We start from the raw sequence: 72,089 nt of genomic DNA, 5'->3' as shown, positions 1-72,089 counted from the left end.
AAAGAAGCTGTCTCCGAAATTGCTTTGTGATGTGTCAATTCACCACACAGAGATTCACCTTCCCTTCTTGTAGCAGTTGGCTAGCACTGTTTTCCTGGATTCCGCAAAGTGATATTTGGGAGCTCATTGAGGGCTACGGGGAAAAGGAAATAGCCTCCGATAAAAACTGGAAGGAAGCGTTCTGAGAAACTGCGTTGCGATGTGCGAATGCAACTCCCAGAGTGACACTTTTCTCTTCAGTGACCAGTTTGCTCACACAGTTTCCTTGAAATCTGCCTTGGGATGCTTCTTAGCGCAATGAAGCTTACGGGGACAAAGGAAATCCCCTCAGATCAAATGAAAAGAAGCTTTCTTAGAAACTGGTTTGCGATGTGTGAAATCATCTCCCAGCGTCACACCGGCGTTTCGTGGGGCAGTCGTTTAACACTGTCTCTCAGGAACCCGAGAAGGGCTACTTTGGATGGAATTGAGGCCTACGCTGAGGAAGGACATATCCCCAATTAAAAACGTGAGAGAAGCTTTGTGAGACACTTCTCTGTGCTACGTGAATTCAACACACAGAGTTACAGCTGAATCTTCAGGAAGCAGTTTGCTACCACTGTTTTCCTGGAATCTGCAAGGCGATATTTGGGGGCGCATTCAGGGCCCATGGTGCAAACGGAAACGTCCTCAGATGATAACTAGAGAGAAGCCGTCTCAGACATTGCTTTGTGATGTTGAATTCCCCACACGGAGCGTCACCTTTACCATCTTGTAGCAGTATGCTAACACTGTTTTCATGGATTCCGCAAAGGGATATTTGGGAGCTCATTGAGGCCTATGGTGAAAAGGGAAATGTCCTCAGACAAAAACAGGAAAGAAGTGTTTTGAGAAACGGCGTCGGGATGTGTGAATGCAACTCACGGAGTTACAGTTTTCTCTTCAGTGATCAACTTGCTAACACAGTTTTCCTGAAATCTGCCATGGCATATTTCTTAGCGCAATGAAGCTTACAGAGGACATATCCTCAGATAAAATGAGAAAGAAGCTGTCTTAGAAACTGGATTGTGATGTGAGAATTCATCTCACAGAGTTACACGCCCCTTTCATGGAAGAGTCATTTAACACGGTCTTTGAGGAACCTGAGGAGGGCTACTTTGGTTCGAATTCAGGCCTACGCTGAAATACCCTCGATGCAAAACGTGAGCGAAGCTGCGTGAGAAACTTCTCTGTGATACGTGAATTCATCACACAGAGTTACAACCGAGTCTTCAGGAAGCCGTTCGCTAACACTGTTTCCGTGGAATCTGCAAAGTGATATTTGGGGGCGCATTGAGGCCCATGGTGAACACGGAGACATCCTCCGATAATAACTAGAAAGAAGCTGTCTCAGAAATTGCTCTGTGATGTTGAATCCACCACACAGAGATTCACCTTTACCTTCTCGTAGCGGTTTGCTAACACCGTTGCCGTGGATTCTGCAAAGTGATCTTTGGGAGCTCATTGTGGGCTACGGGGAACAGAAAATATCCTCAGATAAGAACCGGAAAGAAGCTTTCTGAGAAACTGCCTTGCGGTGTGTGAATGCGCCTCACGGAGTTACACTTTTCTCTTCAGTGATCAGTTTGCCAGCACCTCGTTTTCTTGAAGTTTGCGACGAGATACTTCTCAGCGCTATGCAGCTTACGGTGACAAAGGAAATATCCTCAGATAAGAAATGAAAGAAGCTTCCTCGGGAATTGCTTTCAGATACGAGACTTCAGCTCCCGGAGTTGCATCACTGGGTCTTGGAGCCGTTTCCTAGCACGGTTTTTGTGGATTCTGAGAACTCATAATTTCGGATGGGCTTGAAGAGTATAGGGGGACAGGAACTATCCTCCGAGAAAAACCGGAAGGAAGCTCTCTGAGAAACTGCTTCGTGATGTGTGAATTCATTTCACAGGGTTACACCACTCCTTCCTGGAGGAGTTTGCTAGCACTGTGTTTGTAGAATCTCACGAGTGATATCTTGGATAGCGTTGAATCCCATGGTGAATCGTGAAATCTCGAGACTCAGACAAATCCGCAGGGAGGATTCTCCTCAGAAACTCAAAGGAGTTTCTCCTCAGAAACTCCTTTGCTGTGGGTGAATTCGGCTCACAGAGTTCTATCATTGTTTCCATGGAGAAGCTTGCTAACAGTGTTTTCGCAGAACCTGCTCTAAGACACACAGTGGAGCTCCGAGACCACAAATAACCTCAGCTCGAAAACAAAAATATAGAAGCTTTCTGAGAAACTGCTTTGTGATGTGTGACTTCAACTCACTGAATTACACCTGTGCTTCATGGAGCCGTTGGCTACCCCTGTTTCTGTGGAATCTGGAAACTGATATTTCAGACCCCTTTGAGGACTACGGGGCCAAAGGAAATATCCTCCGTTACAAAGGAGAGGGAAGCTTTCTGAGAAACTTCTTTGTGATCTGTGAATTCATCTCACAGAATTGCAGCTTTCTCCTCCTGAAGCCCTTCGCGAAGACTGTTCTCGTGGAATTTGCAAAGCGATATTTGGGAGCTCATTGAGGGCTCCGGTGAAAAGGAAATAGCCTCAGATGCACACTGGCAAGAAGCTTTGTGAGAAACTGCATTGCGCTGTGTGAGTGCACCTCACAGAGTTACACTTTGCTCTTCAGTGATGAGTTTGACAAGACCGTTTCCTTGAAATCCGCAATTGGAGACTTCTTGGAGCTACGCAGCTCACCGTGACAAAGGAAGTATCCTCAGATAAAAATGACAGAAGCTTCCTCAGAAATTGCTTTCAGATACGTGACTTCATCTGACCGAGTTACATCACTGTTTCTTGGAGCCGTTCCCCAGCGCTGTTTTTGTGGATTCCGAGAACCGATATTTCGGATGGGTTTGGAGAGTGTGGGGAGAAAGGGAATATCCTCCGAGAAAAACCGGAGTGCAGCTTTCTGAGAAACAGCTTTGTGACGTGTGAGTTCATTTCAAAGGCTTACACCACTCTTGGGAGCCCACGGAGGGATATGGTGAAAAGAGAAACGTCCTCAGATACAAACTGGAAAGAAGCCTTCGGAGAAACTGCATTGTGACATGTGAATGCGACTCCTAGACTTCCACGCACCTTTTCACTGACCCGTTTGCTAACACTGTTTGATTGCAATCTGCACTGGGCTATTTCTCAGCGCAATGAAGCTCATGGTGACCAAGGAACTATCGTGAAATGAAAACTGGAAAGAGGCTTTGTGAGAAACTTCTCAGTGAAACGTGAATTCATCTCACAGAGTTCCCACTTAGTCTTCACGAAGCAGTTTGCTAACACCGTTTCCGTGGAATCTGCATAGTGCTATCTGGGAGCGCACTGAGGGCCCACGGTGAAAACGGAAACATCCTCAGGTCGTGACGAGAAAGAAGCTGTCTCCGAAATTGCTTTGTGATGTGTCAATTCACCACACAGAGATTCACCTTCCCTTCTTGTAGCAGTTGGCTAGCACTGTTTTCCTGGATTCCGCAAAGTGATATTTGGGAGCTCATTGAGGGCTACGGGGAAAAGGAAATAGCCTCCGATAAAAACTGGAAGGAAGCGTTCTGAGAAACTGCGTTGCGATGTGCGAATGCAACTCCCAGAGTGACACTTTTCTCTTCAGTGACCAGTTTGCTCACACAGTTTCCTTGAAATCTGCCTTGGGATGCTTCTTAGCGCAATGAAGCTTACGGGGACAAAGGAAATCTCCTCAGATCAAATGAAAAGAAGCTTTCTTAGAAACTGGTTTGCGATGTGTGAAATCATCTCCCAGCGTCACACCGGCGTTTCGTGGGGCAGTCGTTTAACACTGTCTCTCAGGAACCCGAGAAGGGCTACTTTGGATGGAATTGAGGCCTACGCTGAGGAAGGACATATCCCCAATTAAAAACGTGAGAGAAGCTTTGTGAGACACTTCTCTGTGCTACGTGAATTCAACACACAGAGTTACAGCTGAATCTTCAGGAAGCAGTTTGCTACCACTGTTTTCCTGGAATCTGCAAGGCGATATTTGGGGGGGCATTCGGGGCCCATGGTGCAAACGGAAACGTCCTCAGATGATAACTAGAGAGAAGCCGTCTCAGACATTGCTTTGTGATGTTGAATTCCCCACACGGAGCGTCACCTATACCATCTTGTAGCAGTATGCTAACACTGTTTTCATGGATTCCGCAAAGGGATATTTGGGAGCTCATTGAGGCCTATGGTGAAAAGGGAAATGTCCTCAGACAAAAACAGGAAAGAAGTGTTTTGAGAAACGGCGTCGGGATGTGTGAATGCAACTCACGGAGTTACAGTTTTCTCTTCAGTGATCAACTTGCTAACACAGTTTTCCTGAAATCTGCCATGGCATATTTCTTAGCGCAATGAAGCTTACAGAGGACATATCCTCAGATAAAATGAGAAAGAAGCTGTCTTAGAAACTGGATTGTGATGTGAGAATTCATCTCACAGATTTACACGCCCCTTTCATGGAAGAGTCATTTAACACGGTCTTTGAGGAACCTGAGAAGGGCTACTCTGGTTCGAATTCAGGCCTACGCTGAAATACCCTCGATGCAAAACGTGAGCGAAGCTGCGTGAGAAACTTCTCTGTGATACGTGAATTCATCACACAGAGTTACAACCGAGTCTTCAGGAAGCCGTTCGCTAACACTGTTTCCGTGGAATCTGCAAAGTGATATTTGGGGGCGCATTGAGGCCCATGGTGAACACGGAGACATCCTCCGATAATAACTAGAAAGAAGCTGTCTCAGAAATTGCTCTGTGATGTTGAATCCACCACACAGAGATTCACCTTTACCTTCTCGTAGCGGTTTGCTAACACCGTTGCCGTGGATTCTGCAAAGGGATCTTTGGGAGCTCATTGTGGGCTACGGGGAACAGAAAATATCCTCAGATAAGAACCGGAAAGAAGCTTTCTGAGAAACTGCCTTGCGGTGTGTGAATGCACCTCACGGAGTTACACTTTTCTCTTCAGTGATCAGTTTGCCAGCACCTCGTTTTCTTGAAGTTTGCGATGAGATACTTCTCAGCGCTATGCAGCTTACGGTGACAAAGGAAATATCCTCAGATAAGAAATGAAAGAAGCTTCCTCGGGAATTGCTTTCAGATACGAGACTTCAGCTCCCGGAGTTGCATCACTGTGTCTTGGAGCCGTTTCCTAGCACGGTTTTTGTGGATTCTGAGAACTCATAATTTCGGATGGGCTTGAAGAGTATAGGGGGACAGGAACTATCCTCCGAGAAAAACCGGAAGGAAGCTCTCTGAGAAACTGCTTCGTGATGTGTGAATTCATTTCACAGGGTTACACCACTCCTTCCTGGAGGAGTTTGCTAGCACTGTGTTTGTAGAATCTCACGAGTGATATCTTGGATAGCGTTGAATCCCATGGTGAATCGTGAAATCTCGAGACTCAGAAAAATCCGCAGGGAGGATTCTCCTCAGAAACTCAAAGGAGTTTCTCCTCAGAAACTCCTTTGCTGTGGGTGAATTCGGCTCACAGAGTTCTATCATTGTTTCCATGGAGAAGCTTGCTAACAGTGTTTTCGCAGAACCTGCTCTAAGACACACAGTGGAGCTCCGAGACCACAAATAACCTCAGCTCGAAAACAAAAATATAGAAGCTTTCTGAGAAACTGCTTTGTGATGTGTGACTTCAACTCACTGAATTACACCTGTGCTTCATGGAGCCGTTGGCTACCCCTGTTTCTGTGGAATCTGGAAACTGATATTTCAGACCCCTTTGAGGACTACGGGGCCAAAGGAAATATCCTCCGTTACAAAGGAGAGGGAAGCTTTCTGAGAAACTTCTTTGTGATCTGTGAATTCATCTCACAGAATTGCAGCTTTCTCCTCCTGAAGCCCTTCGCGAAGACTGTTCTCGTGGAATTTGCAAAGCGATATTTGGGAGCTCATTGAGGGCTCCGGTGAAAAGGAAATAGCCTCAGATGCACACTGGCAAGAAGCTTTGTGAGAAACTGCATTGCGCTGTGTGAGTGCACCTCACAGAGTTACACTTTGCTCTTCAGTGATGAGTTTGACAAGACCGTTTCCTTGAAATCCGCAATGGGAGACTTCTTGGAGCTACGCAGCTTACCGTGACAAAGGAAGTATCCTCAGATAAAAATGACAGAAGCTTCCTCAGAAATTGCTTTCAGATACGTGACTTCATCTGACCGAGTTACATCACTGCTTCTTGGAGCCGTTCCCCAGCGCTGTTTTTGTGGATTCTGAGAACCGATATTTCGGATGGGTTTGGAGAGTGTGGGGAGAAAGGGAATATCCTCCGAGAAAAACCGGAGTGCAGCTTTCTGAGAAACAGCTTTGTGACGTGTGAGTTCATTTCAAAGGCTTACACCACTCTTGGGAGCCCACGGAGGGATATGGTGAAAAGAGAAACGTCCTCAGATACAAACTGGAAAGAAGTCTTCGGAGAAACTGCATTGTGACATGTGAAGGCGACTCCTAGACTTCCACGCACCTTTTCACTGACCCGTTTGCTAACACTGTTTGATTGCAATCTGCACTGGGCTATTTCTCAGCGCAATGAAGCTCATGGTGACCAAGGAACTATCGTGAAATGAAAACTGGAAAGAGGCTTTGTGAGAAACTTCTCAGTGAAACGTGAATTCATCTCACAGAGTTCCCACTTAATCTTCACGAAGCAGTTTGCTAACACCGTTTCCGTGGAATCTGCATAGTGCTATCTGGGAGCGCACTGAGGGCCCACGGTGAAAACGGAAACATCCTCAGGTCGTGACGAGAAAGAAGCTGTCTCCGAAATTGCTTTGTGATGTGTCAATTCACCACACAGAGATTCACCTTCCCTTCTTGTAGCAGTTGGCTAGCACGGTTTTCCTGGATTCTGCAAAGTGATATTTGGGAGCTCATTGAGGGCTACGGGGAAAAGGAAATAGCCTCCGATAAAAACTGGAAGGAAGCGTTCTGAGAAACTGCGTTGCGATGTGCGAATGCAACTCCCAGAGTGACACTTTTCTCTTCAGTGACCAGTTTGCTCACACAGTTTCCTGAAATCTGCCTTGGGATGCTTCTTAGCGCAATGAAGCTTACGGGGACAAAGGAAATCTCCTCAGATCAAATGAAAAGAAGCTTTCTTAGAAACTGGTTTGCGATGTGTGAAATCATCTCCCAGCGTCACACCGGCGTTTCCTGGGGCAGTCGTTTAACACTGTCTCTCAGGAACCCGAGAAGGGCTACTTTGGATGGAATTGAGGCCTACGCTGAGGAAGGACATATCCCCAATTAAAAACGTGAGAGAAGCTTTGTGAGACACTTCTCTGTGCTACGTGAATTCAACACACAGAGTTACAGCTGAATCTTCAGGAAGCAGTTTGCTACCACTGTTTTCCTGGAATCTGCAAGGCGATATTTGGGGGCGCATTCAGGGCCCATGGTGCAAACGGAAACGTCCTCAGATGATAACTAGAAAGAAGCCGTCTCAGACATTGCTTTGTGATGTTGAATTCCCCACACGGAGCGTCACCTTTACCATCTTGTAGCAGTATGCTAACACTGTTTTCATGGATTCCGCAAAGGGATATTTGGGAGCTCATTGAGGCCTATGGTGAAAAGGGAAATGTCCTCAGACAAAAACAGGAAAGAAGTGTTTTGAGAAACGGCGTCGGGATGTGTGAATGCAACTCACGGAGTTACAGTTTTCTCTTCAGTGATCAACTTGCTAACACAGTTTTCCTGAAATCTGCCATGGCATATTTCTTAGCGCAATGAAGCTTACAGAGGACATATCCTCAGATAAAATGAGAAAGAAGCTGTCTTAGAAACTGGATTGTGATGTGAGAATTCATCTCACAGAGTTACACGCCCCTTTCATGGAAGAGTCATTTAACACGGTCTTTGAGGAACCTGAGAAGGGCTACTTTGGTTCGAATTCAGGCCTACGCTGAAATACCCTCGATGCAAAACGTGAGCGAAGCTGCGTGAGAAACTTCTCTGTGATACGTGAATTCATCACACAGAGTTACAACCGAGTCTTCAGGAAGCCGTTCGCTAACACTGTTTCCGTGGAATCTGCAAAGTGATATTTGGGGGCGCATTGAGGCCCATAGTGAACACGGAGACATCCTCCGATAATAACTAGAAAGAAGCTGTCCCAGAAATTGCTCTGTGATGTTGAATCCACCACACAGAGATTCACCTTTACCTTCTCGTAGCGGTTTGCTAACACCGTTGCCGTGGATTCTGCAAAGTGATCTTTGGGAGCTCATTGTGGGCTACGGGGAACAGAAAATATCCTCAGATAAGAACCGGAAAGAAGCTTTCTGAGAAACTGCCTTGCGGTGTGTGAATGCGCCTCACGGAGTTACACTTTTCTCTTCAGTGATCAGTTTGCCAGCACCTCGTTTTCTTGAAGTTTGCGATGAGATACTTCTCAGCGCTATGCAGCTTACGGTGACAAAGGAAATATCCTCAGATAAGAAATGAAAGAAGCTTCCTCGGGAATTGCTTTCAGATACGAGACTTCAGCTCCCGGAGTTGCATCACTGGGTCTTGGAGCCGTTTCCTAGCACGGTTTTTGTGGATTCTGAGAACTCATAATTTCGGATGGGCTTGAAGAGTATAGGGGGACAGGAACTATCCTCCGAGAAAAACCGGAAGGAAGCTCTCTGAGAAACTGCTTCGTGATGTGTGAATTCATTTCACAGGGTTACACCACTCCTTCCTGGAGGAGTTTGCTAGCACTGTGTTTGTAGAATCTCACGAGTGATATCTTGGATAGCGTTGAATCCCATGGTGAATCGTGAAATCTCAAGACTCAGACAAATCCGCAGGGAGGATTCTCCTCAGAAACTCAAAGGAGTTTCTCCTCAGAAACTCCTTTGCTGTGGGTGAATTCGGCTCACAGAGTTCTATCATTGTTTCCATGGAGAAGCTTGCTAACAGTGTTTTCGCAGAACCTGCTCTAAGACACACAGTGGAGCTCCGAGACCACAAATAACCTCAGCTCGAAAACAAAAATATAGAAGCTTTCTGAGAAACTGCTTTGTGATGTGTGACTTCAACTCACTGAATTACACCTGTGCTTCATGGAGCCGTTGGCTACCCCTGTTTCTGTGGAATCTGGAACCTGATATTTCAGACCCCTTTGAGGACTACGGGGCCAAAGGAAATATCCTCCGTTACAAAGGAGAGGGAAGCTTTCTGAGAAACTTCTTTGTGATCTGTGAATTCATCTCACAGAATTGCAGCTTTCTCCTCCTGAAGCCCTTCGCGAAGACTGTTCTCGTGGAATTTGCAAAGCGATATTTGGGAGCTCATTGAGGGCTCCGGTGAAAAGGAAATAGCCTCAGATGCACACTGGCAAGAAGCTTTGTGAGAAACTGCATTGCGCTGTGTGAGTGCACCTCACAGAGTTACACTTTGCTCTTCAGTGATGAGTTTGACAAGACCGTTTCCTTGAAATCCGCAATTGGAGACTTCTTGGAGCTACGCAGCTCACCGTGACAAAGGAATGATCCTCAGATAAAAATGACAGAAGCTTCCTCAGAAATTGCTTTCAGATACGTGACTTCATCTGACCGAGTTACATCACTGTTTCTTGGAGCCGTTCCCCAGCGCTGTTTTTGTGGATTCTGAGAACCGATATTTCGGATGGGTTTGGAGAGTGTGGGGAGAAAGGGAATATCCTCCGAGAAAAACCGGAGTGCAGCTTTCTGAGAAACAGCTTTGTGACGTGTGAGTTCATTTCAAAGTCTTACACCACTCTTGGGAGCCCACGGAGGGATATGGTGAAAAGAGAAACGTCCTCAGATACAAACTGGAAAGAAGCCTTCGGAGAAACTGCATTGTGACATGTGAATGCGACTCCTAGACTTCCACGCACCTTTTCACTGACCCGTTTGCTAACACTGTTTGATTGCAATCTGCACTGGGCTATTTCTCAGCGCAATGAAGCTCATGGTGACCAAGGAACTATCGTGAAATGAAAACTGGAAAGAGGCTTTGTGAGAAACTTCTCAGTGAAACGTGAATTCATCTCACAGAGTTCCCACTTAGTCTTCACGAAGCAGTTTGCTAACACCGTTTCCGTGGAATCTGCATAGTGCTATCTGGGAGCGCACTGAGGGCCCACGGTGAAAACGGAAACATCCTCAGGTCGTGACGAGAAAGAAGCTGTCTCCGAAATTGCTTTGTGATGTGTCAATTCACCACACAGAGATTCACCTTCCCTTCTTGTAGCAGTTGGCTAGCACTGTTTTCCTGGATTCCGCAAAGTGATATTTGGGAGCTCATTGAGGGCTACGGGGAAAAGGAAATAGCCTCCGATAAAAACTGGAAGGAAGCGTTCTGAGAAACTGCGTTGCGATGTGCGAATGCAACTCCCAGAGTGACACTTTTCTCTTCAGTGACCAGTTTGCTCACACAGTTTCCTTGAAATCTGCCTTGGGATGCTTCTTAGCGCAATGAAGCTTACGGGGACAAAGGAAATCTCCTCAGATCAAATGAAAAGAAGCTTTCTTAGAAACTGGTTTGCGATGTGTGAAATCATCTCCCAGCGTCACACCGGCGTTTCGTGGGGCAGTCGTTTAACACTGTCTCTCAGGAACCCGAGAAGGGCTACTTTGGATGGAATTGAGGCCTACGCTGAGGAAGGACATATCCCCAATTAAAAACGTGAGAGAAGCTTTGTGAGACACTTCTCTGTGCTACGTGAATTCAACACACAGAGTTACAGCTGAATCTTCAGGAAGCAGTTTGCTACCACTGTTTTCATGGAATCTGCAAGGCGATATTTGGGGGCGCATTCAGGGCCCATGGTGCAAACGGAAACGTCCTCAGATGATAACTAGAAAGAAGCCGTCTCAGACATTGCTTTGTGATGTTGAATTCCCCACATGGAGCGTCACCTTTACCATCTTGTAGCAGTATGCTAACACTGTTTTCATGGATTCCGCAAAGGGATATTTGGGAGCTCATTGAGGCCTATGGTGAAAAGGGAAATGTCCTCAGACAAAAACAGGAAAGAAGTGTTTTGAGAAACGGCGTCGGGATGTGTGAATGCAACTCACGGAGTTACAGTTTTCTCTTCAGTGATCAACTTGCTAACACAGTTTTCCTGAAATCTGCCATGGCATATTTCTTAGCGCAATGAAGCTTACAGAGGACATATCCTCAGATAAAATGAGAAAGAAGCTGTCTTAGAAACTGGATTGTGATGTGAGAATTCATCTCACAGAGTTACACGCCCCTTTCATGGAAGAGTCATTTAACACGGTCTTTGAGGAACCGGAGAAGGGCTACTTTGGTTCGAATTCAGGCCTACGCTGAAATACCCTCGATGCAAAACGTGAGCGAAGCTGCGTGAGAAACTTCTCTGTGATACGTGAATTCATCACACAGAGTTACAACCGAGTCTTCAGGAAGCCGTTCGCTAACACTGTTTCCGTGGAATCTGCAAAGTGATATTTGGGGGCGCATTGAGGCCCATAGTGAACACGGAGACATCCTCCGATAATAACTAGAAAGAAGCTGTCCCAGAAATTGCTCGGTGATGTTGAATCCACCACACAGAGATTCACCTTTACCTTCTCGTAGCGGTTTGCTAACACCGTTGCCGTGGATTCTGCAAAGTGATCTTTGGAAGCTCATTGTGGGCTATGGGGAACAGGAAATATCCTCAGATAAGAACCGGAAAGAAGCTTTCTGAGAAACTGCCTTGCGGTGTGTGAATGCGCCTCACGGAGTTACACTTTTCTCTTCAGTGATCAGTTTGCCAGCACCTCGTTTTCTTGAAGTTTGCGACGAGATACTTCTCAGCGCTATGCAGCTTACGGTGACAAAGGAAATATCCTCAGATAAGAAATGAAAGAAGCTTCCTCGGGAATTGCTTTCAGATACGAGACTTCAGCTCCCGGAGTTGCATCACTGGGTCTTGGAGCCGTTTCCTAGCACGGTTTTTGTGGATTCTGAGAACTCATAATTTCGGATGGGCTTGAAGAGTATAGGGGGACAGGAACTATCCTACGAGAAAAACCGGAAGGAAGCTCTCTGAGAAACTGCTTCGTGATGTGTGAATTCATTTCACAGGGTTACACCACTCCTTCCTGGAGGAGTTTGCTAGCACTGTGTTTGTAGAATCTCACGAGTGATATCTTGGATAGCGTTGAATCCCATGGTGAATCGTGAAATCTCGAGACTCAGACAAATCCGCAGGGAGGATTCTCCTCAGAAACTCAAAGGAGTTTCTCCTCAGAAACTCCTTTGCTGTGGGTGAATTCGGCTCACAGAGTTCTATCATTGTTTCCATGGAGAAGCTTGCTAACAGTGTTTTCGCAGAACCTGCTCTAAGACACACAGTGGAGCTCCGAGACCACAAATAACCTCAGCTCGAAAACAAAAATATAGGAGCTTTCTGAGAAACTGCTTTGTGATGTGTGACTTCAACTCACTGAATTACACCTGTGCTTCATGGAGCCGTTGGCTACCCCTGTTTCTGTGGAATCTGGAAACTGATATTTCAGACCCCTTTGAGGACTACGGGGCCAAAGGAAATATCCTCCGTTACAAAGGAGAGGGAAGCTTTCTGAGAAACTTCTTTGTGATCTGTGAATTCATCTCACAGAATTGCAGCTTTCTCCTCCTGAAGCCCTTCGCGAAGACTGTTCTCGTGGAATTTGCAAAGCGATATTTGGGAGCTCATTGAGGGCTCCGGTGAAAAGGAAATAGCCTCAGATGCACACTGGCAAGAAGCTTTGTGAGAAACTGCATTGCGCTGTGTGAGTGCACCTCACAGAGTTACACTTTGCTCTTCAGTGATGAGTTTGACAAGACCGTTTCCTTGAAATCCGCAATGGGAGACTTCTTGGAGCTACGCAGCTTACCGTGACAAAGGAAGTATCCTCAGATAAAAATGACAGAAGCTTCCTCAGAAATTGCTTTCAGATACGTGACTTCATCTGACCGAGTTACATCACTGCTTCTTGGAGCCGTTCCCCAGCGCTGTTTTTGTGGATTCTGAGAACCGATATTTCGGATGGGTTTGGAGAGTGTGGGGAGAAAGGGAATATCCTCCGAGAAAAACCGGAGTGCAGCTTTCTGAGAAACAGCTTTGTGACGTGTGAGTTCATTTCAAAGGCTTACACCACTCTTGGGAGCCCACGGAGGGATATGGTGAAAAGAGAAACGTCCTCAGATACAAACTGGAAAGAAGTCTTCGGAGAAACTGCATTGTGACATGTGAAGGCGACTCCTAGACTTCCACGCACCTTTTCACTGACCCGTTTGCTAACACTGTTTGATTGCAATCTGCACTGGGCTATTTCTCAGCGCAATGAAGCTCATGGTGACCAAGGAACTATCGTGAAATGAAAACTGGAAAGAGGCTTTGTGAGAAACTTCTCAGTGAAACGTGAATTCATCTCACAGAGTTCCCACTTAATCTTCACGAAGCAGTTTGCTAACACCGTTTCCGTGGAATCTGCATAGTGCTATCTGGGAGCGCACTGAGGGCCCACGGTGAAAACGGAAACATCCTCAGGTCGTGACGAGAAAGAAGCTGTCTCCGAAATTGCTTTGTGATGTGTCAATTCACCACACAGAGATTCACCTTCCCTTCTTGTAGCAGTTGGCTAGCACGGTTTTCCTGGATTCTGCAAAGTGATATTTGGGAGCTCATTGAGGGCTACGGGGAAAAGGAAATAGCCTCCGATAAAAACTGGAAGGAAGCGTTCTGAGAAACTGCGTTGCGATGTGCGAATGCAACTCCCAGAGTGACACTTTTCTCTTCAGTGACCAGTTTGCTCACACAGTTTCCTGAAATCTGCCTTGGGATGCTTCTTAGCGCAATGAAGCTTACGGGGACAAAGGAAATCTCCTCAGATCAAATGAAAAGAAGCTTTCTTAGAAACTGGTTTGCGATGTGTGAAATCATCTCCCAGCGTCACACCGGCGTTTCCTGGGGCAGTCGTTTAACACTGTCTCTCAGGAACCCGAGAAGGGCTACTTTGGATGGAATTGAGGCCTACGCTGAGGAAGGACATATCCCCAATTAAAAACGTGAGAGAAGCTTTGTGAGACACTTCTCTGTGCTACGTGAATTCAACACACAGAGTTACAGCTGAATCTTCAGGAAGCAGTTTGCTACCACTGTTTTCCTGGAATCTGCAAGGCGATATTTGGGGGCGCATTCAGGGCCCATGGTGCAAACGGAAACGTCCTCAGATGATAACTAGAAAGAAGCCGTCTCAGACATTGCTTTGTGATGTTGAATTCCCCACACGGAGCGTCACCTTTACCATCTTGTAGCAGTATGCTAACACTGTTTTCATGGATTCCGCAAAGGGATATTTGGGAGCTCATTGAGGCCTATGGTGAAAAGGGAAATGTCCTCAGACAAAAACAGGAAAGAAGTGTTTTGAGAAACGGCGTCGGGATGTGTGAATGCAACTCACGGAGTTACAGTTTTCTCTTCAGTGATCAACTTGCTAACACAGTTTTCCTGAAATCTGCCATGGCATATTTCTTAGCGCAATGAAGCTTACAGAGGACATATCCTCAGATAAAATGAGAAAGAAGCTGTCTTAGAAACTGGATTGTGATGTGAGAATTCATCTCACAGAGTTACACGCCCCTTTCATGGAAGAGTCATTTAACACGGTCTTTGAGGAACCTGAGAAGGGCTACTTTGGTTCGAATTCAGGCCTACGCTGAAATACCCTCGATGCAAAACGTGAGCGAAGCTGCGTGAGAAACTTCTCTGTGATACGTGAATTCATCACACAGAGTTACAACCGAGTCTTCAGGAAGCCGTTCGCTAACACTGTTTCCGTGGAATCTGCAAAGTGATATTTGGGGGCGCATTGAGGCCCATAGTGAACACGGAGACATCCTCCGATAATAACTAGAAAGAAGCTGTCCCAGAAATTGCTCTGTGATGTTGAATCCACCACACAGAGATTCACCTTTACCTTCTCGTAGCGGTTTGCTAACACCGTTGCCGTGGATTCTGCAAAGTGATCTTTGGGAGCTCATTGTGGGCTACGGGGAACAGAAAATATCCTCAGATAAGAACCGGAAAGAAGCTTTCTGAGAAACTGCCTTGCGGTGTGTGAATGCGCCTCACGGAGTTACACTTTTCTCTTCAGTGATCAGTTTGCCAGCACCTCGTTTTCTTGAAGTTTGCGATGAGATACTTCTCAGCGCTATGCAGCTTACGGTGACAAAGGAAATATCCTCAGATAAGAAATGAAAGAAGCTTCCTCGGGAATTGCTTTCAGATACGAGACTTCAGCTCCCGGAGTTGCATCACTGTGTCTTGGAGCCGTTTCCTAGCACGGTTTTTGTGGATTCTGAGAACTCATAATTTCGGATGGGCTTGAAGAGTATAGGGGGACAGGAACTATCCTCCGAGAAAAACCGGAAGGAAGCTCTCTGAGAAACTGCTTCGTGATGTGTGAATTCATTTCACAGGGTTACACCACTCCTTCCTGGAGGAGTTTGCTAGCACTGTGTTTGTAGAATCTCACGAGTGATATCTTGGATAGCGTTGAATCCCATGGTGAATCGTGAAATCTCGAGACTCAGAAAAATCCGCAGGGAGGATTCTCCTCAGAAACTCAAAGGAGTTTCTCCTCAGAAACTCCTTTGCTGTGGGTGAATTCGGCTCACAGAGTTCTATCATTGTTTCCATGGAGAAGCTTGCTAACAGTGTTTTCGCAGAACCTGCTCTAAGACACACAGTGGAGCTCCGAGACCACAAATAACCTCAGCTCGAAAACAAAAATATAGAAGCTTTCTGAGAAACTGCTTTGTGATGTGTGACTTCAACTCACTGAATTACACCTGTGCTTCATGGAGCCGTTGGCTACCCCTGTTTCTGTGGAATCTGGAAACTGATATTTCAGACCCCTTTGAGGACTACGGGGCCAAAGGAAATATCCTCCGTTACAAAGGAGAGGGAAGCTTTCTGAGAAACTTCTTTGTGATCTGTGAATTCATCTCACAGAATTGCAGCTTTCTCCTCCTGAAGCCCTTCGCGAAGACTGTTCTCGTGGAATTTGCAAAGCGATATTTGGGAGCTCATTGAGGGCTCCGGTGAAAAGGAAATAGCCTCAGATGCACACTGGCAAGAAGCTTTGTGAGAAACTGCATTGCGCTGTGTGAGTGCACCTCACAGAGTTACACTTTGCTCTTCAGTGATGAGTTTGACAAGACCGTTTCCTTGAAATCCGCAATGGGAGACTTCTTGGAGCTACGCAGCTTACCGTGACAAAGGAAGTATCCTCAGATAAAAATGACAGAAGCTTCCTCAGAAATTGCTTTCAGATACGTGACTTCATCTGACCGAGTTACATCACTGCTTCTTGGAGCCGTTCCCCAGCGCTGTTTTTGTGGATTCTGAGAACCGATATTTCGGATGGGTTTGGAGAGTGTGGGGAGAAAGGGAATATCCTCCGAGAAAAACCGGAGTGCAGCTTTCTGAGAAACAGCTTTGTGACGTGTGAGTTCATTTCAAAGGCTTACACCACTCTTGGGAGCCCACGGAGGGATATGGTGAAAAGAGAAACGTCCTCAGATACAAACTGGAAAGAAGTCTTCGGAGAAACTGCATTGTGACATGTGAAGGCGACTCCTAGACTTCCACGCACCTTTTCACTGACCCGTTTGCTAACACTGTTTGATTGCAATCTGCACTGGGCTATTTCTCAGCGCAATGAAGCTCATGGTGACCAAGGAACTATCGTGAAATGAAAACTGGAAAGAGGCTTTGTGAGAAACTTCTCAGTGAAACGTGAATTCATCTCACAGAGTTCCCACTTAATCTTCACGAAGCAGTTTGCTAACACCGTTTCCGTGGAATCTGCATAGTGCTATCTGGGAGCGCACTGAGGGCCCACGGTGAAAACGGAAACATCCTCAGGTCGTGACGAGAAAGAAGCTGTCTCCGAAATTGCTTTGTGATGTGTCAATTCACCACACAGAGATTCACCTTCCCTTCTTGTAGCAGTTGGCTAGCACGGTTTTCCTGGATTCTGCAAAGTGATATTTGGGAGCTCATTGAGGGCTACGGGGAAAAGGAAATAGCCTCCGATAAAAACTGGAAGGAAGCGTTCTGAGAAACTGCGTTGCGATGTGCGAATGCAACTCCCAGAGTGACACTTTTCTCTTCAGTGACCAGTTTGCTCACACAGTTTCCTGAAATCTGCCTTGGGATGCTTCTTAGCGCAATGAAGCTTACGGGGACAAAGGAAATCTCCTCAGATCAAATGAAAAGAAGCTTTCTTAGAAACTGGTTTGCGATGTGTGAAATCATCTCCCAGCGTCACACCGGCGTTTCCTGGGGCAGTCGTTTAACACTGTCTCTCAGGAACCCGAGAAGGGCTACTTTGGATGGAATTGAGGCCTACGCTGAGGAAGGACATATCCCCAATTAAAAACGTGAGAGAAGCTTTGTGAGACACTTCTCTGTGCTACGTGAATTCAACACACAGAGTTACAGCTGAATCTTCAGGAAGCAGTTTGCTACCACTGTTTTCCTGGAATCTGCAAGGCGATATTTGGGGGCGCATTCAGGGCCCATGGTGCAAACGGAAACGTCCTCAGATGATAACTAGAAAGAAGCCGTCTCAGACATTGCTTTGTGATGTTGAATTCCCCACACGGAGCGTCACCTTTACCATCTTGTAGCAGTATGCTAACACTGTTTTCATGGATTCCGCAAAGGGATATTTGGGAGCTCATTGAGGCCTATGGTGAAAAGGGAAATGTCCTCAGACAAAAACAGGAAAGAAGTGTTTTGAGAAACGGCGTCGGGATGTGTGAATGCAACTCACGGAGTTACAGTTTTCTCTTCAGTGATCAACTTGCTAACACAGTTTTCCTGAAATCTGCCATGGCATATTTCTTAGCGCAATGAAGCTTACAGAGGACATATCCTCAGATAAAATGAGAAAGAAGCTGTCTTAGAAACTGGATTGTGATGTGAGAATTCATCTCACAGAGTTACACGCCCCTTTCATGGAAGAGTCATTTAACACGGTCTTTGAGGAACCTGAGAAGGGCTACTTTGGTTCGAATTCAGGCCTACGCTGAAATACCCTCGATGCAAAACGTGAGCGAAGCTGCGTGAGAAACTTCTCTGTGATACGTGAATTCATCACACAGAGTTACAACCGAGTCTTCAGGAAGCCGTTCGCTAACACTGTTTCCGTGGAATCTGCAAAGTGATATTTGGGGGCGCATTGAGGCCCATAGTGAACACGGAGACATCCTCCGATAATAACTAGAAAGAAGCTGTCCCAGAAATTGCTCTGTGATGTTGAATCCACCACACAGAGATTCACCTTTACCTTCTCGTAGCGGTTTGCTAACACCGTTGCCGTGGATTCTGCAAAGTGATCTTTGGGAGCTCATTGTGGGCTACGGGGAACAGAAAATATCCTCAGATAAGAACCGGAAAGAAGCTTTCTGAGAAACTGCCTTGCGGTGTGTGAATGCGCCTCACGGAGTTACACTTTTCTCTTCAGTGATCAGTTTGCCAGCACCTCGTTTTCTTGAAGTTTGCGATGAGATACTTCTCAGCGCTATGCAGCTTACGGTGACAAAGGAAATATCCTCAGATAAGAAATGAAAGAAGCTTCCTCGGGAATTGCTTTCAGATACGAGACTTCAGCTCCCGGAGTTGCATCACTGGGTCTTGGAGCCGTTTCCTAGCACGGTTTTTGTGGATTCTGAGAACTCATAATTTCGGATGGGCTTGAAGAGTATAGGGGGACAGGAACTATCCTCCGAGAAAAACCGGAAGGAAGCTCTCTGAGAAACTGCTTCGTGATGTGTGAATTCATTTCACAGGGTTACACCACTCCTTCCTGGAGGAGTTTGCTAGCACTGTGTTTGTAGAATCTCACGAGTGATATCTTGGATAGCGTTGAATCCCATGGTGAATCGTGAAATCTCAAGACTCAGACAAATCCGCAGGGAGGATTCTCCTCAGAAACTCAAAGGAGTTTCTCCTCAGAAACTCCTTTGCTGTGGGTGAATTCGGCTCACAGAGTTCTATCATTGTTTCCATGGAGAAGCTTGCTAACAGTGTTTTCGCAGAACCTGCTCTAAGACACACAGTGGAGCTCCGAGACCACAAATAACCTCAGCTCGAAAACAAAAATATAGAAGCTTTCTGAGAAACTGCTTTGTGATGTGTGACTTCAACTCACTGAATTACACCTGTGCTTCATGGAGCCGTTGGCTACCCCTGTTTCTGTGGAATCTGGAACCTGATATTTCAGACCCCTTTGAGGACTACGGGGCCAAAGGAAATATCCTCCGTTACAAAGGAGAGGGAAGCTTTCTGAGAAACTTCTTTGTGATCTGTGAATTCATCTCACAGAATTGCAGCTTTCTCCTCCTGAAGCCCTTCGCGAAGACTGTTCTCGTGGAATTTGCAAAGCGATATTTGGGAGCTCATTGAGGGCTCCGGTGAAAAGGAAATAGCCTCAGATGCACACTGGCAAGAAGCTTTGTGAGAAACTGCATTGCGCTGTGTGAGTGCACCTCACAGAGTTACACTTTGCTCTTCAGTGATGAGTTTGACAAGACCGTTTCCTTGAAATCCGCAATTGGAGACTTCTTGGAGCTACGCAGCTCACCGTGACAAAGGAATGATCCTCAGATAAAAATGACAGAAGCTTCCTCAGAAATTGCTTTCAGATACGTGACTTCATCTGACCGAGTTACATCACTGTTTCTTGGAGCCGTTCCCCAGCGCTGTTTTTGTGGATTCTGAGAACCGATATTTCGGATGGGTTTGGAGAGTGTGGGGAGAAAGGGAATATCCTCCGAGAAAAACCGGAGTGCAGCTTTCTGAGAAACAGCTTTGTGACGTGTGAGTTCATTTCAAAGTCTTACACCACTCTTGGGAGCCCACGGAGGGATATGGTGAAAAGAGAAACGTCCTCAGATACAAACTGGAAAGAAGCCTTCGGAGAAACTGCATTGTGACATGTGAATGCGACTCCTAGACTTCCACGCACCTTTTCACTGACCCGTTTGCTAACACTGTTTGATTGCAATCTGCACTGGGCTATTTCTCAGCGCAATGAAGCTCATGGTGACCAAGGAACTATCGTGAAATGAAAACTGGAAAGAGGCTTTGTGAGAAACTTCTCAGTGAAACGTGAATTCATCTCACAGAGTTCCCACTTAGTCTTCACGAAGCAGTTTGCTAACACCGTTTCCGTGGAATCTGCATAGTGCTATCTGGGAGCGCACTGAGGGCCCACGGTGAAAACGGAAACATCCTCAGGTCGTGACGAGAAAGAAGCTGTCTCCGAAATTGCTTTGTGATGTGTCAATTCACCACACAGAGATTCACCTTCCCTTCTTGTAGCAGTTGGCTAGCACTGTTTTCCTGGATTCCGCAAAGTGATATTTGGGAGCTCATTGAGGGCTACGGGGAAAAGGAAATAGCCTCCGATAAAAACTGGAAGGAAGCGTTCTGAGAAACTGCGTTGCGATGTGCGAATGCAACTCCCAGAGTGACACTTTTCTCTTCAGTGACCAGTTTGCTCACACAGTTTCCTTGAAATCTGCCTTGGGATGCTTCTTAGCGCAATGAAGCTTACGGGGACAAAGGAAATCTCCTCAGATCAAATGAAAAGAAGCTTTCTTAGAAACTGGTTTGCGATGTGTGAAATCATCTCCCAGCGTCACACCGGCGTTTCGTGGGGCAGTCGTTTAACACTGTCTCTCAGGAACCCGAGAAGGGCTACTTTGGATGGAATTGAGGCCTACGCTGAGGAAGGACATATCCCCAATTAAAAACGTGAGAGAAGCTTTGTGAGACACTTCTCTGTGCTACGTGAATTCAACACACAGAGTTACAGCTGAATCTTCAGGAAGCAGTTTGCTACCACTGTTTTCCTGGAATCTGCAAGGCGATATTTGGGGGCGCATTCAGGGCCCATGGTGCAAACGGAAACGTCCTCAGATGATAACTAGAGAGAAGCCGTCTCAGACATTGCTTTGTGATGTTGAATTCCCCACACGGAGCGTCACCTTTACCATCTTGTAGCAGTATGCTAACACTGTTTTCATGGATTCCGCAAAGGGATATTTGGGAGCTCATTGAGGCCTATGGTGAAAAGGGAAATGTCCTCAGACAAAAACAGGAAAGAAGTGTTTTGAGAAACGGCGTCGGGATGTGTGAATGCAACTCACGGAGTTACAGTTTTCTCTTCAGTGATCAACTTGCTAACACAGTTTTCCTGAAATCTGCCATGGCATATTTCTTAGCGCAATGAAGCTTACAGAGGACATATCCTCAGATAAAATGAGAAAGAAGCTGTCTTAGAAACTGGATTGTGATGTGAGAATTCATCTCACAGAGTTACACGCCCCTTTCATGGAAGAGTCATTTAACACGGTCTTTGAGGAACCTGAGGAGGGCTACTTTGGTTCGAATTCAGGCCTACGCTGAAATACCCTCGATGCAAAACGTGAGCGAAGCTGCGTGAGAAACTTCTCTGTGATACGTGAATTCATCACACAGAGTTACAACCGAGTCTTCAGGAAGCCGTTCGCTAACACTGTTTCCGTGGAATCTGCAAAGTGATATTTGGGGGCGCATTGAGGCCCATGGTGAACACGGAGACATCCTCCGATAATAACTAGAAAGAAGCTGTCTCAGAAATTGCTCTGTGATGTTGAATCCACCACACAGAGATTCACCTTTACCTTCTCGTAGCGGTTTGCTAACACCGTTGCCGTGGATTCTGCAAAGGGATCTTTGGGAGCTCATTGTGGGCTACGGGGAACAGAAAATATCCTCAGATAAGAACCGGAAAGAAGCTTTCTGAGAAACTGCCTTGCGGTGTGTGAATGCGCCTCACGGAGTTACACTTTTCTCTTCAGTGATCAGTTTGCCAGCACCTCGTTTTCTTGAAGTTTGCGATGAGATACTTCTCAGCGCTATGCAGCTTACGGTGACAAAGGAAATATCCTCAGATAAGAAATGAAAGAAGCTTCCTCGGGAATTGCTTTCAGATACGAGACTTCAGCTCCCGGAGTTGCATCACTGGGTCTTGGAGCCGTTTCCTAGCACGGTTTTTGTGGATTCTGAGAACTCATAATTTCGGATGGGCTTGAAGAGTATAGGGGGACAGGAACTATCCTCCGAGAAAAACCGGAAGGAAGCTCTCTGAGAAACTGCTTCGTGATGTGTGAATTCATTTCACAGGGTTACACCACTCCTTCCTGGAGGAGTTTGCTAGCACTGTGTTTGTAGAATCTCACGAGTGATATCTTGGATAGCGTTGAATCCCATGGTGAATCGTGAAATCTCAAGACTCAGACAAATCCGCAGGGAGGATTCTCCTCAGAAACTCAAAGGAGTTTCTCCTCAGAAACTCCTTTGCTGTGGGTGAATTCGGCTCACAGAGTTCTATCATTGTTTCCATGGAGAAGCTTGCTAACAGTGTTTTCGCAGAACCTGCTCTAAGACACACAGTGGAGCTCCGAGACCACAAATAACCTCAGCTCGAAAACAAAAATATAGAAGCTTTCTGAGAAACTGCTTTGTGATGTGTGACTTCAACTCACTGAATTACACCTGTGCTTCATGGAGCCGTTGGCTACCCCTGTTTCTGTGGAATCTGGAACCTGATATTTCAGACCCCTTTGAGGACTACGGGGCCAAAGGAAATATCCTCCGTTACAAAGGAGAGGGAAGCTTTCTGAGAAACTTCTTTGTGATCTGTGAATTCATCTCACAGAATTGCAGCTTTCTCCTCCTGAAGCCCTTCGCGAAGACTGTTCTCGTGGAATTTGCAAAGCGATATTTGGGAGCTCATTGAGGGCTCCGGTGAAAAGGAAATAGCCTCAGATGCACACTGGCAAGAAGCTTTGTGAGAAACTGCATTGCGCTGTGTGAGTGCACCTCACAGAGTTACACTTTGCTCTTCAGTGATGAGTTTGACAAGACCGTTTCCTTGAAATCCGCAATTGGAGACTTCTTGGAGCTACGCAGCTCACCGTGACAAAGGAATGATCCTCAGATAAAAATGACAGAAGCTTCCTCAGAAATTGCTTTCAGATACGTGACTTCATCTGACCGAGTTACATCACTGTTTCTTGGAGCCGTTCCCCAGCGCTGTTTTTGTGGATTCTGAGAACCGATATTTCGGATGGGTTTGGAGAGTGTGGGGAGAAAGGGAATATCCTCCGAGAAAAACCGGAGTGCAGCTTTCTGAGAAACAGCTTTGTGACGTGTGAGTTCATTTCAAAGTCTTACACCACTCTTGGGAGCCCACGGAGGGATATGGTGAAAAGAGAAACGTCCTCAGATACAAACTGGAAAGAAGCCTTCGGAGAAACTGCATTGTGACATGTGAATGCGACTCCTAGACTTCCACGCACCTTTTCACTGACCCGTTTGCTAACACTGTTTGATTGCAATCTGCACTGGGCTATTTCTCAGCGCAATGAAGCTCATGGTGACCAAGGAACTATCGTGAAATGAAAACTGGAAAGAGGCTTTGTGAGAAACTTCTCAGTGAAACGTGAATTCATCTCACAGAGTTCCCACTTAGTCTTCACGAAGCAGTTTGCTAACACCGTTTCCGTGGAATCTGCATAGTGCTATCTGGGAGCGCACTGAGGGCCCACGGTGAAAACGGAAACATCCTCAGGTCGTGACGAGAAAGAAGCTGTCTCCGAAATTGCTTTGTGATGTGTCAATTCACCACACAGAGATTCACCTTCCCTTCTTGTAGCAGTTGGCTAGCACTGTTTTCCTGGATTCCGCAAAGTGATATTTGGGAGCTCATTGAGGGCTACGGGGAAAAGGAAATAGCCTCCGATAAAAACTGGAAGGAAGCGTTCTGAGAAACTGCGTTGCGATGTGCGAATGCAACTCCCAGAGTGACACTTTTCTCTTCAGTGACCAGTTTGCTCACACAGTTTCCTTGAAATCTGCCTTGGGATGCTTCTTAGCGCAATGAAGCTTACGGGGACAAAGGAAATCTCCTCAGATCAAATGAAAAGAAGCTTTCTTAGAAACTGGTTTGCGATGTGTGAAATCATCTCCCAGCGTCACACCGGCGTTTCGTGGGGCAGTCGTTTAACACTGTCTCTCAGGAACCCGAGAAGGGCTACTTTGGATGGAATTGAGGCCTACGCTGAGGAAGGACATATCCCCAATTAAAAACGTGAGAGAAGCTTTGTGAGACACTTCTCTGTGCTACGTGAATTCAACACACAGAGTTACAGCTGAATCTTCAGGAAGCAGTTTGCTACCACTGTTTTCCTGGAATCTGCAAGGCGATATTTGGGGGCGCATTCAGGGCCCATGGTGCAAACGGAAACGTCCTCAGATGATAACTAGAAAGAAGCCGTCTCAGACATTGCTTTGTGATGTTGAATTCCCCACACGGAGCGTCACCTTTACCATCTTGTAGCAGTATGCTAACACTGTTTTCATGGATTCCGCAAAGGGATATTTGGGAGCTCATTGAGGCCTATGGTGAAAAGGGAAATGTCCTCAGACAAAAACAGGAAAGAAGTGTTTTGAGAAACGGCGTCGGGATGTGTGAATGCAACTCACGGAGTTACAGTTTTCTCTTCAGTGATCAACTTGCTAACACAGTTTTCCTGAAATCTGCCATGGCATATTTCTTAGCGCAATGAAGCTTACAGAGGACATATACTCAGATAAAATGAGAAAGAAGCTGTCTTAGAAACTGGATTGTGATGTGAGAATTCATCTCACAGAGTTACACGCCCCTTTCATGGAAGAGTCATTTAACACGGTCTTTGAGGAACCTGAGGAGGGCTACTTTGGTTCGAATTCAGGCCTACGCTGAAATACCCTCGATGCAAAACGTGAGCGAAGCTGCGTGAGAAACTTCTCTGTGATACGTGAATTCATCACACAGAGTTACAACCGAGTCTTCAGGAAGCCGTTCGCTAACACTGTTTCCGTGGAATCTGCAAAGTGATATTTGGGGGCGCATTGAGGCCCATAGTGAACACGGAGACATCCTCCGATAATAACTAGAAAGAAGCTGTCCCAGAAATTGCTCGGTGATGTTGAATCCACCACACAGAGATTCACCTTTACCTTCTCGTAGCGGTTTGCTAACACCGTTGCCGTGGATTCTGCAAAGTGATCTTTGGAAGCTCATTGTGGGCTATGGGGAACAGGAAATATCCTCAGATAAGAACCGGAAAGAAGCTTTCTGAGAAACTGCCTTGCGGTGTGTGAATGCGCCTCACGGAGTTACACTTTTCTCTTCAGTGATCAGTTTGCCAGCACCTCGTTTTCTTGAAGTTTGCGACGAGATACTTCTCAGCGCTATGCAGCTTACGGTGACAAAGGAAATATCCTCAGATAAGAAATGAAAGAAGCTTCCTCGGGAATTGCTTTCAGATACGAGACTTCAGCTCCCGGAGTTGCATCACTGGGTCTTGGAGCCGTTTCCTAGCACGGTTTTTGTGGATTCTGAGAACTCATAATTTCGGATGGGCTTGAAGAGTATAGGGGGACAGGAACTATCCTACGAGAAAAACCGGAAGGAAGCTCTCTGAGAAACTGCTTCGTGATGTGTGAATTCATTTCACAGGGTTACACCACTCCTTCCTGGAGGAGTTTGCTAGCACTGTGTTTGTAGAATCTCACGAGTGATATCTTGGATAGCGTTGAATCCCATGGTGAATCGTGAAATCTCGAGACTCAGACAAATCCGCAGGGAGGATTCTCCTCAGAAACTCAAAGGAGTTTCTCCTCAGAAACTCCTTTGCTGTGGGTGAATTCGGCTCACAGAGTTCTATCATTGTTTCCATGGAGAAGCTTGCTAACAGTGTTTTCGCAGAACCTGCTCTAAGACACACAGTGGAGCTCCGAGACCACAAATAACCTCAGCTCGAAAACAAAAATATAGGAGCTTTCTGAGAAACTGCTTTGTGATGTGTGACTTCAACTCACTGAATTACACCTGTGCTTCATGGAGCCGTTGGCTACCCCTGTTTCTGTGGAATCTGGAAACTGATATTTCAGACCCCTTTGAGGACTACGGGGCCAAAGGAAATATCCTCCGTTACAAAGGAGAGGGAAGCTTTCTGAGAAACTTCTTTGTGATCTGTGAATTCATCTCACAGAATTGCAGCTTTCTCCTCCTGAAGCCCTTCGCGAAGACTGTTCTCGTGGAATTTGCAAAGCGATATTTGGGAGCTCATTGAGGGCTCCGGTGAAAAGGAAATAGCCTCAGATGCACACTGGCAAGAAGCTTTGTGAGAAACTGCATTGCGCTGTGTGAGTGCACCTCACAGAGTTACACTTTTCTCTTCAGTGATGAGTTTGACAAGACCGTTTCCTTGAAATCCGCAATGGGAGACTTCTTGGAGCTACGCAGCTTACCGTGACAAAGGAAGTATCCTCAGATAAAAATGACAGAAGCTTCCTCAGAAATTGCTTTCAGATACGTGACTTCATCTGACCGAGTTACATCACTGTTTCTTGGAGCCGTTCCCCAGCGCTGTTTTTGTGGATTCTGAGAACCGATATTTCGGATGGGTTTGGAGAGTGTGGGGAGAAAGGGAATATCCTCCGAGAAAAACCGGAGTGCAGCTTTCTGAGAAACAGCTTTGTGACGTGTGAGTTCATTTCAAAGGCTTACACCACTCTTGGGAGCCCACGGAGGGATATGGTGAAAAGAGAAACGTCCTCAGATACAAACTGGAAAGAAGCCTTCGGAGAAACTGCATTGTGACATGTGAAGGCGACTCCTAGACTTCCACGCACCTTTTCACTGACCCGTTTGCTAACACTGTTTGATTGCAATCTGCACTGGGCTATTTCTCAGCGCAATGAAGCTCATGGTGACCAAGGAACTATCGTGAAATGAAAACTGGAAAGAGGCTTTGTGAGAAACTTCTCAGTGAAACGTGAATTCATCTCACAGAGTTCCCACTTAGTCTTCACGAAGCAGTTTGCTAACACCGTTTCCGTGGAATCTGCATAGTGCTATCTGGGAGCGCACTGAGGGCCCACGGTGAAAACGGAAACATCCTCAGGTCGTGACGAGAAAGAAGCTGTCTCCGAAATTGCTTTGTGATGTGTCAATTCACCACACAGAGATTCACCTTCCCTTCTTGTAGCAGTTGGCTAGCACTGTTTTCCTGGATTCCGCAAAGTGATATTTGGGAGCTCATTGAGGGCTACGGGGAAAAGGAAATAGCCTCCGATAAAAACTGGAAGGAAGCGTTCTGAGAAACTGCGTTGCGATGTGCGAATGCAACTCCCAGAGTGACACTTTTCTCTTCAGTGACCAGTTTGCTCACACAGTTTCCTTGAAATCTGCCTTGGGATGCTTCTTAGCGCAATGAAGCTTACGGGGACAAAGGAAATCTCCTCAGATCAAATGAAAAGAAGCTTTCTTAGAAACTGGTTTGCGATGTGTGAAATCATCTCCCAGCGTCACACCGGCGTTTCGTGGGGCAGTCGTTTAACACTGTCTCTCAGGAACCCGAGAAGGGCTACTTTGGATGGAATTGAGGCCTACGCTGAGGAAGGACATATCCCCAATTAAAAACGTGAGAGAAGCTTTGTGAGACACTTCTCTGTGCTACGTGAATTCAACACACAGAGTTACAGCTGAATCTTCAGGAAGCAGTTTGCTACCACTGTTTTCCTGGAATCTGCAAGGCGATATTTGGGGGCGCATTCAGGGCCCATGGTGCAAACGGAAACGTCCTCAGATGATAACTAGAAAGAAGCCGTCTCAGACATTGCTTTGTGATGTTGAATTCCCCACACGGAGCGTCACCTCTACCATCTTGTAGCAGTATGCTAACACTGTTTTCATGGATTCCGCAAAGGGATATTTGGGAGCTCATTGAGGCCTATGGTGAAAAGGGAAATGTCCTCAGACAAAAACAGGAAAGAAGTGTTTTGAGAAACGGCTTCGGGATGTGTGAATGCAACTCACGGAGTTACAGTTTTCTCTTCAGTGATCAACTTGCTAACACAGTTTTCCTGAAATCTGCCATGGCATATTTCTTAGCGCAATGAAGCTTACAGAGGACATATCCTCAGATAAAATGAGAAAGAAGCTGTCTTAGAAACTGGATTGTGATGTGAGAATTCATCTCACAGAGTTACACGCCCCTTTCATGGAAGAGTCATTTAACACGGTCTTTGAGGAACCTGAGGAGGGCTACTTTGGTTCGAATTCAGGCCTACGCTGAAATACCCTCGATGCAAAACGTGAGCGAAGCTGCGTGAGAAACTTCTCTGTGATACGTGAATTCATCACACAGAGTTACAACCGAGTCTTCAGGAAGCCGTTCGCTAACACTGTTTCCGTGGAATCTGCAAAGTGATATTTGGGGGCGCATTGAGGCCCATGGTGAACACGGAGACATCCTCCGATAATAACTAGAAAGAAGCTGTCTCAGAAATTGCTCTGTGATGTTGAATCCACCACACAGAGATTCACCTTTACCTTCTCGTAGCGGTTTGCTAACACCGTTGCCGTGGATTCTGCAAAGGGATCTTTGGGAGCTCATTGTGGGCTACGGGGAACAGAAAATATCCTCAGATAAGAACCGGAAAGAAGCTTTCTGAGAAACTGCCTTGCGGTGTGTGAATGCACCTCACGGAGTTACACTTTTCTCTTCAGTGATCAGTTTGCCAGCACCTCGTTTTCTTGAAGTTTGCGATGAGATACTTCTCAGCGCTATGCAGCTTACGGTGACAAAGGAAATATCCTCAGATAAGAAATGAAAGAAGCTTCCTCGGGAATTGCTTTCAGATACGAGACTTCAGCTCCCGGAGTTGCATCACTGTGTCTTGGAGCCGTTTCCTAGCACGGTTTTTGTGGATTCTGAGAACTCATAATTTCGGATGGGCTTGAAGAGTATAGGGGGACAGGAACTATCCTCCGAGAAAAACCGGAAGGAAGCTCTCTGAGAAACTGCTTCGTGATGTGTGAATTCATTTCACAGGGTTACACCACTCCTTCCTGGAGGAGTTTGCTAGCACTGTGTTTGTAGAATCTCACGAGTGATATCTTGGATAGCGTTGAATCCCATGGTGAATCGTGAAATCTCGATACTCAGACAAATCCGCAGGGAGGATTCTCCTCAGAAACTCAAAGGAGTTTCTCCTCAGAAACTCCTTTGCTGTGGGTGAATTCGGCTCACAGAGTTCTATCATTGTTTCCATGGAGAAGCTTGCTAACAGTGTTTTCGCAGAACCTGCTCTAAGACACACAGTGGAGCTCCGAGACCACAAATAACCTCAGCTCGAAAACAAAAATATAGGAGCTTTCTGAGAAACTGCTTTGTGATGTGTGACTTCAACTCACTGAATTACACCTGTGCTTCATGGAGCCGTTGGCTACCCCTGTTTCTGTGGAATCTGGAAACTGATATTTCAGACCCCTTTGAGGACTACGGGGCCAAAGGAAATATCCTCCGTTACAAAGGAGAGGGAAGCTTTCTGAGAAACTTCTTTGTGATCTGTGAATTCATCTCACAGAATTGCAGCTTTCTCCTCCTGAAGCCCTTCGCGAAGACTGTTCTCGTGGAATTTGCAAAGCGATATTTGGGAGCTCATTGAGGGCTCCGGTGAAAAGGAAATAGCCTCAGATGCACACTGGCAAGAAGCTTTGTGAGAAACTGCATTGCGCTGTGTGAGTGCACCTCACAGAGTTACACTTTTCTCTTCAGTGATGAGTTTGACAAGACCGTTTCCTTGAAATCCGCAATGGGAGACTTCTTGGAGCTACGCAGCTTACCGTGACAAAGGAAGTATCCTCAGATAAAAATGACAGAAGCTTCCTCAGAAATTGCTTTCAGATACGTGACTTCATCTGACCGAGTTACATCACTGTTTCTTGGAGCCGTTCCCCAGCGCTGTTTTTGTGGATTCCGAGAACCGATATTTCGGATGGGTTTGGAGAGTGTGGGGAGAAAGGGAATATCCTCCGAGAAAAACCGGAGTGCAGCTTTCTGAGAAACAGCTTTGTGACGTGTGAGTTCATTTCAAAGGCTTACACCACTCTTGGGAGCCCACGGAGGGATATGGTGAAAAGAGAAACGTCCTCAGATACAAACTGGAAAGAAGCCTTCGGAGAAACTGCATTGTGACATGTGAATGCGACTCCTAGACTTCCACGCACCTTTTCACTGACCCGTTTGCTAACACTGTTTGATTGCAATCTGCACTGGGCTATTTCTCAGCGCAATGAAGCTCATGGTGACCAAGGAACTATCGTGAAATGAAAACTGGAAAGAGGCTTTGTGAGAAACTTCTCAGTGAAACGTGAATTCATCTCACAGAGTTCCCACTTAGTCTTCACGAAGCAGTTTGCTAACACCGTTTCCGTGGAATCTGCATAGTGCTATCTGGGAGCGCACTGAGGGCCCACGGTGAAAACGGAAACATCCTCAGGTCGTGACGAGAAAGAAGCTGTCTCCGAAATTGCTTTGTGATGTGTCAATTCACCACACAGAGATTCACCTTCCCTTCTTGTAGCAGTTGGCTAGCACTGTTTTCCTGGATTCCGCAAAGTGATATTTGGGAGCTCATTGAGGGCTACGGGGAAAAGGAAATAGCCTCCGATAAAAACTGGAAGGAAGCGTTCTGAGAAACTGCGTTGCGATGTGCGAATGCAACTCCCAGAGTGACACTTTTCTCTTCAGTGACCAGTTTGCTCACACAGTTTCCTTGAAATCTGCCTTGGGATGCTTCTTAGCGCAATGAAGCTTACGGGGACAAAGGAAATCTCCTCAGATCAAATGAAAAGAAGCTTTCTTAGAAACTGGTTTGCGATGTGTGAAATCATCTCCCAGCGTCACACCGGCGTTTCGTGGGGCAGTCGTTTAACACTGTCTCTCAGGAACCCGAGAAGGGCTACTTTGGATGGAATTGAGGCCTACGCTGAGGAAGGACATATCCCCAATTAAAAACGTGAGAGAAGCTTTGTGAGACACTTCTCTGTGCTACGTGAATTCAACACACAGAGTTACAGCTGAATCTTCAGGAAGCAGTTTGCTACCACTGTTTTCCTGGAATCTGCAAGGCGATATTTGGGGGCGCATTCAGGGCCCATGGTGCAAACGGAAACGTCCTCAGATGATAACTAGAAAGAAGCCGTCTCAGACATTGCTTTGTGATGTTGAATTCCCCACACGGAGCGTCACCTCTACCATCTTGTAGCAGTATGCTAACACTGTTTTCATGGATTCCGCAAAGGGATATTTGGGAGCTCATTGAGGCCTATGGTGAAAAGGGAAATGTCCTCAGACAAAAACAGGAAAGAAGTGTTTTGAGAAACGGCGTCGGGATGTGTGAATGCAACTCACGGAGTTACAGTTTTCTCTTCAGTGATCAACTTGCTAACACAGTTTTCCTGAAATCTGCCATGGCATATTTCTTAGCGCAATGAAGCTTACAGAGGACATATCCTCAGATAAAATGAGAAAGAAGCTGTCTTAGAAACTGGATTGTGATGTGAGAATTCATCTCACAGAGTTACACGCCCCTTTCATGGAAGAGTCATTTAACACGGTCTTTGAGGAACCTGAGAAGGGCTACTTTGGTTCGAATTCAGGCCTACGCTGAAATACCCTCGATGCAAAACGTGAGCGAAGCTGCGTGAGAAACTTCTCTGTGATACGTGAATTCATCACACAGAGTTACAACCGAGTCTTCAGGAAGCCGTTCGCTAACACTGTTTCCGTGGAATCTGCAAAGTGATATTTGGGGGCGCATTGAGGCCCATGGTGAACACGGAGACATCCTCCGATAATAACTAGAAAGAAGCTGTCTCAGAAATTGCTCTGTGATGTTGAATCCACCACACAGAGATTCACCTTTACCTTCTCGTAGCGGTTTGCTAACACCGTTGCCGTGGATTCTGCAAAGGGATCTTTGGGAGCTCATTGTGGGCTACGGGGAACAGAAAATATACTCAGATAAGAACCGGAAAGAAGCTTTCTGAGAAACTGCCTTGCGGTGTGTGAATGCGCCTCACGGAGTTACACTTTCCTCTTCAGTGATCAGTTTGCCAGCACCTCGTTTTCTTGAAGTTTGCGATGAGATACTTCTCAGCGCTATGCAGCTTACGGTGACAAAGGAAATATCCTCAGATAAGAAATGAAAGAAGCTTCCTCGGGAATTGCTTTCAGATACGAGACTTCAGCTCCCGGAGTTGCATCACTGTGTCTTGGAGCTGTTTCCTAGCACGGTTTTTGTGGATTCTGAGAACTCATAATTTCGGATGGGCTTGAAGAGTATAGGGGGACAGGAACTATCCTCAGAGAAAAACCGGAAGGAAGCTCTCTGAGAAACTGCTTCGTGATGTGTGAATTCATTTCACAGGGTTACACCACTCCTTCCTGGAGGAGTTTGCTAGCACTGTGTTTGTAGAATCTCACGAGTGATATCTTGGATAGCGTTGAATCCCATGGTGAATCGTGAAATCTCGAGACTCAGACAAATCCGCAGGGAGGATTCTCCTCAGAAACTCAAAGGAGTTTCTCCTCAGAAACTCCTTTGCTGTGGGTGAATTCGGCTCACAGAGTTCTATCATTGTTTCCATGGAGAAGCTTGCTAACAGTGTTTTCGCAGAACCTGCTCTAAGACACACAGTAGAGCTCCGAGACCACAAATAACCTCAGCTCGAAAACAAAAATATAGAAGCTTTCTGAGAAACTGCTTTGTGATGTGTGACTTCAACTCACTGAATTACACCTGTGCTTCATGGAGCCGTTGGCTACCCCTGTTTCTGTGGAATCTGGAAACTGATATTTCAGACCCCTTTGAGGACTACGGGGCCAAAGGAAATATCCTCCGTTACAAAGGAGAGGGAAGCTTTCTGAGAAACTTCTTTGTGATCTGTGAATTCATCTCACAGAATTGCAGCTCTCTCCTCCTGAAGCCCTTCGCGAAGACTGTTCTCGTGGAATTTGCAAAGCGATATTTGGGAGCTCATTGAGGGCTCCGGTGAAAAGGAAATAGCCTCAGATGCACACTGGCAAGAAGCTTTGTGAGAAACTGCATTGCGCTGTGTGAGTGCACCTCACAGAGTTACACTTTTCTCTTCAGTGATGAGTTTGACAAGACCGTTTCCTTGAAATCCGCAATGGGAGACTTCTTGGAGCTACGCAGCTTACCGTGACAAAGGAAGTATCCTCAGATAAAAATGACAGAAGCTTCCTCAGAAATTGCTTTCAGATACGTGACTTCATCTGACCGAGTTACATCACTGTTTCTTGGAGCCGTTCCCCAGCGCTGTTTTTGTGGATTCTGAGAACCGATATTTCGGATGGGTTTGGAGAGTGTGGGGAGAAAGGGAATATCCTCCGAGAAAAACCGGAGTGCAGCTTTCTGAGAAACAGCTTTGTGACGTGTGAGTTCATTTCAAAGGCTTACACCACTCTTGGGAGCCCACGGAGGGATATGGTGAAAAGAGAAACGTCCTCAGATACAAACTGGAAAGAAGCCTTCGGAGAAACGGCATTGTGACATGTGAATGCGACTCCTAGACTTCCACGCACCTTTTCACTGACCCGTTTGCTAACACTGTTTGATTGCAATCTGCACTGGGCTATTTCTCAGCGCAATGAAGCTCATGGTGACCAAGGAACTATCGTGAAATGAAAACTGGAAAGAGGCTTTGTGAGAAACTTCTCAGTGAAACGTGAATTCATCTCACAGAGTTCCCACTTAGTCTTCACGAAGCAGTTTGCTAACACCGTTTCCGTGGAATCTGCATAGTGCTATCTGGGAGCGCACTGAGGGCCCACGGTGAAAACGGAAACATCCTCAGGTCGTGACGAGAAAGAAGCTGTCTCTGAAATTGCTTTGTGATGTGTCAATTCACCACACAGAGATTCACCTTCCCTTCTTGTAGCAGTTGGCTAGCACTGTTTTCCTGGATTCCGCAAAGTGATATTTGGGAGCTCATTGAGGGCTACGGGGAAAAGGAAATAGCCTCCGATAAAAACTGGAAGGAAGCGTTCTGAGAAACTGCGTTGCGATGTGCGAATGCAACTCCCAGAGTGACACTTTTCTCTTCAGTGACCAGTTTGCTCACACAGTTTCCTTGAAATCTGCCTTGGGATGCTTCTTAGCGCAATGAAGCTTACGGGGACAAAGGAAATCTCCTCAGATCAAATGAAAAGAAGCTTTCTTAGAAACTGGTTTGCGATGTGTGAAATCATCTCCCAGCGTCACACCGGCGTTTCGTGGGGCAGTCGTTTAACACTGTCTCTCAGGAACCCGAGAAAGGCTACTTTGGATGGAATTGAGGCCTACGCTGAGGAAGGACATATCCCCAATTAAAAACGTGAGAGAAGCTTTGTGAGACACTTCTCTGTGCTACGTGAATTCAACACACAGAGTTACAGCTGAATCTTCAGGAAGCAGTTTGCTACCACTGTTTTCCTGGAATCTGCAAGGCGATATTTGGGGGCGCATTCAGGGCCCATGGTGCAAACGGAAACGTCCTCAGATGATAACTAGAAAGAAGCCGTCTCAGACATTGCTTTGTGATGTTGAATTCCCCACACGGAGCGTCACCTCTACCATCTTGTAGCAGTATGCTAACACTGTTTTCATGGATTCCGCAAAGGGATATTTGGGAGCTCATTGAGGCCTATGGTGAAAAGGGAAATGTCCTCAGACAAAAACAGGAAAGAAGTGTTTTGAGAAACGGCGTCGGGATGTGTGAATGCAACTCACGGAGTTACAGTTTTCTCTTCAGTGATCAACTTGCTAACACAGTTTTCCTGAAATCTGCCATGGCATATTTCTTAGCGCAATGAAGCTTACAGAGGACATATCCTCAGATAAAATGAGAAAGAAGCTGTCTTAGAAACTGGATTGTGATGTGAGAATTCATCTCACAGAGTTACACGCCCCTTTCATGGAAGAGTCATTTAACACGGTCTTTGAGGAACCTGAGAAGGGCTACTTTGGTTCGAATTCAGGCCTACGCTGAAATACCCTCGATGCAAAACGTGAGCGAAGCTGCGTGAGAAACTTCTCTGTGATACGTGAATTCATCACACAGAGTTACAACCGAGTCTTCAGGAAGCCGTTCGCTAACACTGTTTCCGTGGAATCTGCAAAGTGATATTTGGGGGCGCATTGAGGCCCATGGTGAACACGGAGACATCCTCCGATAATAACTAGAAAGAAGCTGTCTCAGAAATTGCTCTGTGATGTTGAATCCACCACACAGAGATTCACCTTTACCTTCTCGTAGCGGTTTGCTAACACCGTTGCCGTGGATTCTGCAAAGGGATCTTTGGGAGCTCATTGTGGGCTACGGGGAACAGAAAATATCCTCAGATAAGAACCGGAAAGAAGCTTTCTGAGAAACTGCCTTGCGGTGTGTGAATGCGCCTCATGGAGTTACACTTTTCTCTTCAGTGATCAGTTTGCCAGCACCTCGTTTTCTTGAAGTTTGCGATGAGATACTTCTCAGCGCTATGCAGCTTACGGTGACAAAGGAAATATCCTCAGATAAGAAATGAAAGAAGCTTCCTCGGGAATTGCTTTCAGATACGAGACTTCAGCTCCCGGAGTTGCATCCCTGTGTCTTGGAGCCGTTTCCTAGCACGGTTTTTGTGGATTCTGAGAACTCATAATTTCGGATGGGCTTGAAGAGTATAGGGGGACAGGAACTATCCTCCGAGAAAAACCGGAAGGAAGCTCTCTGAGAAACTGCTTCGTGATGTGTGAATTCATTTCACAGGGTTACACCACTCCTTCCTGGAGGAGTTTGCTAGCACTGTGTTTGTAGAATCTCACGAGTGATATCTTGGATAGCGTTGAATCCCATGGTGAATCGTGAAATCTCGAGACTCAGACAAATCCGCAGGGAGGATTCTCCTCAGAAACTCAAAGGAGTTTCTCCTCAGAAACTCCTTTGCTGTGGGTGAATTCGGCTCACAGAGTTCTATCATTGTTTCCATGGAGAAGCTTGCTAACAGTGTTTTCGCAGAACCTGCTCTAAGACACACAGTGGAGCTCCGAGACCACAAATAACCTCAGCTCGAAAACAAAAATATAGAAGCTTTCTGAGAAACTGCTTTGTGATGTGTGACTTCAACTCACTGAATTACACCTGTGCTTCATGGAGCCGTTGGCTACCCCTGTTTCTGTGGAATCTGGAAACTGATATTTCAGACCCCTTTGAGGACTACGGGGCCAAAGGAAATATCCTCCGTTACAAAGGAGAGGGAAGCTTTCTGAGAAACTTCTTTGTGATCTGTGAATTCATCTCACAGAATTGCAGCTCTCTCCTCCTGAAGCCCTTCGCGAAGACTGTTCTCGTGGAATTTGCAAAGCGATATTTGGGAGCTCATTGAGGGCTCCGGTGAAAAGGAAATAGCCTCAGATGCACACTGGCAAGAAGCTTTGTGAGAAACTGCATTGCGCTGTGTGAGTGCACCTCACAGAGTTACACTTTTCTCTTCAGTGATGAGTTTGACAAGACCGTTTCCTTGAAATCCGCAATGGGAGACTTCTTGGAGCTACGCAGCTTACCGTGACAAAGGAAGTATCCTCAGATAAAAATGACAGAAGCTTCCTCAGAAATTGCTTTCAGATACGTGACTTCATCTGACCGAGTTACATCACTGTTTCTTGGAGCCGTTCCCCAGCGCTGTTTTTGTGGATTCTGAGAACCGATATTTCGGATGGGTTTGGAGAGTGTGGGGAGAAAGGGAATATCCTCCGAGAAAAACCGGAGTGCAGCTTTCTGAGAAACAGCTTTGTGACGTGTGAGTTCATTTCAAAGGCTTACACCACTCTTGGGAGCCCACGGAGGGATATGGTGAAAAGAGAAACGTCCTCAGATACAAACTGGAAAGAAGCCTTCGGAGAAACTGCATTGTGACATGTGAATGCGACTCCTAGACTTCCACGCACCTTTTCACTGACCCGTTTGCTAACACTGTTTGATTGCAATCTGCACTGGGCTATTTCTCAGCGCAATGAAGCTCATGGTGACCAAGGAACTATCGTGAAATGAAAACTGGAAAGAGGCTTTGTGAGAAACTTCTCAGTGAAACGTGAATTCATCTCACAGAGTTCCCACTTAGTCTTCACGAAGCAGTTTGCTAACACCGTTTCCGTGGAATCTGCATAGTGCTATCTGGGAGCGCACTGAGGGCCCACGGTGAAAACGGAAACATCCTCAGGTCGTGACGAGAAAGAAGCTGTCTCCGAAATTGCTTTGTGATGTGTCAATTCACCACACAGAGATTCACCTTCCCTTCTTGTAGCAGTTGGCTAGCACTGTTTTCCTGGATTCCGCAAAGTGATATTTGGGAGCTCATTGAGGGCTACGGGGAAAAGGAAATAGCCTCCGATAAAAACTGGAAGGAAGCGTTCTGAGAAACTGCGTTGCGATGTGCGAATGCAACTCCCAGAGTGACACTTTTCTCTTCAGTGACCAGTTTGCTCACACAGTTTCCTTGAAATCTGCCTTGGGATGCTTCTTAGCGCAATGAAGCTTACGGGGACAAAGGAAATCTCCTCAGATCAAATGAAAAGAAGCTTTCTTAGAAACTGGTTTGCGATGTGTGAAATCATCTCCCAGCGTCACACCGGCGTTTCGTGGGGCAGTCGTTTAACACTGTCTCTCAGGAACCCGAGAAGGGCTACTTTGGATGGAATTGAGGCCTACGCTGAGGAAGGACATATCCCCAATTAAAAACGTGAGAGAAGCTTTGTGAGACACTTCTCTGTGCTACGTGAATTCAACACACAGAGTTACAGCTGAATCTTCAGGAAGCAGTTTGCTACCACTGTTTTCCTGGAATCTGCAAGGCGATATTTGGGGGCGCATTCAGGGCCCATGGTGCAAACGGAAACGTCCTCAGATGATAACTAGAAAGAAGCCGTCTCAGACATTGCTTTGTGATGTTGAATTCCCCACACGGAGCGTCACCTTTACCATCTTGTAGCAGTATGCTAACACTGTTTTCATGGATTCCGCAAAGGGATATTTGGGAGCTCATTGAGGCCTATGGTGAAAAGGGAAATGTCCTCAGACAAAAACAGGAAAGAAGTGTTTTGAGAAACGGCGTCGGGATGTGTGAATGCAACTCACGGAGTTACAGTTTTCTCTTCAGTGATCAACTTGCTAACACAGTTTTCCTGAAATCTGCCATGGCATATTTCTTAGCGCAATGAAGCTTACAGAGGACATATCCTCAGATAAAATGAGAAAGAAGCTGTCTTAGAAACTGGATTGTGATGTGAGAATTCATCTCACAGAGTTACACGCCCCTTTCATGGAAGAGTCATTTAACACGGTCTTTGAGGAACCTGAGGAGGGCTACTTTGGTTCGAATTCAGGCCTACGCTGAAATACCCTCGATGCAAAACGTGAGCGAAGCTGCGTGAGAAACTTCTCTGTGATACGTGAATTCATCACACAGAGTTACAACCGAGTCTTCAGGAAGCCGTTCGCTAACACTGTTTCCGTGGAATCTGCAAAGTGATATTTGGGGGCGCATTGAGGCCCATGGTGAACACGGAGACATCCTCCGATAATAACTAGAAAGAAGCTGTCTCAGAAATTGCTCTGTGATGTTGAATCCACCACACAGAGATTCACCTTTACCTTCTCGTAGCGGTTTGCTAACACCGTTGCCGTGGATTCTGCAAAGTGATCTTTGGGAGCTCATTGTGGGCTACGGGGAACAGAAAATATCCTCAGATAAGAACCGGAAAGAAGCTTTCTGAGAAACTGCCTTGCGGTGTGTGAATGCGCCTCACGGAGTTACACTTTTCTCTTCAGTGATCAGTTTGCCAGCACCTCGTTTTCTTGAAGTTTGCGACGAGATACTTCTCAGCGCTATGCAGCTTACGGTGACAAAGGAAATATCCTCAGATAAGAAATGAAAGAAGCTTCCTCGGGAATTGCTTTCAGATACGAGACTTCAGCTCCCGGAGTTGCATCACTGGGTCTTGGAGACGTTTCCTAGCACGGTTTTTGTGGATTCTGAGAACTCATAATTTCGGATGGGCTTGAAGAGTATAGGGGGACAGGAACTATCCTCCGAGAAAAACCGGAAGGAAGCTCTCTGAGAAACTGCTTCGTGATGTGTGAATTCATTTCACAGGGTTACACCACTCCTTCCTGGAGGAGTTTGCTAGCACTGTGTGTGTAGAATCTCACGAGTGATATCTTGGATAGCGTTGAATCCCATGGTGAATTGTGAAATCTCGAGACTCAGACAAATCCGCAGGGAGGATTCTCCTCAGAAACTCAAAGGAGTTTCTCCTCAGAAACTCCTTTGCTGTGGGTGAATTCGGCTCACAGAGTTCTATCATTGTTTCCATGGAGAAGCTTGCTAACAGTGTTTTCGCAGAACCTGCTCTAAGACACACAGTGGAGCTCCGAGACCACAAATAACCTCAGCTCGAAAACAAAAATATAGAAGCTTTCTGAGAAACTGCTTTGTGATGTGTGACTTCAACTCACTGAATTACACCTGTGCTTCATGGAGCCGTTGGCTACCCCTGTTTCTGTGGAATCTGGAAACTGATATTTCAGACCCCTTTGAGGACTACGGGGCCAAAGGAAATATCCTCCGTTACAAAGGAGAGGGAAGCTTTCTGAGAAACTTCTTTGTGATCTGTGAATTCATCTCACAGAATTGCAGCTTTCTCCTCCTGAAGCCCTTCGCGAAGACTGTTCTCGTGGAATTTGCAAAGCGATATTTGGGAGCTCATTGAGGGCTCCGGTGAAAAGGAAATAGCCTCAGATGCACACTGGCAAGAAGCTTTGTGAGAAACTGCATTGCGCTGTGTGAGTGCACCTCACAGAGTTACACTTTTCTCTTCAGTGATGAGTTTGACAAGACCGTTTCCTTGAAATCCGCAATGGGAGACTTCTTGGAGCTACGCAGCTTACCGTGACAAAGGAAGTATCCTCAGATAAAAATGACAGAAGCTTCCTCAGAAATTGCTTTCAGATACGTGACTTCATCTGACCGAGTTACATCACTGTTTCTTGGAGCCGTTCCCCAGCGCTGTTTTTGTGGATTCTGAGAACCGATATTTCGGATGGGTTTGGAGAGTGTGGGGAGAAAGGGAATATCCTCCGAGAAAAACCGGAATGCAGCTTTCTGAGAAAGAGCTTTGTGACGTGTGAGTTCATTTCAAAGGCTTACACCACTCTTGGGAGCCCACGGAGGGATATGGTGAAAAGAGAAACGTCCTCAGATACAAACTGGAAAGAAGCCTTCGGAGAAACTGCACTGTGACATGTGAATGCGACTCCTAGACTTCCACGCACCTTTTCACTGACCCGTTTGCTAACACTGTTTGATTGCAATCTGCACTGGGCTATTTCTCGGCGCAATGAAGCTCATGGTGACCAAGGAACTATCGTGAAATGAAAACTGGAAAGAGGCTTTGTGAGAAACTTCTCAGTGAAACGTGAATTCATCTCACAGAGTTCCCACTTAGTCTTCACGAAGCAGTTTGCTAACACCGTTTCCGTGGAATCTGCATAGTGCTATCTGGGAGCGCACTGAGGGCCCACGGTGAAAACGGAAACATCCTCAGGTCGTGACGAGAAAGAAGCTGTCTCCGAAATTGCTTTGTGATGTGTCAATTCACCACACAGAGATTCACCTTCCCTTCTTGTAGCAGTTGGCTAGCACTGTTTTCCTGGATTCCGCAAAGTGATATTTGGGAGCTCATTGAGGGCTACGGGGAAAAGGAAATAGCCTCCGATAAAAACTGGAAGGAAGCGTTCTGAGAAACTGCGTTGCGATGTGCGAATGCAACTCCCAGAGTGACACTTTTCTCTTCAGTGACCAGTTTGCTCACACAGTTTCCTTGAAATCTGCCTTGGGATGCTTCTTAGCGCAATGAAGCTTACGGGGACAAAGGAAATCTCCTCAGATCAAATGAAAAGAAGCTTTCTTAGAAACTGGTTTGCGATGTGTGAAATCATCTCCCAGCGTCACACCGGCGTTTCGTGGGGCAGTCGTTTAACACTGTCTCTCAGGAACCCGAGAAGGGCTACTTTGGATGGAATTGAGGCCTACGCTGAGGAAGGACATATCCCCAATTAAAAACGTGAGAGAAGCTTTGTGAGACACTTCTCTGTGCTACGTGAATTCAACACACAGAGTTACAGCTGAATCTTCAGGAAGCAGTTTGCTACCACTGTTTTCCTGGAATCTGCAAGGCGATATTTGGGGGCGCATTCAGGGCCCATGGTGCAAACGGAAACGTCCTCAGATGATAACTAGAAAGAAGCCGTCTCAGACATTGCTTTGTGATGTTGAATTCCCCACACGGAGCGTCACCTTTACCATCTTGTAGCAGTATGCTAACACTGTTTTCATGGATTCCGCAAAGGGATATTTGGGAGCTCATTGAGGCCTATGGTGAAAAGGGAAATGTCCTCAGACAAAAACAGGAAAGAAGTGTTTTGAGAAACGGCGTCGGGATGTGTGAATGCAACTCACGGAGTTACAGTTTTCTCTTCAGTGATCAACTTGCTAACACAGTTTTCCTGAAATCTGCCATGGCATATTTCTTAGCGCAATGAAGCTTACAGAGGACATATCCTCAGATAAAATGAGAAAGAAGCTGTCTTAGAAACTGGATTGTGATGTGAGAATTCATCTCACAGAGTTACACGCCCCTTTCATGGAAGAGTCATTTAACACGGTCTTTGAGGAACCTGAGGAGGGCTACTTTGGTTCGAATTCAGGCCTACGCTGAAATACCCTCGATGCAAAACGTGAGCGAAGCTGCGTGAGAAACTTCTCTGTGATACGTGAATTCATCACACAGAGTTACAACCGAGTCTTCAGGAAGCCGTTCGCTAACACTGTTTCCGTGGAATCTGCAAAGTGATATTTGGGGGCGCATTGAGGCCCATAGTGAACACGGAGACATCCTCCGATAATAACTAGAAAGAAGCTGTCTCAGAAATTGCTCTGTGATGTTGAATCCACCACACAGAGATTCACCTTTACCTTCTCATAGCGGTTTGCTAACACCGTTGCCGTGGATTCTGCAAAGTGATCTTTGGGAGCTCATTGTGGGCTACGGGGAACAGAAAATATCCTCAGATAAGAACCGGAAAGAAGCTTTCTGAGAAACTGCCTTGCGGTGTGTGAATGCGCCTCACGGAGTTACACTTTTCTCTTCAGTGATCAGTTTGTCAGCACCTCGTTTTCTTGAAGATTGCGACGAGATACTTCTCAGCGCTATGCAGCTTACGGTGACAAAGGAAATATCCTCAGATAAGAAATGAAGGAAGCTTCCTCGGGAATTGCTTTCAGATACGAGACTTCAGCTCCCGGAGTTGCATCACTGGGTCTTGGAGCCGTTTCCTAGCACGGTTTTTGTGGATTCTGAGAACTCATAATTTCGGATGGGCTTGAAGAGTATAGGGGGACAGGCACTATCCTCCGAGAAAAACCGGAAGGAAGCTCTCTGAGAAACTGCTTCGTGATGTGTGAATTCATTTCACAGGGTTACACCACTCCTTCCTGGAGGAGTTTGCTAGCACTGTGTTTGTAGAATCTCACGAGTGATATCTTGGATAGCGTTGATTCCCATGGTGAATCGAGAAATCTCGAGACTCAGACAAATCCGCAGGGAGGATTCTCCTCAGAAACTCAAAGGAGTTTCTCCTCAGAAACTCCTTTGCTGTGGGTGAATTCGGCTCACAGAGTTCTATCATTGTTTCCATGGAGAAGCTTGCTAACAGTGTTTTCGCAGAACCTGCTCTAAGACACACAGTGGAGCTCCGAGACCACAAATAACCTCAGCTCGAAAACAAAAATATAGAAGCTTTCTGAGAAACTGCTTTGTGATGTGTGACTTCAACTCACTGAATTACACCTGTGCTTCATGGAGCCGTTGGCTACCCCTGTTTCTGTGGAATCTGGAAACTGATATTTCAGACCCCTTTGAGGACTACGGGGCCAAAGGAAATATCCTCCGTTACAAAGGAGAGGGAAGCTTTCTGAGAAACTTCTTTGTGATCTGTGAATTCATCTCACAGAATTGCAGCTTTCTCCTCCTGAAGCCCTTCGCGAAGACTGTTCTCGTGGAATTTGCAAAGCGATATTTGGGAGCTCATTGAGGGCTCCGGTGAAAAGGAAATAGCCTCAGATGCACACTGGCAAGAAGCTTTGTGAGAAACTGCATTGCGCTGTGTGAGTGCACCTCACAGAGTTACACTTTTCTCTTCAGTGATGAGTTTGACAAGACCGTTTCCTTGAAATCCGCAATGGGAGACTTCTTGGAGCTACGCAGCTTACCGTGACAAAGGAAGTATCCTCAGATAAAAATGACAGAAGCTTCCTCAGAAATTGCTTTCAGATACGTGACTTCATCTGACCGAGTTACATCACTGTTTCTTGGAGCCGTTCCCCAGCGCTGTTTTTGGGGATTCTGAGAACCGATATTTCAGATGGGTTTGGAGAGTGTGGGGAGAAAGGGAATATCCTCCGAGAAAAACCGGAGTGCAGCTTTCTGAGAAACAGCTTTGTGACGTGTGAGTTCATTTCAAAGGCTTACACCACTCTTGGGAGCCCACGGAGGGATATGGTGAAAAGAGAAACGTCCTCAGATACAAACTGGAAAGAAGCCTTCGGAGAAACTGCACTGCGACATGTGAATGCGACTCCTAGACTTCCACGTACCTTTTCACTGACCCGTTTGCTAACACTGTTTGATTGCAATCTGCTCTGGGCTATTTCTCAGCGCAATGAAGCTCATGGTGACCAAGGAACTATCGTGAAATGAAAACTGGAAAGAGGCTTTGTGAGAAACTTCTCAGTGAAACGTGAATTCATCTCACAGAGTTCCCACTTAGTCTTCACGAAGCAGTTTGCTAACACCGTTTCCGTGGAATCTGAATAGTGCTATCTGGGAGCGCACTGAGGGCCCACGGTGAAAACGGAAACATCCTCAGGTCGTGACGAGAAAGAAACTGTCTCCGAAATTGCTTTGTGATGTGTCAATTCACCACACAGAGATTCACCTTCCCTTCTTGTAGCAGTTGGCTAGCACTGTTTTCCTGGATTCCGCAAAGTGATATTTGGGAGCTCATTGAGGGCTACGGGGAAAAGGAAATAGCCTCCGATAAAAACTGGAAGGAAGCGTTCTGAGAAACTGCGTTGCGATGTGCGAATGCAACTCCCAGAGTGACACTTTTCTCTTCAGTGACCAGTTTGCTCACACAGTTTCCTTGAAATCTGCCTTGGGATGCTTCTTAGCGCAATGAAGCTTACGGGGACAAAGGAAATCTCCTCAGATCAAATGAAAAGAAGCTTTCTTAGAAACTGATTTGCGATGTGTGAAATCATCTCCCAGCGTCACACCGGCGTTTCGTGGGGCAGTCGTTTAACACTGTCTCTCAGGAACCCGAGAAGGGCTACTTTGGATGGAATTGAGGCCTACGCTGAGGAAGGACATATCCCCAATTAAAAACGTGAGAGAAGCTTTGTGAGACACTTCTCTGTCCTACGTGAATTCAACACACAGAGTTACAGCTGAATCTTCAGGAAGCAGTTTGCTACCACTGTTTTCCTGGAATCTGCAAGGCGATATTTGGGGGCGCATTCAGGGCCCATGGTGCAAACGGAAACGTCCTCAGATGATAACTAGAAAGAAGCCGTCTCAGACATTGCTTTGTGATGTTGAATTCCCCACACGGAGCGTCACCTTTACCATCTTGTAGCAGTATGCTAACACTGTTTTCATGGATTCCGCAAAGGGATATTTGGGAGCTCATTGAGGCCTATGGTGAAAAGGGAAATGTCCTCAGACAAAAACAGGAAAGAAGTGTTTTGAGAAACGGCGTCGGGATGTGTGAATGCAACTCACGGAGTTACAGTTTTCTCTTCAGTGATCAACTTGCTAACACAGTTTTCCTGAAATCTGCCATGGCATATTTCTTAGCGCAATGAAGCTTACAGAGGACATATCCTCAGATAAAATGAGAAAGAGGCTGTCTTAGAAACTGGATTGTGATGTGAGAATTCATCTCACAGAGTTACACGCCCCTTTCATGGAAGAGTCATTTAACACGGTCTTTGAGGAACCTGAGAAGGGCTACTTTGGTTTGAATTCAGGCCTACGCTGAAATACCCTCGATGCAAAACGTGAGCGAAGCTGCGTGAGAAACTTCTCTGTGATACGTGAATTCATCACACAGAGTTACAACCGAGTCTTCAGGAAGCCGTTCGCTAACACTGTTTCCGTGGAATCTGCAAAGTGATATTTGGGGGCGCATTGAGGCCCATAGTGAACACGGAGACATCCTCCAATAATAACTAGAAAGAAGCTGTCCCAGAAATTGCTCTGTGATGTTGAATCCACCACACAGAGATTCACCTTTACCTTCTCGTAGCGGTTTGCTAACACCGTTGCCGTGGATTCTGCAAAGTGATCTTTGGGAGCTCATTGTGGGCTACGGGGAACAGAAAATATCCTCAGATAAGAACCGGAAAGAAGCTTTCTGAGAAACTGCCTTGCGGTGTGTGAATGCGCCTCACGGAGTTACACTTTTCTCTTCAGTGATCAGTTTGCCAGCACCTCGTTTTCTTGAAGTTTGCGATGAGATACTTCTCAGCGCTATGCAGCTTACGGTGACAAAGGAAATATCCTCAGATAAGAAATGAAAGAAGCTTCCTCGGGAATTGCTTTCAGATACGAGACTTCAGCTCCCGGAGTTGCATCACTGGGTCTTGGAGCCGTTTCCTAGCACGGTTTTTGTGGATTCTGAGAACTCATAATTTCGGATGGGCTTGAAGAGTATAGGGGGACGGGAACTATCCTCCGAGAAAAACCGGAAGGAAGCTCTCTGAGAAACTGCTTCGTGATGTGTGAATTCATTTCACAGGGTTACACCACTCCTTCCTGGAGGAGTTTGCTAGCACTGTGTTTGTAGAATCTCACGAGTGATATCTTGGATAGCGTTGAATCCCATGGTGAATCGTGAAATCTCGAGACTCAGACAAATCCGCAGGGAGGATTCTCCTCAGAAACTCAAAGGAGTTTCTCCTCAGAAACTCCTTTGCTGTGGGTGAATTCGGCTCACAGAGTTCTATCATTGTTTCCATGGAGAAGCTTGCTAACAGTGTTTTCGCAGAACCTGCTCTAAGACACACAGTGGAGCTCCGAGACCACAAATAACCTCAGCTCGAAAACAAAAAAATAGAAGCTTTCTGAGAAACTGCTTTGTGATGTGTGACTTCAACTCACTGAATTACACCTGTGCTTCATGGAGCCGTTGGCTACCCCTGTTTCTGTGGAATCTGGAAACTGATATTTCGGACCCCTTTGAGGACTACGGGGCCAAAGGAAATATCCTCCGTTACAAAGGAGAGGGAAGCTTTCTGAGAAACTTCTTTGTGATCTGTGAATTCATCTCACAGAATTGCAGCTTTCTCCTCCTGAAGCCCTTCGCGAAGACTGTTCTCGTGGAATTTGCAAAGCGATATTTGGGAGCTCATTGAGGGCTCCGGTGAAAAGGAAATAGCCTCAGATGCACACTGGCAAGAAGCTTTGTGAGAAACTACATTGCGCTGTGTGAGTGCACCTCACAGAGTTACACTTTTCTCTTCAGTGATGAGTTTGACAAGACCGTTTCCTTGAAATCCGCAATGGGAGACTTCTTGGAGCTACGCAGCTTACCGTGACAAAGGAAGTATCCTCAGATAAAAATGACAGAAGCTTCCTCAGAAATTGCTTTCAGATACGTGACTTCATCTGACCGAGTTACATCACTGTTTCTTGGAGCCGTTCCCCAGCGCTGTTTTTGTGGATTTTGAGAACCGATATTTCGGATGGGTTTGGAGAGTGTGGGGAGAAAGGGAATATCCTCCGAGAAAAACCGGAGTGCAGCTTTCTGAGAAACAGCTTTGTGACGTGTGAGTTCATTTCAAAGGCTTACACCACTCTTGGGAGCCCACGGAGGGATATGGTGAAAAGAGAAACGTCCTCAGATACAAACTGGAAAGAAGCCTTCGGAGAAACTGCACTGTGACATGTGAATGCGACTCCTAGACTTCCACGCACCTTTTCACTGACCCGTTTGCTAACACTGTTTGATTGCAATCTGCACTGGGCTATTTCTCAGCGCAATGAAGCTCATGGTGACCAAGGAACTATCGTGAAATGAAAACTGGAAAGAGGCTTTGTGAGAAACTTCTCAGTGAAACGTGAATTCATCTCACAGAGTTCCCACTTAGTCTTCACGAAGCAGTTTGCTAACACCGTTTCCGTGGAATCTGCATAGTGCTATCTGGGAGCGCACTGAGGGCCCACGGTGAAAACGGAAACATCCTCAGGTCGTGACGAGAAAGAAGCTGTTTCCGAAATTGCTTTGTGATGTGTCAATTCACCACACAGAGATTCACCTTCCCTTCTTGTAGCAGTTGGCTAGCACTGTTTTCCTGGATTCCGCAAAGTGATATTTGGGAGCTCTTTGAGGGCTACGGGGAAAAGGAAATAGCCTCTGATAAAAACTGGAAGGAAGCGTTCTGAGAAACTGCGTTGCGATGTGCGAATGCAACTCCCAGAGTGACACTTTTCTCTTCAGTGACCAGTTTGCTCACACAGTTTCCTTGAAATCTGCCTTGGGATGCTTCTTAGCGCAATGAAGCTTACTGGGACAAAGGAAATCTCCTCAGATCAAATGAAAAGAAGCTTTCTTAGAAACTGGTTTGCGATGTGTGAAATCATCTCCCAGCGTCACACCGGCGTTTCGTGGGGCAGTCGTTTAACACTGTCTCTCAGGAACCCGAGAAGGGCTACTTTGGATGGAATTGAGGCCTACGCTGAGGAAGGACATATCCCCAATTAAAAACGTGAGAGAAGCTTTGTGAGACACTTCTCTGTGCTACGTGAATTCAACACACAGAGTTACAGCTGAATCTTCAGGAAGCAGTTTGCTACCACTGTTTTCCTGGAATCTGCAAGGCGATATTTGGGGGCGCATTCAGGGCCCATGGTGCAAACGGAAACGTCCTCAGATGATAACTAGAAAGAAGCCGTCTCAGACATTGCTTTGTGATGTTGAATTCCCCACACGGAGCGTCACCTTTACCATCTTGTAGCAGTATGCTAACACTGTTTTCATGGATTCCGCAAAGGGATATTTGGGAGCTCATTGAGGCCTATGGTGAAAAGGGAAATGTCCTCAGACAAAAACAGGAAAGAAGTGTTTTGAGAAACGGCGTCGGGATGTGTGAATGCAACTCACGGAGTTACAGTTTTCTCTTCAGTGATCAACTTGCTAACACAGTTTTCCTGAAATCTGCCATGGCATATTTCTTAGCGCAATGAAGCTTACAGAGGACATATCCTCAGATAAAATGAGAAAGAAGCTGTCTTAGAAACTGGATTGTGATGTGAGAATTCATCTCACAGAGTTACACGCCCCTTTCATGGAAGAGTCATTTAACACGGTCTTTGAGGAACCTGAGGAGGGCTACTTTGGTTCGAATTCAGGCCTACGCTGAAATACCCTCGATGCAAAACGTGAGCGAAGCTGCGTGAGAAACTTCTCTGTGATACGTGAATTCATCACACAGAGTTACAACCGAGTCTTCAGGAAGCCGTTCGCTAACACTGTTTCCGTGGAATCTGCAAAGTGATATTTGGGGGCGCATTGAGGCCCATGGTGAACACGGAGACATCCTCCGATAATAACTAGAAAGAAGCTGTCTCAGAAATTGCTCTGTGATGTTGAATCCACCACACAGAGATTCACCTTTACCTTCTCGTAGCGGTTTGCTAACACCGTTGCCGTGGATTCTGCAAAGTGATCTTTGGGAGCTCATTGTGGGCTACGGGGAACAGAAAATATCCTCAGATAAGAACCGGAAAGAAGCTTTCTGAGAAACTGCCTTGCGGTGTGTGAATGCGCCTCACGGAGTTACACTTTTCTCTTCAGTGATCAGTTTGCCAGCACCTCGTTTTCTTGAAGTTTGCGACGAGATACTTCTCAGCGCTATGCAGCTTACGGTGACAAAGGAAATATCCTCAGATAAGAAATGAAAGAAGCTTCCTCGGGAATTGCTTTCAGATACGAGACTTCAGCTCCCGGACTTGCATCACTGGGTCTTGGAGCCGTTTCCTAGCACGGTTTTTGTGGATTCTGAGAACTCATAATTTCGGATGGGCTTGAAGAGTATAGGGGGACGGGAACTATCCTCCGAGAAAAACCGGAAGGAAGCTCTCTGAGAAACTGCTTCGTGATGTGTGAATTCATTTCACAGGGTTACACCACTCCTCCCTGGAGGAGTTTGCTAGCACTGTGTTTGTAGAATCTCACGAGTGATATCTTGGATAGCGTTGAATCCCATGGTGAATCGTGAAATCTCGAGACTCAGACAAATCCGCAGGGAGGATTCTCCTCAGAAACTCAAAGGTGTTTCTCCTCAGAAACTCCTTTGCTGTGGGTGAATTCGGCTCACAGAGTTCTATCATTGTTTCCATGGAGAAGCTTGCTAACAGTGTTTTCGCAGAACCTGCTCTAAGACACACAGTGGAGCTCCGAGACCACAAATAACCTCAGCTCGAAAACAAAAATATAGAAGCTTTCTGAGAAACTGCTTTGTGATGTGTGACTTCAACTCACTGAATTACACCTGTGCTTCATGGAGCCGTTGGCTACCCCTGTTTCTGTGGAATCTGGAAACTGATATTTCAGACCCCTTTGAGGACTACGGGGCCAAAGGAAATATCCTCCGTTACAAAGTAGAGGGAAGCTTTCTGAGAAACTTCTTTGTGATCTGTGAATTCATCTCACAGAATTGCAGCTTTCTCCTCCTGAAGCCCTTCGCGAAGACTGTTCTCGTGGAATTTGCAAAGCGATATTTGGGAGCTCATTGAGGGCTCCGGTGAAAAGGAAATAGCCTCAGATGCACACTGGCAAGAAGCTTTGTGAGAAACTGCATTGCGCTGTGTGAGTGCACCTCACAGAGTTACACTTTTCTCTTCAGTGATGAGTTTGACAAGACCGTTTCCTTGAAATCCGCAATGGGAGACTTCTTGGAGCTACGCAGCTTACCGTGACAAAGGAAGTATCCTCAGATAAAAATGACAGAAGCTTCCTCAGAAATTGCTTTCAGATACGTGACTTCATCTGACCGAGTTACATCACTGTTTCTTGGAGCCGTTCCCCAGCGCTGTTTTTGTGGATTCTGAGAACCGATATTTCGGATGGGTTTGGAGAGTGTGGGGAGAAAGGGAATATCCTCCGAGAAAAACCGGAGTGCAGCTTTCTGAGAAACAGCTTTGTGACGTGTGAGTTCATTTCAAAGGCTTACACCACTCTTGGGAGCCCACGGAGGGATATTGTGAAAAGAGAAACGTCCTCAGATACAAACTGGAAAGAAGCCTTCGGAGAAACGGCAATGTGACATGTGAATGCGACTCCTAGACTTCCACGCACCTTTTCACTGACCCGTTTGCTAACACTGTTTGATTGCAATCTGCACTGGGCTATTTCTCAGCGCAATGAAGCTCATGGTGACCAAGGAACTATCGTGAAATGAAAACTGGAAAGAGGCTTTGTGAGAAACTTCTCAGTGAAACGTGAATTCATCTCACAGAGTTCCCACTTAGTCTTCACGAAGCAGTTTGTTAACACTGTTTCCGTGGAATCTGCATAGTGCTATCTGGGAGCGCAATGAGGGCCCACGGTGAAAACGGAAACATCCTCAGGTCGTGACGAGAAAGAAGCTGTCTCCGAAATTGCTTTGTGATGTGTCAATTCACCACACAGAGATTCACCTTCCCTTCTTGTAGCAGTTGGCTAGCACTGTTTTCCTGGATTCCGCAAAGTGATATTTGGGAGCTCATTGAGGGCTACGGGGAAAAGGAAATAGCCTCCGATAAAAACTGGAAGGAAGCGTTCTGAGAAACTGCGTTGCGATGTGCGAATGCAACTCCCAGAGTGACACTTTTCTCTTCAGTGACCAGTTTGCTCACACAGTTTCCTTGAAATCTGCCTTGGGATGCTTCTTAGCGCAATGAAGCTTACGGGGACAAAGGAAAACTCCTCAGATCAAATGAAAGGAAGCTTTCTTAGAAACTGATTTGCGATGTGTGAAATCATCTCCCAGCGTCACACTGGCGTTTCGTGGGGCAGTCGTTTAACACTGTCTCTCAGGAACCCGAGAAGGGCTACTTTGGATGGAATTGAGGCCTACGCTGAGGAAGGACATATCCCCAATTAAAAACGTGAGAGAAGCTTTGTGAGACACTTCTCTGTGCTACGTGAATTCAACACACAGAGTTACAGCTGAATCTTCAGGAAGCAGTTTGCTACCACTGTTTTCCTGGAATCTGCAAGGCGATATTTGGGGGCGCATTCAGGGCCCATGGTGCAAACGGAAACGTCCTCAGATGATAACTAGAAAGAAGCCGTCTCAGACATTGCTTTGTGATGTTGAATTCCCCACACGGAGCGTCACCTTTACCATCTTGTAGCAGTATGCTAACACTGTTTTCATGGATTCCGCAAAGGGATATTTGGGAGCTCATTGAGGCCTATGGTGAAAAGGGAAATGTCCTCAGACAAAAACAGGAAAGAAGTGTTTTGAGAAACGGCGTCGGGATGTGTGAATGCAACTCACGGAGTTACAGTTTTCTCTTCAGTGATCAACTTGCTAACACAGTTTTCCTGAAATCTGCCATGGCATATTTCTTAGCGCAATGAAGCTTACAGAGGACATATCCTCAGATAAAATGAGAAAGAAGCTGTCTTAGAAACTGGATTGTGATGTGAGAATTCATCTCACAGAGTTACACGCCCCTTTCATGGAAGAGTCATTTAACACGGTCTTTGAGGAACCTGAGGAGGGCTACTTTGGTTCGAATTCAGGCCTACGCTGAAATACCCTCGATGCAAAACGTGAGCGAAGCTGCGTGAGAAACTTCTCTGTGATACGTGAATTCATCACACAGAGTTACAACCGAGTCTTCAGGAAGCCGTTCGCTAACACTGTTTCCGTGGAATCTGCAAAGTGATATTTGGGGGCGCATTGAGGCCCATGGTGAACACGGAGACATCCTCCGATAATAACTAGAAAGAAGCTGTCTCAGAAATTGCTCTGTGATGTTGAATCCACCACACAGAGATTCACCTTTACCTTCTCGTAGCGGTTTGCTAACACCGTTGCCGTGGATTCTGCAAAGTGATCTTTGGGAGCTCATTGTGGGCTACGGGGAACAGAAAATATCCTCAGATAAGAACCGGAAAGAAGCTTTCTGAGAAACTGCCTTGCGGTGTGTGAATGCGCCTCACGGAGTTACACTTTTCTCTTCAGTGATCAGTTTGCCAGCACCTCGTTTTCTTGAAGTTTGCGATGAGATACTTCTCAGCGCTATGCAGCTTACGGTGACAAAGGAAATATCCTCAGATAAGAAATGAAAGAAGCTTCCTCGGGAATTGCTTTCAGATACGAGACTTCAGCTCCCGGAGTTGCATCACTGGGTCTTGGAGCCGTTTCCTAGCACGGTTTTTGTGGATTCTGAGAACTCATAATTTCGGATGGGCTTGAAGAGTATAGGGGGACGGGAACTATCCTCCGAGAAAAACCGGAAGGAAGCTCTCTGAGAAACTGCTTCGTGATGTGTGAATTCATTTCACAGGGTTACACCACTCCTTCCTGGAGGAGTTTGCTAGCACTGTGTTTGTAGAATCTCACGAGTGATATCTTGGATAGCGTTGAATCCCATGGTGAATCGTGAAATCTCGAGACTCAGACAAATCCGCAGGGAGGATTCTCCTCAGAAACTCAAAGGTGTTTCTCCTCAGAAACTCCTTTGCTGTGGGTGAATTCGGCTCACAGAGTTCTATCATTGTTTCCATGGAGAAGCTTGCTAACAGTGTTTTCGCAGAACCTGCTCTAAGACACACAGTGGAGCTCCGAGACCACAAATAACCTCAGCTCGAAAACAAAAATATAGAAGCTTTCTGAGAAACTGCTTTGTGATGTGTGACTTCAACACACTGAATTACACCTGTGCTTCATGGAGCCGTTGGCTACCCCTGTTTCTGTGGAATCTGGAAACTGATATTTCAGACCCCTTTGAGGACTACGGGGCCAAAGGAAATATCCTCCGTTACAAAGGAGAGGGAAGCTTTCTGAGAAACTTCTTTGTGATCTGTGAATTCATCTCACAGAATTGCAGCTCTCTCCTCCTGAAGCCCTTCGCGAAGACTGTTCTCGTGGAATTTGCAAAGCGATATTTGGGAGCTCATTGAGGGCTCCGGTGAAAAGGAAATAGCCTCAGATGCACACTGGCAAGAAGCTTTGTGAGAAACTGCATTGCGCTGTGTGAGTGCACCTCACAGAGTTACACTTTTCTCTTCAGTGATGAGTTTGACAAGACCGTTTCCTTGAAATCCGCAATGGGAGACTTCTTGGAGCTACGCAGCTTACCGTGACAAAGGAAGTATCCTCAGATAAAAATGACAGAAGCTTCCTCAGAAATTGCTTTCAGATACGTGACTTCATCTGACCGAGTTACATCACTGTTTCTTGGAGCCGTTCCCCAGCGCTGTTTTTGTGGATTCTGAGAACCGATATTTCGGATGGGTTTGGAGAGTGTGGGGAGAAAGGGAATATCCTCCGAGAAAAACCGGAGTGCAGCTTTCTGAGAAACAGCTTTGTGACGTGTGAGTTCATTTCAAAGGCTTACACCACTCTTGGGAGCCCACGGAGGGATATGGTGAAAAGAGAAACGTCCTCAGATACAAACTGGAAAGAAGCCTTCGGAGAAACGGCAATGTGACATGTGAATGCGACTCCTAGACTTCCACGCACCTTTTCACTGACCCGTTTGCTAACACTGTTTGATTGCAATCTGCACTGGGCTATTTCTCAGCGCAATGAAGCTCATGGTGACCAAGGAACTATCGTGAAATGAAAACTGGAAAGAGGCTTTGTGAGAAACTTCTCAGTGAAACGTGAATTCATCTCACAGAGTTCCCACTTAGTCTTCACGAAGCAGTTTGCTAACACCGTTTCCGTGGAATCTGCATAGTGCTATCTGGGAGCGCAATGAGGGCCCACGGTGAAAACGGAAACATCCTCAGGTCGTGACGAGAAAGAAGCTGTCTCCGAAATTGCTTTGTGATGTGTCAATTCACCACACAGAGATTCACCTTCCCTTCTTGTAGCAGTTGGCTAGCACTGTTTTCCTGGATTCCGCAAAGTGATATTTGGGAGCTCATTGAGGGCTACGGGGAAAAGGAAATAGCCTCCGATAAAAACTGGAAGGAAGCGTTCTGAGAAACTGCATTGCGATGTGCGAATGCAACTCCCAGAGTGACACTTTTCTCTTCAGTGACCAGTTTGCTCACACAGTTTCCTTGAAATCTGCCTTGGGATGCTTCTTAGCGCAATGAAGCTTACGGGGACAAAGGAAAACTCCTCAGATCAAATGAAAGGAAGCTTTCTTAGAAACTGATTTGCGATGTGTGAAATCATCTCCCAGCGTCACACCGGCGTTTCGTGGGGCAGTCGTTTAACACTGTCTCTCAGGAACCCGAGAAGGGCTACTTTGGATGGAATTGAGGCCTACGCTGAGGAAGGACATATCCCCAATTAAAAACGTGAGAGAAGCTTTGTGAGACACTTCTCTGTGCTACGTGAATTCAACACACAGAGTTACAGCTGAATCTTCAGGAAGCAGTTTGCTACCACTGTTTTCCTGGAATCTGCAAGGCGATATTTGGGGGCGCATTCAGGGCCCATGGTGCAAACGGAAACGTCCTCAGATGATAACTAGAAAGAAGCCGTCTCAGACATTGCTTTGTGATGTTGAATTCCCCACACGGAGCGTCACCTTTACCATCTTGTAGCAGTATGCTAACACTGTTTTCATGGATTCCGCAAAGGGATATTTGGGAGCTCATTGAGGCCTATGGTGAAAAGGGAAATGTCCTCAGACAAAAACAGGAAAGAAGTGTTTTGAGAAACGGCGTCGGGATGTGTGAATGCAACTCACGGAGTTACAGTTTTCTCTTCAGTGATCAACTTGCTAACACAGTTTTCCTGAAATCTGCCATGGCATATTTCTTAGCGCAATGAAGCTTACAGAGGACATATCCTCAGATAAAATGAGAAAGAAGCTGTCTTAGAAACTGGATTGTGATGTGAGAATTCATCTCACAGAGTTACACGCCCCTTTCATGGAAGAGTCATTTAACACGGTCTTTGAGGAACCTGAGGAGGGCTACTTTGGTTCGAATTCAGGCCTACGCTGAAATACCCTCGATGCAAAACGTGAGCGAAGCTGCGTGAGAAACTTCTCTGTGATACGTGAATTCATCACACAGAGTTACAACCGAGTCTTCAGGAAGCCGTTCGCTAACACTGTTTCCGTGGAATCTGCAAAGTGATATTTGGGGGCGCATTGAGGCCCATGGTGAACACGGAGACATCCTCCGATAATAACTAGAAAGAAGCTGTCTCAGAAATTGCTCTGTGATGTTGAATCCACCACACAGAGATTCACCTTTACCTTCTCGTAGCGGTTTGCTAACACCGTTGCCGTGGATTCTGCAAAGTGATCTTTGGGAGCTCATTGTGGGCTACGGGGAACAGAAAATATCCTCAGATAAGAACCGGAAAGAAGCTTTCTGAGAAACTGCCTTGCGGTGTGTGAATGCGCCTCACGGAGTTACACTTTTCTCTTCAGTGATCAGTTTGCCAGCACCTCGTTTTCTTGAAGTTTGCGACGAGATACTTCTCAGCGCTATGCAGCTTACGGTGACAAAGGAAATATCCTCAGATAAGAAATGAAAGAAGCTTCCTCGGGAATTGCTTTCAGATACGAGACTTCAGCTCCCGGAGTTGCATCACTGGGTCTTGGAGACGTTTCCTAGCACGGTTTTTGTGGATTCTGAGAACTCATAATTTCGGATGGGCTTGAAGAGTATAGGGGGACAGGAACTATCCTCCGAGAAAAACCGGAAGGAAGCTCTCTGAGAAACTGCTTCGTGATGTGTGAATTCATTTCACAGGGTTACACCACTCCTTCCTGGAGGAGTTTGCTAGCACTGTGTTTGTAGAATCTCACGAGTGATATCTTGGATAGCGTTGAATCCCATGGTGAATCGTGAAATCTCGAGACTCAGACAAATCCGCAGGGAGGATTCTCCTCAGAAACTCAAAGGAGTTTCTCCTCAGAAACTCCTTTGCTGTGGGTGAATTCGGCTCACAGAGTTCTATCATTGTTTCCATGGAGAAGCTTGCTAACAGTGTTTTCGCAGAACCTGCTCTAAGACACACAGTGGAGCTCCGAGACCACCAATAACCTCAGCTCGAAAACAAAAATATAGAAGCTTTCTGAGAAACTGCTTTGTGATGTGTGACTTCAACTCACTGAATTACACCTGTGCTTCATGGAGCCGTTGGCTACCCCTGTTTCTGTGGAATCTGGAAACTGATATTTCAGACCCCTTTGAGGACTACGGGGCCAAAGGAAATATCCTCCATTACAAAGGAGAGGGAAGCTTTCTGAGAAACTTCTTTGTGATCTGTGAATTCATCTCACAGAATTGCAGCTTTCTCCTCCTGAAGCCCTTCGCGAAGACTGTTCTCGTGGAATTTGCAAAGCGATATTTGGGAGCTCATTGAGGGCTCCGGTGAAAAGGAAATAGCCTCAGATGCACACTGGCAAGAAGCTTTGTGAGAAACTGCATTGCGCTGTGTGAGTGCACCTCACAGAGTTACACTTTTCTCTTCAGTGATGAGTTTGACAAGACCGTTTCCTTGAAATCCGCAATGGGAGACTTCTTGGAGCTACGCAGCTTACCGTGACAAAGGAAGTATCCTCAGATAAAAATGACAGAAGCTTCCTCAGAAATTGCTTTCAGATACGTGACTTCATCTGACCGAGTTACATCACTGTTTCTTGGAGCCGTTCCCCAGCGCTGTTTTTGTGGATTCTGAGAACCGATATTTCGGATGGGTTTGGAGAGTGTGGGGAGAAAGGGAATATCCTCCGAGAAAAACCGGAGTGCAGCTTTCTGAGAAACAGCTTTGTGACGTGTGAGTTCATTTCAAAGGCTTACACCACTCTTGGGAGCCCACGGAGGGATATGGTGAAAAGAGAAACGTCCTCAGATACAAACTGGAAAGAAGCCTTCGGAGAAACTGCACTGTGACATGTGAATGCGACTCCTAGACTTCCACGCACCTTTTCACTGACCCGTTTGCTAACACTGTTTGATTGCAATCTGCACTGGGCTATTTCTCAGCGCAATGAAGCTCATGGTGACCAAGGAACTATCGTGAAATGAAAACTGGAAAGAGGCTTTGTGAGAAACTTCTCAGTGAAACGTGAATTCATCTCCCAGAGTTCCCACTTAGTCTTCACGAAGCAGTTTGCTAACACCGTTTCCGTGGAATCTGCATAGTGCTATCTGGGAGCGCACTGAGGGCCCACGGTGAAAACGGAAACATCCTCAGGTCGTGACGAGAAAGAAGCTGTCTCCGAAATTGCTTTGTGATGTGTCAATTCACCACACAGAGATTCACCTTCCCTTCTTGTAGCAGTTGGCTAGCACTGTTTTCCTGGATTCCGCAAAGTGATATTTGGGAGCTCATTGAGGGCTACGGGGAAAAGGAAATAGCCTCCGATAAAAACTGGAAGGAAGCGTTCTGAGAAACTGCGTTGCGATGTGCGAATGCAACTCCCAGAGTGACACTTTTCTCTTCAGTGACCAGTTTGCTCACACAGTTTCCTTGAAATCTGCCTTGGGATGCTTCTTAGCGCAATGAAGCTTACGGGGACAAAGGAAAACTCCTCAGATCAAATGAAAGGAAGCTTTCTTAGAAACTGATTTGCGATGTGTGAAATCATCTCCCAGCGTCACACCGGCGTTTCGTGGGGCAGTCGTTTAACACTGTCTCTCAGGAACCCGAGAAGGGCTACTTTGGATGGAATTGAGGCCTACGCTGAGGAAGGACATATCCCCAATTAAAAACGTGAGAGAAGCTTTGTGAGACACTTCTCTGTGCTACGTGAATTCAACACACAGAGTTACAGCTGAATCTTCAGGAAGCAGTTTGCTACCACTGTTTTCCTGGAATCTGCAAGGCGATATTTGGGGGCGCATTCAGGGCCCATGGTGCAAACGGAAACGTCCTCAGATGATAACTAGAAAGAAGCCGTCTCAGACATTGCTTTGTGATGTTGAATTCCCCACACGGAGCGTCACCTTTACCATCTTGTAGCAGTATGCTAACACTGTTTTCATGGATTCCGCAAAGGGATATTTGGGAGCTCATTGAGGCCTATGGTGAAAAGGGAAATGTCCTCAGACAAAAACAGGAAAGAAGTGTTTTGAGAAACGGCGTCGGGATGTGTGAATGCAACTCACGGAGTTACAGTTTTCTCTTCAGTGATCAACTTGCTAACACAGTTTTCCTGAAATCTGCCATGGCATATTTCTTAGCGCAATGAAGCTTACAGAGGACATATCCTCAGATAAAATGAGAAAGAAGCTGTCTTAGAAACTGGATTGTGATGTGAGAATTCATCTCACAGAGTTACACGCCCCTTTCATGGAAGAGTCATTTAACACGGTCTTTGAGGAACCTGAGGAGGGCTACTTTGGTTCGAATTCAGGCCTACGCTGAAATACCCTCGATGCAAAACGTGAGCGAAGCTGCGTGAGAAACTTCTCTGTGATACGTGAATTCATCACACAGAGTTACAACCGAGTCTTCAGGAAGCCGTTCGCTAACACTGTTTCCGTGGAATCTGCAAAGTGATATTTGGGGGCACATTGAGGCCCATGGTGAACACGGAGACATCCTCCGATAATAACTAGAAAGAAGCTGTCTCAGAAATTGCTCTGTGATGTTGAATCCACCACACAGAGATTCACCTTTACCTTCTCGTAGCGGTTTGCTAACACCGTTGCCGTGGATTCTGCAAAGTGATCTTTGGGAGCTCATTGTGGGCTACGGGGAACAGAAAATATCCTCAGATAAGAACCGGAAAGAAGCTTTCTGAGAAACTGCCTTGCGGTGTGTGAATGCGCCTCACGGAGTTACACTTTTCTCTTCAGTGATCAGTTTGCCAGCACCTCGTTTTCTTGAAGTTTGCGACGAGATACTTCTCAGCGCTATGCAGCTTACGGTGACAAAGGAAATATCCTCAGATAAGAAATGAAAGAAGCTTCCTCGGGAATTGCTTTCAGATACGAGACTTCAGCTCCCGGAGTTGCATCACTGGGTCTTGGAGCCGTTTCCTAGCACGGTTTTTGTGGATTCTGAGAACTCATAATTTCGGATGGGCTTGAAGAGTATAGGGGGACAGGAACTATCCTCCGAGAAAAACCGGAAGGAAGCTCTCTGAGAAACTGCTTCGTGATGTGTGAATTCATTTCACAGGGTTACACCACTCCTTCCTGGAGGAGTTTGCTAGCACTGTGTTTGTAGAATCTCACGAGTGATATCTTGGATAGCGTTGAATCCCATGGTGAATCGTGAAATCTCGAGACTCAGACAAATCCGCAGGGAGGATTCTCCTCAGAAACTCAAAGGAGTTTCTCCTCAGAAACTCCTTTGCTGTGGGTGAATTCGGCTCACAGAGTTCTATCATTGTTTCCATGGAGAAGCTTGCTAACAGTGTTTTCGCAGAACCTGCTCTAAGACACACAGTGGAGCTCCGAGACCACAAATAACCTCAGCTCGAAAACAAAAATATAGAAGCTTTCTGAGAAACTGCTTTGTGATGTGTGACTTCAACTCACTGAATTACACCTGTGCTTCATGGAGCCGTTGGCTACCCCTGTTTCTGTGGAATCTGGAAACTGATATTTCAGACCCCTTTGAGGACTACGGGGCCAAAGGAAATATCCTCCGTTACAAAGGAGAGGGAAGCTTTCTGAGAAACTTCTTTGTGATCTGTGAATTCATCTCACAGAATTGCAGCTTTCTCCTCCTGAAGCCCTTCGCGAAGACTGTTCTCGTGGAATTTGCAAAGCGATATTTGGGAGCTCATTGAGGGCTCCGGTGAAAAGGAAATAGCCTCAGATGCACACTGGCAAGAAGCTTTGTGAGAAACTGCATTGCGCTGTGTGAGTGCACCTCACAGAGTTACACTTTGCTCTTCAGAGATGAGTTTGACAAGACCGTTTCCTTGAAATCCGCAATGGGAGACTTCTTGGAGCTACGCAGCTTACCGTGACAAAGGAAGTATCCTCAGATAAAAATGACAGAAGCTTCCTCAGAAATTGCTTTCAGATACGTGACTTCATCTGACCGAGTTACATCACTGTTTCTTGGAGCCGTTCCCCAGCGCTGTTTTTGTGGATTCTGAGAACCGATATTTCGGATGGGTTTGGAGAGTGTGGGGAGAAAGGGAATATCCTCCGAGAAAAACCGGAGTGCAGCTTTCTGAGAAACAGCTTTGTGACGTGTGAGTTCATTTCAAAGGCTTACACCACTCTTGGGAGCCCACGGAGGGATATGGTGAAAAGAGAAACGTCCTCAGATACAAACTGGAAGGAAGCCTTCGGAGAAACTGCACTGTGACATGTGAATGCGACTCCTAGACTTCCACGCACCTTTTCACTGACCCGTTTGCTAACACTGTTTGATTGCAATCTGCACTGGGCTATTTCTCAGCGCAATGAAGCTCATGGTGGCCAAGGAACTATCGTGAAATGAAAACTGGAAAGAGGCTTTGTGAGAAACTTCTCAGTGAAACGTGAATTCATCTCACAGAGTTCCCACTTAGTCTTCACGAAGCAGTTTGCTAACACCGTTTCCGTGGAATCTGCATAGTGCTATCTGGGAGCGCACTGAGGGCCCACGGTGAAAACGGAAACATCCTCAGGTCGTGACGAGAAAGAAGCTGTCTCCGAAATTGCTTTGTGATGTGTCAATTCACCACACAGAGATTCACCTTCCCTTCTTGTAGCAGTTGGCTAGCACTGTTTTCCTGGATTCCGCAAAGTGATATTTGGGAGCTCATTGAGGGCTACGGGGAAAAGGAAATAGCCTCCGATAAAAACTGGAAGGAAGCGTTCTGAGAAACTGCGTTGCGATGTGCGAATGCAACTCCCAGAGTGACACTTTTCTCTTCAGTGACCAGTTTGCTCACACAGTTTCCTTGAAATCTGCCTTGGGATGCTTCTTAGCGCAATGAAGCTTACGGGGACAAAGGAAAACTCCTCAGATCAAATGAAAGGAAGCTTTCTTAGAAACTGATTTGCGATGTGTGAAATCATCTCCCAGCGTCACACCGGCGTTTCGTGGGGCAGTCGTTTAACACTGTCTCTCAGGAACCCGAGAAGGGCTACTTTGGATGGAATTGAGGCCTACGCTGAGGAAGGACATATCCCCAATTAAAAACGTGAGAGAAGCTTTGTGAGACACTTCTCTGTGCTACGTGAATTCAACACACAGAGTTACAGCTGAATCTTCAGGAAGCAGTTTGCTACCACTGTTTTCCTGGAATCTGCAAGGCGATATTTGGGGGCGCATTCAGGGCCCATGGTGCAAACGGAAACGTCCTCAGATGATAACTAGAAAGAAGCCGTCTCAGACATTGCTTTGTGATGTTGAATTCCCCACACGGAGCGTCACCTTTACCATCTTGTAGCAGTATGCTAACACTGTTTTCATGGATTCCGCAAAGGGATATTTGGGAGCTCATTGAGGCCTATGGTGAAAAGGGAAATGTCCTCAGACAAAAACAGGAAAGAAGTGTTTTGAGAAACGGCGTCGGGATGTGTGAATGCAACTCACGGAGTTACAGTTTTCTCTTCAGTGATCAACTTGCTAACACAGTTTTCCTGAAATCTGCCATGGCATATTTCTTAGCGCAATGAAGCTTACAGAGGACATATCCTCAGATAAAATGAGAAAGAAGCTGTCTTAGAAACTGGATTGTGATGTGAGAATTCATCTCACAGAGTTACACGCCCCTTTCATGGAAGAGTCATTTAACACGGTCTTTGAGGAACCTGAGGAGGGCTACTTTGGTTCGAATTCAGGCCTACGCTGAAATACCCTCGATGCAAAACGTGAGCGAAGCTGCGTGAGAAACTTCTCTGTGATACGTGAATTCATCACACAGAGTTACAACCGAGTCTTCAGGAAGCCGTTCGCTAACACTGTTTCCGTGGAATCTGCAAAGTGATATTTGGGGGCACATTGAGGCCCATGGTGAACACGGAGACATCCTCCGATAATAACTAGAAAGAAGCTGTCTCAGAAATTGCTCTGTGATGTTGAATCCACCACACAGAGATTCACCTTTACCTTCTCGTAGCGGTTTGCTAACACCGTTGCCGTGGATTCTGCAAAGTGATCTTTGGGAGCTCATTGTGGGCTACGGGGAACAGAAAATATCCTCAGATAAGAACCGGAAAGAAGCTTTCTGAGAAACTGCCTTGCGGTGTGTGAATGCGCCTCACGGAGTTACACTTTTCTCTTCAGTGATCAGTTTGCCAGCACCTCGTTTTCTTGAAGTTTGCGACGAGATACTTCTCAGCGCTATGCAGCTTACGGTGACAAAGGAAATATCCTCAGATAAGAAATGAAAGAAGCTTCCTCGGGAATTGCTTTCAGATACGAGACTTCAGCTCCCGGAGTTGCATCACTGGGTCTTGGAGCCGTTTCCTAGCACGGTTTTTGTGGATTCTGAGAACTCATAATTTCGGATGGGCTTGAAGAGTATAGGGGGACAGGAACTATCCTCCGAGAAAAACCGGAAGGAAGCTCTCTGAGAAACTGCTTCGTGATGTGTGAATTCATTTCACAGGGTTACACCACTCCTTCCTGGAGGAGTTTGCTAGCACTGTGTTTGTAGAATCTCACGAGTGATATCTTGGATAGCGTTGAATCCCATGGTGAATCGTGAAATCTCGAGACTCAGACAAATCCGCAGGGAGGATTCTCCTCAGAAACTCAAAGGAGTTTCTCCTCAGAAACTCCTTTGCTGTGGGTGAATTCGGCTCACAGAGTTCTATCATTGTTTCCATGGAGAAGCTTGCTAACAGTGTTTTCGCAGAACCTGCTCTAAGACACACAGTGGAGCTCCGAGACCACAAATAACCTCAGCTCGAAAACAAAAATATAGAAGCTTTCTGAGAAACTGCTTTGTGATGTGTGACTTCAACTCACTGAATTACACCTGTGCTTCATGGAGCCGTTGGCTACCCCTGTTTCTGTGGAATCTGGAAACTGATATTTCAGACCCCTTTGAGGACTACGGGGCCAAAGGAAATATCCTCCGTTACAAAGGAGAGGGAAGCTTTCTGAGAAACTTCTTTGTGATCTGTGAATTCATCTCACAGAATTGCAGCTTTCTCCTCCTGAAGCCCTTCGCGAAGACTGTTCTCGTGGAATTTGCAAAGCGATATTTGGGAGCTCATTGAGGGCTCCGGTGAAAAGGAAATAGCCTCAGATGCACACTGGCAAGAAGCTTTGTGAGAAACTGCATTGCGCTGTGTGAGTGCACCTCACAGAGTTACACTTTGCTCTTCAGAGATGAGTTTGACAAGACCGTTTCCTTGAAATCCGCAATGGGAGACTTCTTGGAGCTACGCAGCTTACCGTGACAAAGGAAGTATCCTCAGATAAAAATGACAGAAGCTTCCTCAGAAATTGCTTTCAGATACGTGACTTCATCTGACCGAGTTACATCACTGTTTCTTGGAGCCGTTCCCCAGCGCTGTTTTTGTGGATTCTGAGAACCGATATTTCGGATGGGTTTGGAGAGTGTGGGGAGAAAGGGAATATCCTCCGAGAAAAACCGGAGTGCAGCTTTCTGAGAAACAGCTTTGTGACGTGTGAGTTCATTTCAAAGGCTTACACCACTCTTGGGAGCCCACGGAGGGATATGGTGAAAAGAGAAACGTCCTCAGATACAAACTGGAAGGAAGCCTTCGGAGAAACTGCACTGTGACATGTGAATGCGACTCCTAGACTTCCACGCACCTTTTCACTGACCCGTTTGCTAACACTGTTTGATTGCAATCTGCACTGGGCTATTTCTCAGCGCAATGAAGCTCATGGTGGCCAAGGAACTATCGTGAAATGAAAACTGGAAAGAGGCTTTGTGAGAAACTTCTCAGTGAAACGTGAATTCATCTCACAGAGTTCCCACTTAGTCTTCACGAAGCAGTTTGCTAACACCGTTTCCGTGGAATCTGCATAGTGCTATCTGGGAGCGCACTGAGGGCCCACGGTGAAAACGGAAACATCCTCAGGTCGTGACGAGAAAGAAGCTGTCTCCGAAATTGCTTTGTGATGTGTCAATTCACCACACAGAGATTCACCTTCCCTTCTTGTAGCAGTTGGCTAGCACTGTTTTCCTGGATTCCGCAAAGTGATATTTGGGAGCTCATTGAGGGCTACGGGGAAAAGGAAATAGCCTCCGATAAAAACTGGAAGGAAGCGTTCTGAGAAACTGCGTTGCGATGTGCGAATGCAACTCCCAGAGTGACACTTTTCTCTTCAGTGACCAGTTTGCTCACACAGTTTCCTTGAAATCTGCCTTGGGATGCTTCTTAGCGCAATGAAGCTTACGGGGACAAAGGAAAACTCCTCAGATCAAATGAAAGGAAGCTTTCTTAGAAACTGATTTGCGATGTGTGAAATCATCTCCCAGCGTCACACCGGCGTTTCGTGGGGCAGTCGTTTAACACTGTCTCTCAGGAACCCGAGAAGGGCTACTTTGGATGGAATTGAGGCCTACGCTGAGGAAGGACATATCCCCAATTAAAAACGTGAGAGAAGCTTTGTGAGACACTTCTCTGTGCTACGTGAATTCAACACACAGAGTTACAGCTGAATCTTCAGGAAGCAGTTTGCTACCACTGTTTTCCTGGAATCTGCAAGGCGATATTTGGGGGCGCATTCAGGGCCCATGGTGCAAACGGAAACGTCCTCAGATGATAACTAGAAAGAAGCCGTCTCAGACATTGCTTTGTGATGTTGAATTCCCCACACGGAGCGTCACCTTTACCATCTTGTAGCAGTATGCTAACACTGTTTTCATGGATTCCGCAAAGGGATATTTGGGAGCTCATTGAGGCCTATGGTGAAAAGGGAAATGTCCTCAGACAAAAACAGGAAAGAAGTGTTTTGAGAAACGGCGTCGGGATGTGTGAATGCAACTCACGGAGTTACAGTTTTCTCTTCAGTGATCAACTTGCTAACACAGTTTTCCTGAAATCTGCCATGGCATATTTCTTAGCGCAATGAAGCTTACAGAGGACATATCCTCAGATAAAATGAGAAAGAAGCTGTCTTAGAAACTGGATTGTGATGTGAGAATTCATCTCACAGAGTTACACGCCCCTTTCATGGAAGAGTCATTTAACACGGTCTTTGAGGAACCTGAGGAGGGCTACTTTGGTTCGAATTCAGGCCTACGCTGAAATACCCTCGATGCAAAACGTGAGCGAAGCTGCGTGAGAAACTTCTCTGTGATACGTGAATTCATCACACAGAGTTACAACCGAGTCTTCAGGAAGCCGTTCGCTAACACTGTTTCCGTGGAATCTGCAAAGTGATATTTGGGGGCGCATTGAGGCCCATGGTGAACACGGAGACATCCTCCGATAATAACTAGAAAGAAGCTGTCTCAGAAATTGCTCTGTGATGTTGAATCCACCACACAGAGATTCACCTTTACCTTCTCGTAGCGGTTTGCTAACACCGTTGCCGTGGATTCTGCAAAGTGATCTTTGGGAGCTCATTGTGGGCTACGGGGAACAGAAAATATCCTCAGATAAGAACCGGAAAGAAGCTTTCTGAGAAACTGCCTTGCGGTGTGTGAATGCGCCTCACGGAGTTACACTTTTCTCTTCAGTGATCAGTTTGCCAGCACCTCGTTTTCTTGAAGTTTGCGACGAGATACTTCTCAGCGCTATGCAGCTTACGGTGACAAAGGAAATATCCTCAGATAAGAAATGAAAGAAGCTTCCTCGGGAATTGCTTTCAGATACGAGACTTCAGCTCCCGGAGTTGCATCACTGGGTCTTGGAGCCGTTTCCTAGCACGGTTTTTGTGGATTCTGAGAACTCATAATTTCGGATGGGCTTGAAGAGTATAGGGGGACAGGAACTATCCTCCGAGAAAAACCGGAAGGAAGCTCTCTGAGAAACTGCTTCGTGATGTGTGAATTCATTTCACAGGGTTACACCACTCCTTCCTGGAGGAGTTTGCTAGCACTGTGTTTGTAGAATCTCACGAGTGATATCTTGGATAGCGTTGAATCCCATGGTGAATCGTGAAATCTCGAGACTCAGACAAATCCGCAGGGAGGATTCTCCTCAGAAACTCAAAGGAGTTTCTCCTCAGAAACTCCTTTGCTGTGGGTGAATTCGGCTCACAGAGTTCTATCATTGTTTCCATGGAGAAGCTTGCTAACAGTGTTTTCGCAGAACCTGCTCTAAGACACACAGTGGAGCTCCGAGACCACAAATAACCTCAGCTCGAAAACAAAAATATAGAAGCTTTCTGAGAAACTGCTTTGTGATGTGTGACTTCAACTCACTGAATTACACCTGTGCTTCATGGAGCCGTTGGCTACCCCTGTTTCTGTGGAATCTGGAAACTGATATTTCAGACCCCTTTGAGGACTACGGGGCCAACGGAAATATCCTCCGTTACAAAGGAGAGGGAAGCTTTCTGAGAAACTTCTTTGTGATCTGTGAATTCATCTCACAGAATTGCAGCTTTCTCCTCCTGAAGCCCTTCGCGAAGACTGTTCTCGTGGAATTTGCAAAGCGATATTTGGGAGCTCATTGAGGGCTCCGGTGAAAAGGAAATAGCCTCAGATGCACACTGGCAAGAAGCTTTGTGAGAAACTGCATTGCGCTGTGTGAGTGCACCTCACAGAGTTACACTTTTCTCTTCAGTGATGAGTTTGACAAGACCGTTTCCTTGAAATCCGCAATGGGAGACTTCTTGGAGCTACGCAGCTTACCGTGACAAAGGAAGTATCCTCAGATAAAAATGACAGAAGCTTCCTCAGAAATTGCTTTCAGATACGTGACTTCATCTGACCGAGTTACATCACTGTTTCTTGGAGCCGTTCCCCAGCGCTATTTTTGTGGATTCTGAGAACCGATATTTCGGATGGGTTTGGAGAGTGTGGGGAGAAAGGGAATATCCTCCGAGAAAAACCGGAGTGCAGCTTTCTGAGAAACAGCTTTGTGACGTGTGAGTTCATTTCAAAGGCTTACACCACTCTTGGGAGCCCACGGAGGGATATGGTGAAAAGAGAAACGTCCTCAGATACAAACTGGAAAGAAGCCTTCGGAGAAACTGCATTGTGACATGTGAAGGCGACTCCTAGACTTCCACGCACCTTTTCACTGACCCGTTTGCTAACACTGTTTGATTGCAATCTGCACTGGGCTATTTCTCAGCGCAATGAAGCTCATGGTGACCAAGGAACTATCGTGAAATGAAAACTGGAAAGAGGCTTTGTGAGAAACTTCTCAGTGAAACGTGAATTCATCTCACAGAGTTCCCACTTAGTCTTCACGAAGCAGTTTGCTAACACCGTTTCCGTGGAATCTGCATAGTGCTATCTGGGAGCGCACTGAGGGCCCACGGTGAAAACGGAAACATCCTCAGGTCGTGACGAGAAAGAAGCTGTCTCCGAAATTGCTTTGTGATGTGTCAATTCACCACACAGAGATTCACCTTCCCTTCTTGTAGCAGTTGGCTAGCACTGTTTTCCTGGATTCCGCAAAGTGATATTTGGGAGCTCATTGAGGGCTACGGGGAAAAGGAAATAGCCTCCGATAAAAACTGGAAGGAAGCGTTCTGAGAAACTGCGTTGCGATGTGCGAATGCAACTCCCAGAGTGACACTTTTCTCTTCAGTGACCAGTTTGCTCACACAGTTTCCTTGAAATCTGCCTTGGGATGCTTCTTAGCGCAATGAAGCTTACGGGGACAAAGGAAATCTCCTCAGATCAAATGAAAAGAAGCTTTCTTAGAAACTGGTTTGCGATGTGTGAAATCATCTCCCAGCGTCACACCGGCATTTCGTGGGGCAGTCGTTTAACACTGTCTCTCAGGAACCCGAGAAGGGCTACTTTGGATGGAATTGAGGCCTACGCTGAGGAAGGACATATCCCCAATTAAAAACGTGAGAGAAGCTTTGTGAGACACTTCTCTGTGCTACGTGAATTCAACACACAGAGTTACAGCTGAATCTTCAGGAAGCAGTTTGCTACCACTGTTTTCCTGGAATCTGCAAGGCGATATTTGGGGGCGCATTCAGGGCCCATGGTGCAAACGGAAACGTCCTCAGATGATAACTAGAAAGAAGCCGTCTCAGACATTGCTTTGTGATGTTGAATTCCCCACACGGAGCGTCACCTTTACCATCTTGTAGCAGTATGCTAACACTGTTTTCATGGATTCCGCAAAGGGATATTTGGGAGCTCATTGAGGCCTATGGTGAAAAGGGAAATGTCCTCAGACAAAAACAGGAAAGAAGTGTTTTGAGAAACGGCGTCGGGATGTGTGAATGCAACTCACGGAGTTACAGTTTTCTCTTCAGTGATCAACTTGCTAACACAGTTTTCCTGAAATCTGCCATGGCATATTTCTTAGCGCAATGAAGCTTACAGAGGACATATCCTCAGATAAAATGAGAAAGAAGCTGTCTTAGAAACTGGATTGTGATGTGAGAATTCATCTCACAGAGTTACACGCCCCTTTCATGGAAGAGTCATTTAACACGGTCTTTGAGGAACCTGAGGAGGGCTACTTTGGTTCGAATTCAGGCCTACGCTGAAATACCCTCGATGCAAAACGTGAGCGAAGCTGCGTGAGAAACTTCTCTGTGATACGTGAATTCATCACACAGAGTTACAACCGAGTCTTCAGGAAGCCGTTCGCTAACACTGTTTCCGTGGAATCTGCAAAGTGATATTTGGGGGCGCATTGAGGCCCATGGTGAACACGGAGACATCCTCCGATAATAACTAGAAAGAAGCTGTCTCAGAAATTGCTCTGTGATGTTGAATCCACCACACAGAGATTCACCTTTACCTTCTCGTAGCGGTTTGCTAACACCGTTGCCGTGGATTCTGCAAAGTGATCTTTGGGAGCTCATTGTGGGCTACGGGGAACAGAAAATATCCTCAGATAAGAACCGGAAAGAAGCTTTCTGAGAAACTGCCTTGCGGTGTGTGAATGCGCCTCACGGAGTTACACTTTTCTCTTCAGTGATCAGTTTGCCAGCACCTCGTTTTCTTGAAGTTTGCGACGAGATACTTCTCAGCGCTATGCAGCTTACGGTGACAAAGGAAATATCCTCAGATAAGAAATGAAAGAAGCTTCCTCGGGAATTGCTTTCAGATACGAGACTTCAGCTCCCGGAGTTGCATCACTGGGTCTTGGAGCCGTTTCCTAGCACGGTTTTTGTGGATTCTGAGAACTCATAATTTCGGATGGGCTTGAAGAGTATAGGGGGACAGGAACTATCCTCCGAGAAAAACCGGAAGGAAGCTCTCTGAGAAACTGCTTCGTGATGTGTGAATTCATTTCACAGGGTTACACCACTCCTTCCTGGAGGAGTTTGCTAGCACTGTGTTTGTAGAATCTCACGAGTGATATCTTGGATAGCGTTGAATCCCATGGTGAATCGTGAAATCTCGAGACTCAGACAAATCCGCAGGGAGGATTCTCCTCAGAAACTCAAAGGAGTTTCTCCTCAGAAACTCCTTTGCTGTGGGTGAATTCGGCTCACAGAGTTCTATCATTGTTTCCATGGAGAAGCTTGCTAACAGTGTTTTCGCAGAACCTGCTCTAAGACACACAGTGGAGCTCCGAGACCACAAATAACCTCAGCTCGAAAACAAAAATATAGAAGCTTTCTGAGAAACTGCTTTGTGATGTGTGACTTCAACTCACTGAATTACACCTGTGCTTCATGGAGCCGTTGGCTACCCCTGTTTCTGTGGAATCTGGAAACTGATATTTCAGACCCCTTTGAGGACTACGGGGCCAACGGAAATATCCTCCGTTACAAAGGAGAGGGAAGCTTTCTGAGAAACTTCTTTGTGATCTGTGAATTCATCTCACAGAATTGCAGCTTTCTCCTCCTGAAGCCCTTCGCGAAGACTGTTCTCGTGGAATTTGCAAAGCGATATTTGGGAGCTCATTGAGGGCTCCGGTGAAAAGGAAATAGCCTCAGATGCACACTGGCAAGAAGCTTTGTGAGAAACTGCATTGCGCTGTGTGAGTGCACCTCACAGAGTTACACTTTTCTCTTCAGTGATGAGTTTGACAAGACCGTTTCCTTGAAATCCGCAATGGGAGACTTCTTGGAGCTACGCAGCTTACCGTGACAAAGGAAGTATCCTCAGATAAAAATGACAGAAGCTTCCTCAGAAATTGCTTTCAGATACGTGACTTCATCTGACCGAGTTACATCACTGTTTCTTGGAGCCGTTCCCCAGCGCTATTTTTGTGGATTCTGAGAACCGATATTTCGGATGGGTTTGGAGAGTGTGGGGAGAAAGGGAATATCCTCCGAGAAAAACCGGAGTGCAGCTTTCTGAGAAACAGCTTTGTGACGTGTGAGTTCATTTCAAAGGCTTACACCACTCTTGGGAGCCCACGGAGGGATATGGTGAAAAGAGAAACGTCCTCAGATACAAACTGGAAAGAAGCCTTCGGAGAAACTGCATTGTGACATGTGAAGGCGACTCCTAGACTTCCACGCACCTTTTCACTGACCCGTTTGCTAACACTGTTTGATTGCAATCTGCACTGGGCTATTTCTCAGCGCAATGAAGCTCATGGTGACCAAGGAACTATCGTGAAATGAAAACTGGAAAGAGGCTTTGTGAGAAACTTCTCAGTGAAACGTGAATTCATCTCACAGAGTTCCCACTTAGTCTTCACGAAGCAGTTTGCTAACACCGTTTCCGTGGAATCTGCATAGTGCTATCTGGGAGCGCACTGAGGGCCCACGGTGAAAACGGAAACATCCTCAGGTCGTGACGAGAAAGAAGCTGTCTCCGAAATTGCTTTGTGATGTGTCAATTCACCACACAGAGATTCACCTTCCCTTCTTGTAGCAGTTGGCTAGCACTGTTTTCCTGGATTCCGCAAAGTGATATTTGGGAGCTCATTGAGGGCTACGGGGAAAAGGAAATAGCCTCCGATAAAAACTGGAAGGAAGCGTTCTGAGAAACTGCGTTGCGATGTGCGAATGCAACTCCCAGAGTGACACTTTTCTCTTCAGTGACCAGTTTGCTCACACAGTTTCCTTGAAATCTGCCTTGGGATGCTTCTTAGCGCAATGAAGCTTACGGGGACAAAGGAAATCTCCTCAGATCAAATGAAAAGAAGCTTTCTTAGAAACTGGTTTGCGATGTGTGAAATCATCTCCCAGCGTCACACCGGCATTTCGTGGGGCAGTCGTTTAACACTGTCTCTCAGGAACCCGAGAAGGGCTACTTTGGATGGAATTGAGGCCTACGCTGAGGAAGGACATATCCCCAATTAAAAACGTGAGAGAAGCTTTGTGAGACACTTCTCTGTGCTACGTGAATTCAACACACAGAGTTACAGCTGAATCTTCAGGAAGCAGTTTGCTACCACTGTTTTCCTGGAATCTGCAAGGCGATATTTGGGGGCGCATTCAGGGCCCATGGTGCAAACGGAAACGTCCTCAGATGATAACTAGAAAGAAGCCGTCTCAGACATTGCTTTGTGATGTTGAATTCCCCACACGGAGCGTCACCTTTACCATCTTGTAGCAGTATGCTAACACTGTTTTCATGGATTCCGCAAAGGGATATTTGGGAGCTCATTGAGGCCTATGGTGAAAAGGGAAATGTCCTCAGACAAAAACAGGAAAGAAGTGTTTTGAGAAACGGCGTCGGGATGTGTGAATGCAACTCACGGAGTTACAGTTTTCTCTTCAGTGATCAACTTGCTAACACAGTTTTCCTGAAATCTGCCATGGCATATTTCTTAGCGCAATGAAGCTTACAGAGGACATATCCTCAGATAAAATGAGAAAGAAGCTGTCTTAGAAACTGGATTGTGATGTGAGAATTCATCTCACAG

This window comes from Macaca nemestrina, chromosome Y (genome assembly GCF_043159975.1).
Source record: "Macaca nemestrina isolate mMacNem1 chromosome Y, mMacNem.hap1, whole genome shotgun sequence".
NCBI lineage: Eukaryota > Metazoa > Chordata > Mammalia > Primates > Cercopithecidae > Macaca > Macaca nemestrina.
The sequence above is the reverse complement of the archived record's forward strand: the minus strand, read 5'-3'. Positions refer to the sequence as shown.